Genomic DNA, 71,405 nt, shown 5'->3' with positions numbered 1-71,405 from the left:
TTTCACTGATGGCGTTTGGTTTTAGATTTATCAGATTGGCTCAACACCAGACAAGCTTCGAATCGGCTGTTAGACGTCTTCAGTCAAGGCAGCTTCTGTTAATACAGTTTTCTTTTTTGTTTATATGAGAGGAAAACTAGCTGTTTAGCAGCTGGCCACAATGTCACTCTATCAGAGTCCTTCTCTGGATATATTGAATGCTCTGTTTATTATTATAAAGTGAGTTTCAGCAGTTGGTGCTCTTTGTTTTCTTCATTTAGTCATTGTGGCCAACGCTGCTTATGCTAACTACCCAGTTCCTCCTCAGCCTTTGAACAAAACTCTTCTTCCACTGTGTCATAGGATTTTTTCTTGCTAAAAAGAAAAAAAAAAGAAAACAATGTGCCTCATGCCAAGTTGCCAACAAATATAAACATGTATTTTTAAACCTGCATTTAGGCTATAGATTTTTTGGCCACTTGGGGGCATAGCAACAAGCTAATACTAACTATCCTGTTCCTCCTTAGTTTGTTTCAAACAAAGCTCTTCTTCCAGTATGTCAGAGGACTGTATTTCCTCAAGAAAAGAAAATAAAAGAAAAGAAAAGAAAAGGAAAACAATAGGCCACATGCCAAGTTTTCAACAAATATATTGATATAATTTTTGGCCACTTGGGGGCAGCACAACAAGCTAACACATTATTTATGATCTTGAACGTGTTAGCAAACAGTATTTAGTTGGAGTTTGCTAAATGTGTGATTACTGGGGATAGTTGCTAATCTGATTTATTTTTTTAAACCAGTGCCAGTTGTGGCTGAAACTGACATCCATGAGAGTAGTGAGACTCAACCAAGACAGTAAAGTTGCAGGCTATAAAATAAAAACAACGAGCTGAAAGACAGTAATGCTCCATAGAACCGGTAGTTGGGTGATAATTCTCCCTGGGGTTCTCATCACAAGTGACTTATTTCACATACATGTAGTCATCATGATATTGTTAATTAAAACAAAAAGATTAAAACACATTTAACTACATGTAGGTTGAATTATCATTACATCTGATGACAGTATATGGAAAAATTAGCTTGATTTGTACCTATTGACTTTCTGTCACCATCAGCCTCAGGCCACAAAGACTACAAAACAGATGAGTTTTCAACTTTTTACATGTCTTTTTGTTGTTCCCCTTTATTTTCCTTTCACTTCAAGACATGCTACCATTCCTTGGTGCAATATGTGGAAGAGATTATCTTATGGTTAAGATGAAAATAGATAAGCACATGGACAAGTATGAAAAGTTTGATGAAAAAATAAAAAATAGCAAATGATAAATCTATGACATCTTCACACTATATCAGAGAAAATGCAATTTATTATCGCCTTTGATTCCACCACAGTTATGGAATACCATGCCAAAGGCTGCTCATGTTTTTAGATTCATGCTTTGAGCTGCGGTCTACTCCCAAAGAGCATTTCTAGTGTACTCATTCGAGTAGAGAATCAGGGCCGGGGGGGCTCCTCACTCACTCCAGCGCTAAGGAGGAATCCACGCTGTGTGGCACCTGAGCTCCTGACACTGGGGCCCCATAGGAATTCATTAAGCTATCAGCACAGAGAGATGTGTGCGAATTAGTCCATATGGGGCTGTTGGCAACCACATGCTTAGCTCACTACTCATTAGTCTAATTGAAGGAAGAGAGGGCAAGACTGCCAGGTATGCGTTTCAATACATGCAGTGACTGCAAAATAGAGCCTGGCCAATATAACGTTTTAAGGCAAATGCCAATATAGACATTGTAGAAAAAAATCTCATCACTATAGATCAATACTCATTTTTGAAACATAAATAAACTGCTTGCTGCTGCATCTAGAAACAGCATTGTGAGAGTGAAGAGAACAGCAAAGTTACAGGTCGTAAAACCATCTGTTACAGCACTAAATCAGACAATGATTTGCTAGGTTGGCATAAGGTGACATTATAGGAATCCAATTGATATCAATGCTGAAGGTAACCCAGGAACCAAACAGGTGTTATTATTGGATTCTGCTGAGACAGTTAAACATTATACAGCCATTTAGCTGAGTGTCCGTGTTATAATACCTGAACATCCTCAGTAAATGTATGTAAGCTACTGGTTGAGTTCATGATTTGTTTGTTTACTCTATACCAACATGGCACAGCTGCAGTGATAGGTCAATGTTGCAGTGATACAGGTCAGGAGTTGCAGTAAGGAGTTCATGGCTTGGCATCTGTCGTAGTGATCATCTATTATTAAAGACAGGGCTAGGACTGCACGACAGATGGCTTCATTGGCTGTTCAGTCCCTTGCTTTCTTTCTGAGAGGTTGCAAACCATTTCTTGCTGACTCAGACACGACAATGTAGGCCATAAACACCGCTGACTCAGAGCACAGTCAGAATACAGAATGATGACAGTGACTCATCTTGTTTTGGAGGTGCATTAACAGTCTGCAAGGACAAAGTGTGGTGCTATAAACGTAAAGCTACAGTGAGTGTCAAACGTGGTTTTAGTTTAAACTGTAAACGACACGCTTTTATATAACACATTAAATGTACATTTGCCTTCCAAAAGGCTCTCTAGATAATGCAAAACCTCCTGCATGGTGAATTTTTGTCCTAATCTCAGAGGACAGGTGTCTCTCCAAATAATCTTGGCACCAATCTCTGCCCTTCATTTTTAGTCAGGACAGACCTGTAGGGAGATGTGCTGCAGGGAGCAGCACTGTCTCTCTATCCTCCTGCTCTCCAACATCTATAATTGAACTGGTGGGGTGCAGAGGGAGACGATGTGATGGACCCTTTGATCATTCTGTTCCAGACCCTGTTATAACCTTTCTTAAAATAGAACAATGTGCTCCATTAATCGTGGTAGCGGGTAATCTGAATTGGGCAGCTGCACTATGTCTTCTGTAAGATTAACTTTCCCCTTTCTTTCCTCTCAATCCTTTTCAATACCATCTGTTATACTTTTTTCTTTTTTTAATATTTCTTCTTTTTTCCTTTTTCAATCCCTATTTTCCTTCTAAATTGTGACCTTCTTCTTCCCTGACTTCATTTGTTGACTTTGTTCCTCTCCTTCTCTCTTTCCCGACTCACGAATTACTTGTTAATTCCCCCATCTCTCTCTAATTTGTAGACCTTCACTTGGCTGCAGAGTTGGGAAAAACTTTGCTGGAGAGAAACAAGGAGCTGGAGGACTCCCTACAGCAGATGTACATTACTAATGAAGAGCAAGTGCAAGAGATTGAGGTAAGGACAATGGAGTCCTGCCAAAGCTGCCGAGCTTGTCCTGGTCCAGGCAGGTTGTTAACAGAGAGGGACTCCTTTTATTTAATTAAAGGACAACAAGGGAGTTAAGATGCCAGTATGCTTCACACAATGATGGTCTAATAGCATGCATGTACAAAATGTTTTCCAACCACATATAAAGGTAAATGTCTAAATACCTGCTCCCAATGGCTTGCATTTTTGGACAATCCCTCCTCAAAGACGTTACTCATGTTGCACTGGGTGTGGAGAAGGAAATAAGAGTGCTTGAGAGAGAAATTAAATTTCAGCCTTTATTTCTCAGCTCCATGACCCCATTGCTGTGTGGAGTGGGTGTGCTTGTCGGACTGTTGGTTTCGTAAAGTTACAAAAATGTTGGATGTAGCTACCCCAGTTCTGATGTCGGAAAGATGTGGGGGAATGTGATTTATTGGGTTTCATAGGCTGTTAGACCACCTAACAAGCACTTAAATTGAAGCACGCCCACACCTTAAATTCCGAACACATTAATCCCACAGGCAAATCTTCACGTTCAGACATGAGAAAGTAGGTAGGATTTGAGTGTGATCTTTCAGAACAGCCACATAAACACTTTTGCTCTTAGGTGTGTTCTAGTGACATTTCATTTCGTGCAATCTACTTCATTTCAAGTATATATCCAGCCTTTAATATGGATTTGTATGCTAGGCTGAGTCAACAAGTATGTGTTGTGTTTGTCCTGCAGTACCTTTCGAAACAGCTAGAGGTCCTTCGGGACATGAACGAACAGCATGCCAAAGTCTACGAGCAGCTGGATGGGACTGCTAGGGACCTGGAACGCACCAACCACACGTTGGTAAACGACAGCAAGGCCTCACAGCAGAAAATAGAGAGGTGAGATGGGCTAGGAGATTTCTGTTCCTCAAATATATCACCCTACTCTTTTCTGTCTTTCCTAAACATTTGCCCTCCCTCCTGGATCAGGTTAACTGGGACCATTGACACTTTGCAGAACCAGGTAGAGTCTCTCTCAGGGCAGGTGGAGCAGCTTCGGTCCATGGAGCAGCTCCGAGTCAAGAGGGAGAAGAGGGAACGACGCAAGACCATCCACTCCTTCCCCTGCTTGAGGGAACTCTGCACAGCACCTAGGTATGATGTAGTCTGTAGAGCAGACAACACTTAAAACATGTATCTACACAATCAATATCACCATCTATTCTTACAAGGGTTATAAATGTAGGCGTTGCACTATATATTTGTGTCATTTTGTCAGGTATGAGGATGAGTTTGTGGTGGGCAGGGCTGAGAGCTTTACCGTGGATGTGAAGCGTCAACCTTTTGAGGAGGAGAACCAGCACCTTAGGGATGCGGTGTCGGCCCTGCGGGCAGCAATCCGGACTGAGAGGGGGCGTAGAGAGGGTGTGGAGAGGGAATGCAACCTGCTTGTTTCAGAATTCTCCCGCCTGCAGACACGGGTTCAGGTAGGTTCAGTGTGAACAAGATACAAAAATACACTTGTTCATCAGATAATTATATAATGTAAAAGTTAGATTCTGAACAATGTATCAGCTGGTTGGTTGGATTATCACAGATGTATCGGTATCGGCGTATATGATGTTCGATATTCGCCGCTTTTCTTAATTCAAGTTTAATATATACGTACACGTTTTTTTGTTCTACGTGTTTTTTTCATGTTATTTACAATTACTAAATTCCCAATAAAGTTTACTGTTTATTGTTTAACTTTCAAATATCATGCTGCCAATACATATCTTTATCACCAGTGTTTGATAACCACATTTGAGGGATCATTGCCAAAAATGTGTGTTTATGTATATATGTTCTGTGTATATAAAATGAATGACTGATATATCGATATCAGAATTTTTTACAATGTAATATCGGCATCAGCCCCAAAATTCCAGTATCAGTCGGGCTCTTGTAAAAATATGTAACTGCACTTCTGAGCTACAAATGTGATTGTTTTTATCTCCCAGGATGCTGAGAGCTGCCAGTCAAGGGTGCGGGAGTTGGAGGTGGAGCTACAGGAGCTGCAACAGCTGCGCCGCGCCCGGACGTTCCTCCTGGGAAGCGAGGACGACGGAGTGACTCTTACCCAGACTGTCCTCAATAGCACCCCAGAGACTGACACTTTCCTGGATGCGGAGGTCGGGGAGACGGGAGGAGGCGTGAGGGAGGAGACCGAGGGTGGAGGTGGTGTGGGAGGTGAGAATCTTCCTGAGTCCAGCCCTGTGAGGAAAAGCTGCAGCGACACAGCGCTCAACGCTATAGTGGCGCGGGACGCGTCCGGCCGCAGGAGAGGGAGCTATGCCCTCCACGCCAACAGCGTGAGGAAGAGAGGCATGTCCATCCTCAGGGAGGTGGATGAGCAGTACCACGCCTTACTGGAGAAATACGAGGAGTTGTTGGGGAAGTGTAGGCGCCACGAGGAGAGCCTTTGTCACACCGGCGTCCAGACTTCCCGACCCGTCTCCCGAGACCCGTCCATGAAAGACTGTGCCATGGGCTCGACCCCGGCGCCTCCTCCTACCCCCACTCAGTCTCCCTCCACCCCTGAGGCCATTGAGAGCATCAGCAAGCAGGTGGAGGCGGTAGATAAGCGACTGGGACAGAACACTCCAGAGTACAAAGCTCTTTTTAAGGAGATCTTCTCTCGTATCCAAAAGACCAAGATGGACATTAAAGCTACCAAAGCTGCTAAAGCCAGCAAGCCTGGCAAATCCGGGAAATCTGGCAAATCTAGTAAACAGTAAAGATATTCTGATTGGCTCTAAAGAAGACTGATGTGCTATATCAGTGTTTAGTGCTTGTGGTTGTGAACAAGGGTTCGGTGAAACATTCTTACAGAGGGTGCTATTTGAAAAATTAATTTGTAGTCAAATCAGAGTGCACAGTTCATCCAGAACTGAAAACTTCCAGCCAGCGTACAGCAGAATCTGATTTGCATGTAATAAATATTAAAACCTAAAAAAAGCAAAATTCAGTCAATATATACAATATATAAAACACAAAATTGGTAATGAACTCATTGGAATTTAACTTCCCTTATAATCGTTTTTCCACTCTTCCATCTACAAATATACTGGCTTCACTGCCTTACTGCTTTAGGGATATACTGTACCACACTAACACAATAAGAGCAATATGCCTCTCATAAGATCCTCACAAGTGCACTAAACATTAAAGCTTCAAACTAGAAAACTGCTATCTGACAGGAATATGAGTGGAAACTCTAATATTAACGTGAACATTTCTCCGTTAAGTTTAATATAATGGACTCTACTAACAGTTTTGTAACGAAAGTAAGAAAGACACATACCGATCCTCTCAGGCCACAGTGCTGTCTGTCTCGTACATAAACTCGAGGTGCTAAAAATTCTGCTCCCATGATGTGTATCACTATACAAGCTAACACTATTCAACATATACCTTTTGTGTGGTTCTCATTGTAAAGTTCTGCGTGTGACCTTATCGCCGCATTTCTAAAGTTCGTGACGCTTCGCCCTTTCATCGAGACGTTTCGAGAAATTGTTTGACATTTGGGGGGAATTCTTTTTTTTTTGCTTTCACTTTCGAGAGTCGAATGAGAAAGACTGATACCGCTCTTAAATCTGAGAGTGGTATCGACCTTGTGGTCAAACTATGCGTGAAAGCAAATGCAAGTATTTCTCAAAAATGTGGGGCTATTATTTGTGCTTACATTCTTCTTCCATTTCAAGTGTTTAGATGCCAATGGAGATCAGTGTTAAGTTTCCAGACTGGAAACTTAACACTGATCTCCATTGGCATCTAAACACTGAGTTACTGTTAGTTACTTCAGCTTGCTCATGAAACGGTGCATCAACTATTAACAGGAGTGATATCTACAGTGTATGATCCACCATTTCATATGCAGTCCAGGTGTTGGTACATCCATTACTTGCATTTAGAATGTGGACGACAGATGATCCCACTAAATGCTTCAAAAAAGCTGCTGTCATAGGGAAATGTTGCGAAAGACAATCTTTGCAGATTGTTGTTTTTCATTATTTCCTGGGCATTATGGACACTCATCATACAAAACATAAGAATCCTGAAGGCTGTGATGTCAACATGTGTCTCTTGGTCAAGTAATACTTTTTTGCTTTCATGCCATTTACAGCATTAGTAGTTTTGTTCATAGGGGTACACTTTCTTGAACAAAACAGGTAAGGAAAAATAACACAAAAAAAAACAAACATGAGAGAGGCATAACTGTGGTTGTACTGGTCATTATATTAAAACTGCTTGAATATCTATAAAAGCACTTAAGCACGGTGCTCCTTTTTAAAGAAAATGGTACAGCTGTCAAAACGCTGATGTTACAATGGTGAAGAAAAAGTCTTGAGATTATTATCCTGATAGAATGATAATTATAGCTTGACAGACACACTATATAGTAGACCTGTAACCAAGTAACCTAGTAAAAGGCTTTAAACCAGGGCTTTGTCTAACACCTAGCAGTCTTACCAAACTATAAAAGTAACCTGCAGACATATTGCACCTTTTTCACAATATACAATACCTATGCCTTTTTTTCTGGGTAACCTTAAGCCTATGTATAAACCTTTGTTATAATGAATGTTATTCCAGATAATATTTTATATCTGATTCTTCTGGTCAAGTTGAAAACGTAACCTCGCTCTAAACCTTTCACCTGTGGCTCAGCTGACACCTGAGGGACCCTACACTCGTGTTTTAGGCCGATGATGTGTTGGTGTGTGCGTGTAGGATGTGAAGGATGGATGATTGTCTGCAAAACGGTACTAAATTCAAAGAGAAGTCTTGTTCATCTCTTGATAATTTAAAGGTAAACTAGCCGTTGCAGCAATTAAATCGGACGACTGTGGTGTATAACGTGCATTTTTAGGTAAGTACTTATGCCTTAGAGCGATCCAAGCATATGGATGAAGGGATATGTGTTAGCGTAGATGAAACAATGCCAAACCTGAGCCTTTTATTATACTTTAAAGGCTCATGAGGTTCCTGTGCTGCAATGTCTTACAAATTGCACTTGAAAATGTTTGACGCCTCTTTTATTTTGTATTATTTTTGCATATTTAGGATAGTTCATATGAAATTGTACCTATGTATTTATTTGTGTCTTTGTTTATTACTTTTTTCAGTGCCTATATGTGAATGTTACTAACATACTGTCAAGAATAAACTTATTTAATTTGCATTACTTTATTATACATTTTAAACGTGTGCATTATTAGTTCATTAATGAAACTGGCATTTAAGATTAGACTGATTTGGTGTTAGTTCACGTCATTACTGAACTAAGACCTACTTTACCCTGTTAATAAAGCCTTGATACAACATTTCTTGTGTTTATTGTATTTATTGTATGATACACTGATGCATGATGAAATGACATCACATTTTAAGACATCCTTGTTATCAACTCAGGCACTTCGGATTTTCCTTTATAAATAAAATGTATTATTATTATTATTATTTGTATTATTATTGACTGCAAAACACATTGTTCTTATTGACATACTCATAGGACTATATCAATAATAAACATATATGTTAGACTCATAGGACTATATTAATAATAAAAATATATAATGTTACACGAGCCAAAGAAACTACCATAATAACACCTTATTATTAATATTTTATTCTGGGTGACGTCAGAGGAGCAAAGTGACATCATGGAAGTAGTGTGGAGGGTTGTCCAGTGCTCCGCAGGCAGGCATGGTAAGGTGATCTTTTCAGTTGGGAAACTCAAAAGTTATTCTACTGGACAAATCACACCTGCTTGACTTTAAAAGAGAAAGGCCACATGAAGGCTGACTTCTGTTTAATTGTCTCTCCGGGTGCTTCCATGAACTCAAATGTTAGCATGAAGGAGCAAAGACGTTGTCAGCTACCATTCATCATATATATAACACTGTAGCGTTTAAAGGTTCCTGCTTATATCGTTATGTCACTTAAATTGTGTCAGCTCCTCTATCGTTAAAGTGTTATATACCCCCTTTGTTGTGAATTCCTAGTATACAAAAGACGTTACCTTTGTACTATTGGTTAGTATTTGTACGTCACATCGCACGTTTATTGTCGATTCGACCGCGTGGCCTAATGGATAAGGCGTCTGACTTCGGATCAGAAGATTGAGGGTTCGAGTCCCTTCGTGGTCGCATTTTGCACCAGAGGCAAAGGTGATTCCCTACAACTATGTTTTTAACGTTAAACCACATTTTAATGCCCATGAAAACTTATATAAGCTTGTCAGATAATCGCAAATCAGTGATAGGATGCAGCAAAATTAACGTTAATGCTAACTTTAGCAGTCTCTAACGTTATGCCAATAGCTAGGCTAGTCAACGTTACGTGTGTGTTACGTAAATAGCCACTCGTTTACAGAAACAACAGTAGATACGTGTGATTTCGGTGTAATAAGTGTTAACTGTAATTAATTCAACACTCACTATACAAAACAAGGCAGTAACCACGACATTTTTTTATTTAAATACGAAACTAACGCTCTTACACAACATGTGAGCAGAGTGGCGCAGCGGAAGCGTGCTGGGCCCATAACCCAGAGGTCGATGGATCGAAACCATCCTCTGCTATCTTTTTCATAATTTACCGTCTGACAAATAATTCGTATTCTAATATGTCTCTCTTTACGCAGATATATTGATTATTGGTATTTCCCCTTCAATTGATCATTATTGCTTTTCTTTCCCTTTTTTCAGTCATTCCCTTAAAATAAGGTAACAAGTGGGAGTAAAGTTAAAATATTCTCTGATATCACATCGGATTTTACTGCAATATACAGATAATTAAGGAAAAAGAAACACTGGACAAATATGTTATATTAAATTATACATTTTATTAAATCATTGACAATACAATCACATTAATCAAAATCCACTCGTCTGCTCTGCTTGGTCACTGAATTAATCTTCTTCTGTTTGAGTCGCTCCTTGTTCCTCTTCTTTAACCTGCACAACATTTTTCACATTGGAAACAAGTGTTAGCCACATTTTAGATGAAATTAAAGGAGAAAAGAAACAATGAGCTCTATACTACTAAGTAATACCTGGCTTCCCTAAGGGCTATATCTTCTTCTGTAGGCTCATATGGCTTCTCACTGGCCTCAGCGATAATGGCGGAGATCTTCTGTATACAGTCACTTAAGTTTCTGTGCTGGCTCCTGCTCAGCTCTGAGGTCACCAGCAACTCCCCGGCCTTCGTAATGCGGTTTTTGTTCTGTGGCACAAAGCAGAAAATGTATTTTGTCTTAGCGGTGACTGGACCAACAGCCCCAGAGTTAAGAGACACAAAATTCATCAAATAGTAATTGCACAGCTTTCCCAAAGATAAATCAGTATTAACTTTAATTGACTTTAAATTGAAAATGTTTCCACATATTTATTTTGCTTTTTTGTTTTGTTCACAGGTGATGCAAGTACAACTTTCTATGCAGGCATTTTCCTGATGCCACCTTTTTTGAAAACAATAACCTTTTCGAGGATTTTCTGTTTAACATCTTCTGGGATCCAGTCAGCTGTTTGCACGTGGAATCGGACCTCTGCTTTTGTGCTGACTGTGGATGGAGACAGAGGCAGAGAAAGTCAGAACAGCGGATCAAATAGCAGATCTGGAGAGTATTTCAACATCAATGAGGCCTTGTGTCACACAGATACAACATATTCAAGATGTTGTACAAGTTGACATGATTATGGCATTTGTGAAATAATGTATCAAGGAGCCTTTTTTAAAGTAATAAGTTAAACTTTGAGAACCTTTATTGACGTTCTGACCACCAGGACCACTGCTTCTGCTGTAAGATACTCTCAGACGCTCTAAGAACCAGGATCAGAAGAAATATATGTTGTTAAAAAAAATACAAGATGATAAATAAAATTCTTTCTCTGCTTTAATAAATATAGTTGTATATTTACCCACTGGAATGTGCATTTCAGAGTCCTGAAAAAGTCAAAATAAATTGTACTGTGAAAAAGACCCTGAGACAATTATACATTACATTTCATTCACTTCATCCACATTATTCCTGTGCTGTGACCCTCTCTACAGAGAATGGACCTTTTAAAATGTGAATTTGTGATGTAAAATAATATAATGTGGCACAAGCGATGAGTTATGCTCTGTATCTATCAGACAGCTAAGCTTGTCATTGATTTTACAGCAAGCCAAAACAAACGTCCAGTTTCAGAGCACTCTAACCTGTGTGGTGTCTGTCCATCGGGTCCCGTAACCAGCACTCGGCTGTAAAGTGTTGTTTATGTCTCTCGTTACAACATCCCGTAGTTTTACATGCTGAGGAATCACGCTTAATCCTGCATTAACGTTACAAATAAGTAAATAACAACGTCGTGCTATGTGTGCCGCCATGTTAGACTGACGTAGTTACGGCCAGTGAGCTAACAATGCACGTAATGTAGCTACTGCTAAGCGGCTCGTACATTTAATAAACTATGTAATCTTAATACAGGAGTGTTCCTAAACTTGAGTACTGTATATTGTGACAATATTATATTCTAAATTTGCTGCAGCATAAGAAAAATAAGCCACAGGTTCTACCGAGATTTGAACTCGGATCGCTGGATTCAGAGTCCAGAGTGCTAACCATTACACCATAGAACCATGTTTACCAAAAATAGAAATTGGATTTATCAAGAGAACTATGTGATATATAAACGTATTGCTTTGTCGTTTAAAGTGTGTTGTGCAGCAGCATACGTTACATTTTACCTGGAGTGACCACAATAAGTACTTCATGTGCAAATACTGCATCTAGAGATGGAATTATAACGAATATTGGAGGAAAAATACCCAGTTCTCCTACCTTAATTTTTAGGAAACATATTGAAATACACCATAAGATGGGTACCATAACAAAACTTAAAAACGGACCTTTTGTAGTTTTACCAAGAAATAGAAAGAGTGGAACACGGCTTATTCTATTACCAGATATATATAAGGTGTGTAATAGGAGGAAGGATAGTAAGAAGTAGTGACGTTTGTAGTCAAAATGTGTGTGTAAAACTAACGCCACCTACCAGTAGGGGGCGCAAACACTATTGACGCCTAAAATAGAAGTCAAAGGCGGAACTACTGTACGCTGATCTCTGTTACTGTGGGACTCTTTATTAGATGGACACTGCTGGCTCAAGCAAAACAAAACAAGCCAGCCTTTTACATATAGCTATTTTACATGGCTAAGCAAATACCCTGACAGTAAAGGATAGGTCATAGAGCAAGATGTCCATATGCTGGTAATAGCTGTGTTGTACGGGACTAATGCTAACTATCATTTTTTTCCCAAATAGCTTTAACATCAGATTATTTTTAGCTAACGTTAGATAACGCTAGCTTGCGCGAGAAGCTAGTCACGGTTGGTTATACATTTAGCTAGCGGTTTTATCCTTATTAACTTTAGCAACATTATCTAACGTCGGTGAATGTAGCTGAAGGTGTTGCCAGATGGTGTCAGGTGATATCAATGTTACCACTGTGATTATAAACTGTAAACATTATAGCTGGGCGTGTCCAACCAACGTTTTAATATTAAGCCGATGTAGACGCGCATCTGCTGGATTACTCAATCGACTGTTAGCTTTTTAGCTGCTAGCAGAAATCCTCTGAGCTACTTTAGCAACGCTGGATAGTGTAATGTGGCAACACTGTTATGTCTTCGACGAGTGAAGCTGCTTTTTCGCTGCAGTCATGAATACTGTGGATTGCGCCTTTTTGAAGAGCTTGTAGTCGTAGTGAGGTAGCCTGCTCGTTCACCTGCAAAATGCCCGGAGTGGTGGTGTTTGGCCGGAGGTGGGGGATCGCCAGCGACGACCTTGTTTTCCCCGGCTCCTTCGAACTGTTCGTCCGTGTGCTTTGGTACGTTTTCCACATTCAGGACAAGACTGTAGCCACCTCATCTCTAACTTCATAACTTCAGATTCATATTCATTAAATCTGCTGGTGTTTTTTTTCCTCAGGTGGATCGGCACCATGATCCTGTACACTTATCATAAGGGTAACTTTGATTGTAACGGGAGAGGTGTTCTTCAAAGCTACCTGGTTGGACTGTTGGTTGTGCTGGCGCTCATCATCCTGTCACTATGTGCTATAGTTTATGTCAGTGCTCAAGGTAAATCAGCTCTCCTACCTTTAATTTATATGAGCTTAATATATGAAGATAATGGGGCATAAACAACTTTTTTGTAGGGGTGGAAATCAAAAGGTAACAATGCTCTCATATCATTTTACACACAGCAACAGTAGTGTCTAAATGCACTGATTTGTAGCGCCAGTCTTTTGCAAGACAGTTGCGTCACAGCTTTAAAAAAATGGTTGCAAAATGATGTGAAACAAAGTTCAAAGTGTGACTCTTTTTTATCAGTGTTTCATTGACTTGTAAAGTGTTTAAAATCCAGTTTTCTCATCTTTTTTTTGAGGGGCTGGGTAAAAGATTTTAAGTGGAAGACCATCAGTACCTTTTATGGGTTAACAACTTAAGATGAGTGTTTCAGTGCCTTGCTTAAGCTCACTCTGATGAAACACTGAAGAGAAATCCCAAACTATTAATCAGCCTTTATCACATCACATTCCACCACCTGCAAGGCGTTGGTTGATTGTTTTTGTTGGTTTTCACTGATGTCAATGATTTCCTCTCAGGTACCATCACAAACCCCGGCCCCAGGCGCTCCATCCCCGCCCTGGTGTACCTGCGCGCTCTCCTCTACATCCCCGAGGTGGTGTGGGCCTGTCTGGGAGCTGTGTGGGTGTCTGATGACAGCAAAGGCTGCGACCCCGCCACAGTGGGTGCTGTCATCGCAGCAGTGATCGCTAGGTAGGTTATCCGGGGGCTACGAGTTGTTAAAAGAATCATTGTTAGAGGAAGTGATCCAATCAACGTCTTTTCTTCATCATCGCAACAGCTGGATCATCCTTCTCTTCACCGCTCTGGGCGTGGTGTTCGTCTTCGACCCTCTGGGCAACCCCCGCCCTCAGCACGCTGCCATGGAGCCTCTGGGGGTGCGAGACATGGAGAGCAGCGAGGGCACCCAGTTCTTCTCCACGGCTCGCTCCCTGGCCGTCAAGGTGTGGGAGAGCAGGCTGCGGCTGCTGTGCTGCTGCCTGCCGCAGGACGAGAGCCACAGAGCGGCGTTCTCCGGCATCGCCAAGCTGGTCAGCGGATTCTTCTCGGTAAGGGTCACTCACTCTCTTTACTCATGCTTTCCTTTACATCTGTAGATTAGATTGATTAATAGAAGTAGTGTGTAAGCATGGTTAAAACTGTGTGTGTGTGTGTGTGTGTGTGTGTTGCAGGACACAGACCTGGTTCCCAGTGACATAGCAGCTGGTTTGGCTCTGCTGCACCAGGAGCAGGATAAGATGGAGCAAAGCAGAGACCCAGACACCATCATCACCCATAGCCCGTCCTCTCCTATTGTAAGTAGACAATAACAGAGTTAAATCACAGTTATGTTAAGAGATTATGGAATCCATGTTAGCATCTTGTTGCTTAATAACACTCTAACTAAATACTAACTTCTTTCATTTTTTCTGTATTGCAGGAAGAAGATTTGGAGGTAGAGTTAGAGAAGGCGGCTCACTGTATGCAGTTTGCAGCTGCAGCTTACGGCTGGCCACTGTACATCTACTCCAACCCTCTGACTGGGCCCTGCAAACTCAGCGGAGACTGGTAAGATGTGCTCTTTGTTTATTTGAGTCAGTTGGAGCCAGCAGGCGAGTCATTAGAGCAGCCAGATGAAGGACAGCTGCTAAATGAATCTAAAAGATGCTATTATCTCATCTATCGCTGTGTGAAAGGGTGCAGCTTATAGAAAGAGAGATTCTAAAATATATAATCCTTGGTCTTTATGTTAATTTACTTTATGTTATACACTTGATTTTTAGTCCTGGGAGTGGGACACACAGTCTACTTCAACCTGAGCATTTCTTTATTAATTTACTTTATTTCATTTAGACAGAAAAAGGTTAAGAAGCATGTGGTCAGCTGTGAAAAGTAAAGGGTGGAGGTGAAAGCAGCTTTCTTTCTGACAAACAACAACTAATATCACAGAGAGTACAGCGAGGAGGAGTCGGAAGAAAGAAGCTCCGTGTGTGTCTCTGACATATTCTACAGATAGACATTGAAACTAAACTGTTTTAATGTTGTTGGTATGATGTCAACATGTCTATAAACGGATCATTTTCACAGTCTATTTTTGCTGAGAACTGCAGACGTCACATGTAAATAGTAGGCAAGGCGCCAAATCTCTAAATGACACACTGCTGCAGCTGCACATGAGACATGCTGCTCACACAGCCTCTGTGTCCCAGTCATTAGATATATACACCAACCTAACATTGATCAAATCTACATCCTCAATCATAACACACTATTGTGAGCCCAGAGGCTAAAATCTCTATTTCCATCCAGAGTAAGAAAATCATGTTTTTACAGTTGAATGGTTTACATTACAAATCTCTCTACAGAATAGGAGCTTGTTGACAGTATGTTGTCAGTCTTTGGTTTATGTCACTCAGCCAGAGAGATGATAATAATCATAATAATATAATAATAATAATAATAATAATAATAATAAGGACGTTATACATTAAATAATACAGTAAAAGAAACATAAAACAATGTTAAAAACAAGCAAAGAAAAATAAAACATTTATGTTATATGAGATGGAAAATAAGAATAGGAATAATAGTAAAATAGTACATAGTGAAAGTAGCTAAGAAATAGAATATATAAAATCAAGTAAAATCCAACATTTAAAAAGAAGTGCAGTAGTGCATCAGTGTGAAGATAGAAAAGCTACAGTAGTTAAAGTCTAAAGTGAAGAAGTAGGTTTTTATCTTTCTTTAAAAAAAAAAAAAAAGTATCTATAAGTATTTGTTCAACAGTGTTGGGGCGTAATTGACTGATTTACAGCTGTTGCTATGAACCTCCAATAAACCAGCAGCAGATGATCGCAATGTTCTCGAAGCCAGAGAGTTAGCCGTGTAGCTTGGTGCTAGTGCATTAATGTGTTTGTATATAAGGAGGAAGACCTAGGTGAGACCCAGTTCATGAGGTAACTCTAAAATCGTGTGTCCGCAGCTGTAGGAGTCACGCAGCCGAGTACGAGATAGTCGGAGGAGACCACCTGGGCTGCCACTTCTCATCCATCCTTCACAGCACCGGTCTGCAGTACAGAGACTTCCTCTACGTCAGCTTCCACAACCAGGTAGCCGCTTCACTAGTTCAGTCTGACTGTGATCCAGATGGTCTGTGTGTATTCTGTGGATCACTCAAGCTAGTTTGGCTTTGTCGCAGATCTATGAGATCCCGTTCTTCGTGGCTCTGGATCATAAGAGGGAAGCAGTGCTGGTGGCTGTCAGAGGAACACTGTCACTGAAGGTAATCCCCTTTATATTCATAATTTAAAAAAACACGTATTACATTAAAGTTCCTCGTCTAAAAGTCTTAAAATATAAACTAGCTTCTGTAAACAAGTGATATGTTTCCCAATATCACGATCATCTTTCTTTCTGCATACAGTAACACTTCCTGTTTCCTCTTCTCAGTGTAGAATCACTTCTCTGTTTTGTGTAAATGACTGTGTAACTGATAGAAGACAGAGACTGATAAATATAGCTCTGAGATGTGACCACTCCTTGACAGAGATTGAAATAGTGCTGATAGAAAAAGAAGACAAAGTGGGAAGTGAAAGAGTGTCAAAGTGAATCAACACGTGCCCACACATTCAGAAAGCTTTACTGTGGTGTGTTGAGTGAGCCTGGAACTTATTTAAATTAACAGGACTTATACAAGCTCATATTTCTCAAAAGGCTAGTATAGAAAAACATTGTTTGTATTTGTGCTGAAACTCTCATCTCATTGGCTTTAATATCAAACCATTTTAAACGATACACAACCCTAGTAGCCTTTAATTTATCCATTAATCCTCCTGTTGTCCTCGGGTCAACTTTGACCCAGGAGGATAACAGGCTTTTTTTTAACCATCATTTCCAAAAATATGTGTAACATTTTCAGAAATAAGAAACCTGTGGTAATAAGTTAAAATGAAGTTGGCTAAAAAGGTCTAACACAGAATCGGGTGATCATTTCAATCTTATGCTTTATAAACAGTCAAACCAAACGGGGTCAGTTTTGACCCAGGAGGACACAGGTTGCAAAGTCGACAGGAAGACACCAGTAGGGTTAAGCTTGAATCTGAGCTAGCTGTGAATGAATCTCCTGGTTTATTATTGAACTGTTTGACTGTGTGTCCGTCCTGCAGGATGTCCTAACAGACCTGTCTGCTGAATGTGAGAACCTGCCCATAGAGGGAGTGACTGGAGCCTGCTACGCTCACAAGGTCAGCGTCTATGTAAACTGCTCTACTTTATAAAGGTGTGAACTGTGTGTGTGTGTTTCCGTGGAGATAAACGTGGCTAACCTCTCTTAACTCCTGCAGGGTATGTCCCAGGCGGCCGGTTACATCTACAAGAAGCTGGTCAACGACGGCATCCTGAACCAGGCTTTCTCCATCGCACCGGTGAGAAATGTGACCAGGTTGAGGTCGAGCCTCATGTAGCAACGTTCCCTTAAATTTCTCTCATATTTTCTCCTAGATTTCTTTTAAGAGAAAAGAATAAGAGACGTCAACTCCAGACACACCAAACATTCTTAACCAGGTGTGCTGAATGTTGATTCCCACTTGATTCTTAAATTGGAGGCTGATAGTTTGTTATTAGTATAGGTGTAGTGCTGTGTACAAATAGGTCACCAAAAAAAGGCAGCAAGAAGAAGAAGTAGTAATGAAGAAGCAGTAACGAAATGGACATACTGTTAAATAAACTTAAACTTATTAGAGTCCTAATTGGGATCAATTAACCAATAGTATTTCTTTAGCCCACAAATTGAATTAAATTAATTTATTATAATTACTCTAAAACATGATCTAATTTTGATTATATAATATTTGTGCTTTTCTTGTAGAGCTTCTTTACAGCCTACTTTTGAGGCCCCTTGTGTTTTTGGGGTTTACTGATTTTCTTATTTGCTTTTTCCCTCAAATGAAAAAGCAACTCTTCCATTAGCCTGAACCGAAGTCCCCAAAATATTGCAGCCAGTGAGGTTTCAGAGCTACAGTTGAGTTATATCAGTGAGGTTTCAGAGCTACAGTTGAGTTATATCAGTGAGGTTTCAGAGCTACAGTTGAGTTATATGGCATCAATGTACGAGAGAAAAACTACAAGAAATACCGCTCTGCTCACTGTGGTTGAATCTGTACTCTACTGTGCTGTAATCAACTACTTTTTTCTGCTGAGTCATTTTTATTATATTCTCTTCCTGACAGCTTTATTGTAAAAATTCATAATTTCCAAATGGACTCATAAATAATGCATGACTATGGTCAAGCTTTGCCAGAGATTCCTTATAATAAAAACTGGCTTTGCAGAGGTAATAAATCCTGAATGATGCAGCGTTTTATATATATGTGTGTGTGTGTGTGTGTGTGTGTGTGTGGTGTGTGTGTGTGTGTGTGTGTGTGTGTGTGTGTGTGTGTGTGTGTGTGTGTGTGTGTGTAGGAGTACAAGCTGGTCATCACTGGTCACAGTCTGGGTGCAGGCACAGCTTCACTGCTCGCCATCCTCTTGCGCAACTCCTTCCCCACCCTGCAGTGCTACTCATTCTCTCCACCAGGGGGACTCCTGAGGTAAGGAACACCTGCTGTAAGTCAACAGCAGACTAATAACTGCTCATTCAACAAAAATATTTAAAGTCTTCCCTTTTAATAGATGACTTTAAACCATTTACATCACTCATACAGTCATTATACATACAATAAACATGACCTGGTGACCTCTTAGAAATGGATGTATTGACTAAACTGACACAGATTTGAGTCAATAGCAGCACTCTTCCTCCCCCATAAATGAAGCAGGCCTCTGTTTATTGTGCATGAATACATTTCTAGTCCCATAGCGTCACACAGAAGTTATGTTCGTGTTTATGAGTCATTTTGCCAAATGAGTACTGATGTAAGCTGCTGTAACTCTTATTAACACTCACTTGATAATGGGGAATATGACATCTGCCCTCAGATTCAACCCCAAAACTGTTATATAGCACTTTTAATTCTGGAAATATTTAAGATCGATGTAGAAACAAACACATTTTGGTGTGTTTTTAAAGTTCCACAATAAAGAATACTAAGACAAACTGGCCTCTGGTTAAAGCTGAATTGCTGATCTTTGATATACAGAATATAGGACTTTGCTTTCACATGTATTACACTTTAAAGTTCGCCAAACTGAAATAACTGTTTTTTGAACCATACAAAATGCATTTAGCATTTAAAGCAATATTTGTACTTCACAGGCAGATATTCAGCTCAGACTCAGTGTTTGTCTATAGTTTCAACATGCAGCATTTAGCCCACAGGCCACTATTTACCCTTATTTTACATGCATGATTTCAAAGGTCAGATTTAAACTATGTAAATATATAATATACACAGCATATGTTCATATAAAACAGGTACAGGTGTTCTAATTAGTGACACTGTTTCCTGTTGTGTATTTTCCAGCAAAGCCCTGGCTGATTACTCAAAGAACTTTGTGGTCTCTGTGGTGCTGGGAAAGGATCTGGTCCCCAGGTAAGACACACACTTATAGTACTTACACACAGTATATACACACAGTATATACACACAGTATATCCAGAAGAAGTTTGATCAGATTTGTGCTTTATAATAAGTAGATAATGTATGTTTGTTGGTTAAATCCTTGCAGCAGTTTGATTTATTGTGAGTAATTGAAGGTAAACACATGTTTGTGTGTTAGCAGCTGTCTTCAAAAGGCTGATATGAATGTGCTGTGGTGTACAGACTATTATAGACTAGTGCGTAATGAAGACTCTATATTTGGCTCTGCCCTGTTATTACGGGCACAGAGAACGAGTGCAGCTCACCCGCTCCCTTTTTCTCTTCTTCTCTGCTTTTCTCTCCTTTTTTGGTTCAGACTGAGCATTCCCAACATGGAGGATCTGAAGAGAAAGATTCTCAAGATAGTTTCAAACTGCAATAAACCGAAGGTAAGAACAACTCAGTGTGGCTTTACACCTGGCTATTGAGTCATTATTTCATATGTGTGTGTGTGTGTGTGTGTGTGTTCCAGTACCGCATCCTGCTGCAGGGATGCTGGTACGAGCTGTTCGGAGGAGAACCGGACGACTTCCCCACCGAGATGGACAACAGGAGAGAGGAGGAGCTGAGCCAGCCGCTGCTCGGGGAGGAGTCGCTGATGATCCGTAACTCCTCGTCCTATCAGAGCCTGGCGTCAGACGACTCTCCCGCCCACACAGTGGCGCACTTGCCTCTCTTCATGCCCGGACGCGTCCTGCACATAACAGAAGACGGGCCGTCACGCAGGTCGGCCTGCTGAACTCTTGACAGATGACTGCAGAGGTTTAACACACCTGTATATTATCTGAACTCTTCTTTTTTTTTCTCTCCTCTTTCTTCCTCCTCAGATCCTGTTTTTCGCAGGTCAGATACCGAGCAGAGTGGTCTAACGAAATGGCGTTCAGGAGCGTTTTAATCAGCCCCAGGATGTTAGCGGATCACATGCCCGACGCTGTGCTGTGGGCGCTCAACAGCCTGACCAGCGACAAGCCCTTCTCCCTCTGCCCGTCGTCTTTAAACAACAGCCAACACCACACTATCTGAAATCCAGCAGAGAGAGAGAGAGAGAGAGAGAGAGAGAGAGACTGATCCCAATGACTCTACAGCATCTTAACAACCACTTTCAATCTCCTCTTCCACACACCCAAACCAGCCTCTCTCTCTCTCTCTCTCTCTCTCCACAGGTCTGATCCCTAAAGCCTGTGTTCAAACATAAACATGCAGAAACTTGATTGTAATCTTGGACGATGAAGTCATGTTCATCCTGTTGCCATGAATGAAAGAAACACATCAGAGCTCGGACTTCTTTTGTCGTTTTTTTTTTTTGTGTGAAATTGCACTTTTAATTATTTAATTCATGCTTTGTACTCCCGACTTTTTTTGAGTTACTCCGTGAGCGACTTTTATGCCATTATCTTTGAATGTGCGTTGTGTACAATACAGTGATTTACATTTTCAGTCTGTATGGCAGGTAGATGCCTCCCCTCCCTCCTCGTGTCTTCCTCGTCCGTGCAGGAAGGGGGGGGGGGGTGAAGAGCCAGTTGGAGGATAGAAGGTTAACTTCTACGCTCACAGCGCTGACTGAGAACGTTACGTCTTCGTCGTGTAGTGATTCGTGGTTAGTCCGTCTTGTGTTTTTAATGTGTCGAGACATCAGGGGTGAACAGTGCCTATGCATTACAGCAAAATAACACAACAGATTTGCTTTACAGATTTAAAAAAAGAAAAGGAAAAAAAAGGCAGTGATGAATGCAGTGTGTTTAAAGTAAGTGATGTACTGCGTTATTCTATAATGCAGTTTGAATTGCGCATGGTGTCTGGCAGGTAGGTGTAAGATGTAGAAAGATTTGACTTTTTTTGTGGGGATCTGTTTAATTGCCATTGATATTACATTTTTTCAGGTCATATATGATAATATTGAAGTTTGAACAGCCTGCGTAACTATTACAAATCATCAATAGACTGCATTGGACTCCTTGATGCAAAATAAAAGCTTTTGTGAAGCCCACTCTTCATGTTTTTTTTGTTTTTTTTTATTGTTCTCTACTATTGAGGAATAACAGGAGTGAAACTTGACAGTGAGCAACCTGTTGAGCTGAATGATGGTAAATAAAAGTGTGAGGAAATGATTTTTAAGCCTCACAAACTGGATTGTCTTCTGTGCTCCAGCTGTGTGAGTCAAAGGGAGGAGGCGTAAATAATTTGTGAGATATTTCCAATGAATAGGTCTCTGAGGATTAACTTCAGTTTTGACTCTGTCCTACCCGGCCCTCTTTAGCATGTGACGTCAGCGCGACGTCCCGTCACCGACACATGACATCTTCAAGTGATCCTCGTAAGCTCCTGCTTTAAATCGGACACGGTCAACTCCAGTGTAGACAGTGTATATAAATGTATCAAATATGACTTTTCTACTTTAGGCAGCGAAATTATGTAAGAAATCACAGGGTCGACCTACATTGTTTGTGCTGCAGCTTTAGAATGAAAGAGAAGAAACGGTAATCACTGTAATTCATTCGCTAAGTTACTAAATGTAAAATAATAAAGTGGGGCATATAATGAGTAGATTAGCTGTAAGAGAAGAGATAGAAATGAACTACTTGAGCACTTAAATCAAAGCTTTTCTTTTAATTTGTTCTCCGCCCCTTAAACGTCACCAAACTGTAGCTATATATGAGCATCAGGCCAAACTTAATCATTATTATTACCTTTGGCTTCAATAACATTAACTAAAACGCTAACAGTCTTTATTTCCTATATTTATTGCTGTTTATTTACTAAATACTAACTGTAGTCTTCCACTGTTTTGAAACGCTCTAAACTATTTAGCTTACTTACTTATTTGGCTTTATTTCAGAATTGCATAGCTCTATTAAAAGCTACACTACTCTATATCTAGTAACAACCGAGATAATCATTCCATTATTATTATCTCAGTATTGTTTTACTACTTTGCATAGGCGGGTATTTGCATGTATGCTCGTATTTCCGACAGCACTTGAAAGCAGCAACAGGAGCTCATCTGTTGGACAGGGAAACTAATCAGCAGCCAAGTAAAGACTTTTCAGTACTGGTGGCTACGAGGATAGCAAGCTGTGAAAGTCAGCCGTCCAGGAGGAGGAAGGGACACTAACATTGTTTATGAAGTACAGCGTCTCAGTCCAACTACTCACCAACAGTCGAGCAATGTTTTAGGAGCACAGTTTAGTTGCTCTTTAGAGCCGCTGGCCAGCTGAAGCTTGCGGCTAGCTCATTAACGTTAGCTGGTGGTTGTTGGGGGGAAAAGAAGCGCAAGCAGAGGCAAGAAAAATGGAGCTGGACGACGTAGTCCTGTATCAGGACGACTCCGGCAACTCTGCCATGATGTCCGAGCGGGTCTCAGGTTTGGCCAGTTCCATATACCGAGAGTTCGAGCGTCTCATCGAGAAATACGACGAGGACGCAGTGAAAGACCTGATGCCGCTGGTCGTCGCCGTGCTGGAGAACTTGGACTCGGTGTTCGCTGTCAACCAGGAGCACGAAGTGGAGCTGGAACTGCTGAAGGAGGACAACGAGCAGCTGATCACCCAGTACGAGAGAGAGAAAGCGCTGAGGAAACACACTGAAGAGGTGGGTTACAACAACACACCAACTGCCAAACTCATTCCAAAAATCCGGATTTCTTTTAGATTAAAGGATCGCATTATGTACTCTGTTATGAAAAGTCTAAATGCAAAACTCAATCGGAAAATCTGGCAATTTAACTGCTGCAATCCTTATCCGCTGCAAATCAAGCCTCATTGAACAAGAGTTAGTCCCTTTTATGACATTTTATAACCACTCTTTAATTCGGCACACAGGCAGATCCGAACAGATCACTTTATTATAGAAGAATAAAACTTTATAAACTGGTTGATTGTACTTGCCACGACCCTGTTTGGTATATTTTGTAGATGCAGATTGAAGAATAATAGACAGCAATGACAATAGTTTATATTAAGCGTGTTATCTCATAAAAAATGCTGTGTGAAGTACACTGTGCTGAATAGCTGTTAGTTTATGTCACCATGGTAGACTCTCTTGGGAGTTGCAGTTATATAGCTGCATGAGAGTCAATGTGCAGCGACTGTAGTTGAGTTACTTCAAGATCAGATGCATGCAAACCAGTCAGTGATTTGTTCATTACGATCAGATCACATTCAGCTTCATGTGTAATGACATGTATGACTGAACAACAGGTATGACATGCATTTTATTCAACCCTAATTACACGCTGTCTTAATCAGCTCAACATCACCGCAGTGCTGCTGTCACACATTTTGAGCTGTTGTTGTGGTGATGCACTGTCGCACATTGTGAAATTGTAATGCGTTTACATCCTAATTAGGTGAGCTGTAGGTCTACTTTTGTCCCACTGAGCTGTGTGCAAATTTGGAAGATGCTGTGTTAAAAGAAGGGGGTAGTATCCTAGTGATCAGCCTGTATAGATCTGATATAAAAGTCAGCTTGTAAACTTCAGTCATTGAGTTAGAGTAGAGTCATAAATGCTCAGCTGATCGTCACTGTCTTCTTATTTTATAGGAACGAGTGCAGACTTGTAGCTGTGTTCACTGTACAGCTGTAGTCTCCTACAGTTATATAAATGAGCAGATTTCTCTCCTAACCTCCAATGATAAATTTCCTCCTCAGTAATAAAACCTTGTATAAATCTGCACAGTCATGAAGCCTGCGCAGAAACCAGCATCAGTCGCACTGATGCTAGCCCCTTAGCACAAACTCTGAGATGTGTGTGTGCATGCACTTTCCCTCCCACCTTCAGTAACTATTGTTAGGTACGAGGGAGTGTGTAAGTATGAGTTTTTGTTTCCCTCTCAGCCGAAAGTCCGAGTTTACGAGGTGACTCACGCCACAGCGCCATCATATTAATTATATCCTGAAGACAGTTGTGAGACTGAATCAATTCAAACACACACACACAGCGTAATATTACATGATTTGGCAAAAGGCTACAGTAGAACCTGTAATTAAATGATTGAGAAAACTGTTGATTGAACATCGACACAGTTTAACATAGATTCTCTCTCTGTATTACAATATGATAAACTTGATTGTCTCCATAAGGACATTTGTCTTGGACTCAGTGCTGCATGCATGAATGCCTCCACAGTTACAGCAGACAAAGTATGAACAAAACAGCAACAGCTGTTTCAATCACATCAATAAATTACACATAACAAAATATTGCACTCACCCCGTGGTAAAAACACATTGCACATAACATATTGCACACACCCCATTGTTGTTATTGTTAAAGTAGAGGAGTCCAGGGTCAGATCACATACAGATAACTGTATCTTCTTTATGAAATCACTGTAATATTAGTTTTGTGATGATGATGGACACAGGAAGTAATGTGAAAGTCAGGACAGTCGACCCTCTCACACCTGCATTCTGCCAGGATGACTGTAGTTTCACATTAGTTCCATTGTAATGTTAAAATGGGTTAGGGTTAGGGCTCATCAATTCATCTAACCTATATTGAGATTACAATATGGTCAACTGCAATTTTCCAATCACAGGAGGCTCAATACTTCAAAGTAGCATTTTAATTGAAATATTGTGGTACTGCAGAGAAGTCCCAGTTTGGTACAGATCCCTGTAAATATCACACCATAATTGTATTTTAATATTTCTGAGAATAATGATTTTTTAAAAATGACCTTTCCCTCTAATATTGTAAATCATATCGCAATAACAGTATCAGTCAAAATAATCACAATTAGATATTCTTTCTAGAGATTTCCAGTTTTTCCTTCCCAGTGCTGATTCTGGTACCTGAACTTGTGTATTGGCCAATACAGAGTACAGATCCAATACTCTTTAAATGATTTATAAGATTGCTGTTGTTGAAACTGGAGCCTCACTGGTGGGACTTTCCAGTGTAAAATGTTGCCAAATTGCTGACATTTTGCTAACAGCCAACATTACATTATGTTACGTTGCTAACAGCTAACGTTACGTTATGTTACGTTGCTAACAGCTAACGTTACGTTACACTATTTATCAGTCCTTGCTGCTATAAAACAATAGTTACCAGTAGCTGCACAGCGCAGTTTGCTGTTTAGCCTGCTGTTTTGAAACTAATTTAAAGTTTATTAATACATTCATGTTATCAGATTGGTGCACAGACTTGTGTACTTGCTGATAAGTGATCCAGTATTCTAGTATTCTGACATTTGGTTTCTGAACCACTCTAATTTCTCCAAAATCATTCAGGACTAGATACACCTGCTGTCTAAAAATAACATAAAATGTGACTCAAGTCACCCAGAAAACAGCAGTTTATATACAGCAGTTGCATCCAACCTCTTTAAAATGTGCAGATTTAATGCTTTTCTAAGTCAAACATGAAAGTAAAGTGAATGTTTTTCTCTGTTTTGCTTTGTTGTTCAGAAACAATAGGAATTTTAATGACGTCACTTTGACTCTGGCAAATAAAAACGAGGCATTTTCACAATTTCCTGACATTTGATTTCCAAAGCAATGTATCAATAATGAAAAAAAATCATTAGTTGCAGCCATGGACTTGAACTATGTAACAGTCTTTATATGAAAAAACCTCAAAAGTGAATAAATGATAATGATTTACAGAAAAGTGTGCCATGAAAATGAACTAAAGACAAATTGAGATCCAACATTTGAAAATGAATATTTGTTCGATGTATGTTTGACGTGTATCCCTTCAATCCAAACTGGTTGTGGCTGTGTACAGATATCACAGCAGCACATACATTAATTCATCTTTTGCTGTGTAGTTGATTTCTGTGAGGTTTGTTTTACTACTAATACTCAAACACACAGTATCCCTCGTCTTAATCCGCCCCCCTCCGTGCCTCATGTTTGGTTATTATACACACAAGGATCCAGCACCTCAAGCATCTACAGCAGGTCAGGGGTCCGTACATTTAATCTGTCTTTAATTCCAGCAAGACTAGCGGGGGCCAACACGGTTCAGACTGGAAAAAAGGACTAAAATATATCCCATTTAAAAGTTAAAACACAATAAAATCTGCTCTTGTATTCACCTTAGCGTTCTCCTAGTTGATGACATTTCATTTGACGGTTAAATGTTGAATGACAGGCGCAACAGGTCACAAAGCAGCGTATTAATAATTGATGTCATGTCGTAACATGTCGCTAAAGCTTTTAAAGCAGACCTGCGCTCATGGGATTTTCCATCAGTATGTTCTAGGCTCACATTAGTCTGCTTCCCCTCCAGCTACTGTGTAAAATACCTCCCTCACACAGTCAGATTTCACGTCGGCGTTATGTCTTCCTTTTTTTGTTTTTTTTCTTTGCTGAGGTGATGTCATAGGTCTCGTCCTTTTGACTCTACATCCTCTCTCTATAGGAGAGGTTAGAGGTCCCGTGTCGAACAGTCATTATTCATGATGTGGCGTTTTGGGGCCGTAGGAAGTCACAGCTGTGTCAGGATGAGGTTAATGAACCAATAAAAAGGCCTCATAATCACATTGGTTTCATAGCTCTGAGATTTATGATACTGGTGCCAGCACAGCACCTTGTTGTTGTGGTTGTGACTGCAGTTGCATGCACATCATCTGCACAGGCCCACGGCAAAAACATTACAAAAATAAGAGCGCGGTTTGTTCTCAGCGCTCATACCAAAAGTTCCCCCGATTTTTAGATGAGGAAATGTTCGATTAAAGAAGTAAACAAGCTTAGAAATCTGAGCAAGCATTGATAAATTGATTGTGGTCTATAAAAAATGAGTAAAACTATGCAAAACAGCTGTCACAGCTTCCTGCAGCTCACAGCGATGTCATCAAATGTCTTATTTGTCCAACCAACAGTCCAAAACTCACACATTCAATTTATGTTAATGTGAGATGTGAAAAAGCAGCAAAATCTCAAATCTGAGAACCTGAAACCATCTTATATATGACATTTATGAGCATTACTTGAATGATTAATATTTGTTGATTGATTTAAGGGATTGTTTGTAGCTCTAAACTTAATTGAAGTATACAGTAAGTAACAAACAAGTGTACCGAAACACACCAAGTGTAACCATAGTAAGATCATTGAAAATAAAGGAAAAAATATTGAATAAAAAGCATGTTAAGCCTACAGCTGTTAAATATTTATAACGGCTTTATTGTTGGTATCCTCAGCTGTAGATGAAATGCATTTTTCACAGATAATCAGCTGAGAAAACTGCTCCGTCATGCTTGTAAATTTTGATTACTGAATGTAGAGTTTGGTCAAATGAACAACTAACTTCATTGAGTTAAACAAAGAGCAATAATTCCTGTTAATACAGTGAGTTATGGTCATTTAAATGTAATTTGAAGGTCAGTATGATCAGTGTTAAACAAATGCACCAGTGTGGCTGAGTTCCAAACTAAATGTACAGTTCACATGAATGTCTTTAGGTATAACTAAGTTTGGTGCTGAACACTCGTTGCCGTGGTGTTTTTGCACTGAACTTCAGAGAGGTGATGTGTTTGAACTGTGCTGGATGTGATGTAGAAGAAGAAGAAGAAGAAGAAGAAATCACTGTAGTCTCTTCTCTTCATCCATCCACGCTGGCTCAAGTTTGTTCTCCGTCACTGCTCATGTCTTCTGTTCATGTGTGAGAATCACATTTGCCCCTGCAGGAATTAGGGCCCGACCCATACTGGAATTTTGAGGCCGATACTGATATTAGGTAGTAAAAAGAAATCCGATATCAATATATCAGCCGATAAAATGATATGTACAGAATATATACATAAACAAAGATATGTAATTTAACAGTTTGACAATAAACTATTGTCTAAAATGACATCATTGCTCTCAAACAGTAAACTTCACTGGGAATGTCATCATTATAATTAGCTATGAATTTAAAAAAAAAAAAAAAAAAAAAAAAAAGTATTGGCATATATTGGACAACATATTCACAGATACCAATATATCTGTGATCAGGTCAATATTGGCAAATAATATGGGCTACATTAGCAGCTAAGAGACTATTCATGTCACATTGGCTAAGCGAGTAGTGTCTTCCATTCCTCACTGTGTACGTCCTGAGTGGAGACTGCAGAAGAATTTAAGGTAAATAACTCTGTCCCCAACCATAATGTTCTAATTTCAAATAAAAAGTGACAATCCCAGTCAGAACATCACCAAAATGCCACATATTGAGTGTGAAGCAAACAACTTGTCATTGGGCAAAGTGTTGTGTCAGTGTTTTGTTAATCAAAGAAGGCAGTAAAGTGGATTTTATGTGAAACTATGGTGGATATCAGTGATGATTTTTCAGTAGAAATACACCTGCACACTCTGTTGCTGTGTAGTGAGATAGTAATGTCCTCATGCAGAGTCTCACACACAGAGACAGCTGCTGCCACAACAGTTGCAAAGTGTCTGCCGGCTCAAAGGAGGCAAACGAGTAAGCGTGCCACAGACTCAATTACTAAGCTGCTCATTTCACAAGTCAGCTCGTAGACGCAGAGAAGCAGATTAATCTTACCAAACAAACAACATTGTGTAAGCCAAGTCCCCGCTTCTCCTCGCCACTACTCAGAGCCCAGAGGAATAGCTCCTGGTTTGTCTCGGCAGAACGGAGGAAAAGGCAAGGCAGGAAATTCTTGGGGAAAAACAGCACTTCCCTCACTTCTTTTGTCCGGTTAGGGTTGTCTGCTGACCTGAGAGACCACAGCTCCACTCGCACATAATGCCAGTTGATTGATCGTCAGTAACATGAAAGAGTATTGCTTTATGGTATTGTAGCATAGCCTCTGGTCTCACATGGCCAGACTTATCTCCACACTTAATTTTAGTGCTGTCCATAGCCTCATATGACAGCTGTAGGGATATCAGCTGGTCAGTCAGTGCATTACTTTGATCTAGACTCAAATGTCTCAGCAGCTTGTGAATGGATTGTAATGAAATTTGGTGTAGAAATGAATTGCAGTAACTTGAGATTCAGTGGATAATAAGTTGCGTGTTGTACAGATTGTAAACCCCCCCCCCCCCCCCCCCCCCCCACCCAAAGCAAATGTGTACTGCAAATAACAATTATTTTCATTATTGATTAATCTGCCCACTGTTTTCTCAGTTAATCAATTGATCATTAATCTTTGACAGGTTAATGGTGAAAAAATGGCATATATTTGGCATTTTCTCAATATGATTGAAACAATTACGTAACTATTGGAATAGGTGCCAATTCATTTTCTGTCAGCCAGCTAATATAATAATCAATGAATTATTGTAGCTCTACAAATGAGGGATTAGTGATATTGGGCTACACAAATAAAATTGACTTGAATTTGCATGTAGCTCTAGCATTAGGTCAAGATTTAGTTGTAACTACATGCTAGCAAAACAAACACATTTTTATGAATCCAGTGAATACTCAACTTCTACCTAATGGTACATGGTTTTCCTAACTTCTCTAGCGCCACCATGAGGTTCATATTTCAGTTTGTCCAATTCTTTAGTTTATCTCTAAATACTCACATGACTAATGACATTTCTAGCAGCTTTGTGGTACTTTGTGTTTAGTCATCCTTAGCAAATGTTAGCTAACAAGTGAAACTAAGATTATCAACATGACGCACCTGTTTAAAATCACAGTGAAATTGAAATGAGCGTCTTTAGCTTCATTAATGTGACATATTTCCGAGTGAATACAGAAAAAGTAAGTGAATACATCAAACACAATCCAAACACACACCTTCTACTACTAAGCTATCGCTCTGCTAGCTACTAGCTACTAGCTTACAGTCAAAGGTGTTTTTATGTAATGGGTGGGTTATCTTGTCACCAGAAACCAATTACATTTGATTAGATACATTTATTCACATTATGAACACGTTAGCATGTTTACGTTAGCTTTTAGCTTCTCCCATTGAGTCCTGTTTTGAATTGAACACTAAACCAGTCTAATAGTGTGGTGATAATGTGCAGAGCTTCTTGCTAATCACTTGTTAGTCACTCTGGATAAAAGAATGTGAAACAGAGATATAAACCTACACACTTATCTTCGCAACACAAAAAAACCCTTTATTAGATATTTCATAATAAGTACATACGTTTGACAGACTTGAGTTGAGAGCAGTCATGGGTTAATGAAATATAACACCAGCTCTCCTCATATTTACTATATTGATATTTTTAACCATGTCCAAGCATTGCAGAGATCATAAGTTAGTTATTCATCTTTTGGTTTGCAGTAGCCTCATAATACAAATCTTTTTAAACATTTCTATTATTATGTGTGTCATTATAATGAAGTTATCTGACTACTCTCACTGCATTAGTCTCATACACCCCAGTCATCCCAAATACCCAAGCAGCAACCCACAGCCAAGACACTAAAAACCCAAAAGCAGTTTATTTCACCCTCTGTCAATTGAGTGCCATAACAGTGGAGGCTTGTCTGTGTGGGTGTGTGCACGCACTCGTGCTGGTGGTGCCACATGTGTTTGTGCGTTTGTGTGTGTGTGTGTGTGTTGTTGGCGTCCGGGGACAAAGGGAGCATTATACATGCGGCGTAGGGGGAAAGAGTGCACGTTAAAACGCTTGGAACACTCATTCTCCGGAGCGTTGTCATATGCACAAGGCCTCCTTCTCGGGTCATATGACGAACAGCAGGGAGAGAGATGATAAATGTGTTGATCTGGAGGGGAGGGGGGGGGGGGGGGGGGGTGTCAGCCATGTTATCTGGTTTATCTTTAATGGTTAATTGGCGTAACTCTTAAAGAGGACACGGTTTAAATCCTCGTCCGGTCATCGTCAGAAAGAAAGGCCCGTAACTAATTCGCCTCGTTTTACACACGTGTCCACAGCAGATTAGGGTGCACCTCTCCACCCCCCCCCCCCCCCCCCCCCCCCCCCACCCACCCACCCACCCCAACTGTGAAGCCTCCTGTCTGTAGTCTAGCCCACTGCTATGTTAATGCTCTTAAAGGTTTCAGCCCCACCAGCGCCCGAGTTCTTTAGATGCTCTTTAATCTTTACAGAACCCACCGGGGGCCCTCCGTGTGTCTCTCGACCACAAGCCGCTAATAAGGGGACGGATGTAAGAAGGGCTTAATTTTTAATTTTGTTTATGTAGCATTGAATCACAAAGGATGTTATGTCAGGACACTTTTCACACAGAGGAGGTGTAAACTGTTATTTTACAGAGATTTTTTAGATTAATCGATGAGTTGTTTGGTCTATAAAACGGTGGAAAATGTTGATCATTGTTTGCCGAAGCCCAAAGTGACATTTTCAAATGTCTAGTAACAGTTCACAACCCAAACTTATTCACTTTACCGTCATAGATGAAAGAAAATCAGAAAATATTCACGAGTAGGTCTGTCACAATAATTACGGTATCGACTTATCGTACAAAAACGTAATTATCAACATCATCATGTCTATATATGGACTTATCATACGATGACCATGATCATTTTTTTGCACGTCCTGAGTGGAGACTGCAGAAGCGAACGATGCAACTTATATGGAATTAAAGGTAATAACTCTGTCCATGCCCATAATGGCAGTCTGTGTTTTTACCGAAGCGTAGCCCACTCTCCAATCCCACCTCCCTGCCCCCCTTGCGTTATATATGCTATTATATTATCATTATATCAATGGTATAAAATGATCTTTAAATGACGATAATATCGTTTATCGCGATTATTTCTGAGACAATATATCGTCCAACTAAAATAGTTAACATGACAGGCCTGCATGTGAGAAGCTGGAATCAAGAGTATTTGGACATTTTCCTCTTGACTCAAAATGATTATCAGTTTTTAAAATATTTGGCGTCTAATTGAGTAATTGACAACTTTAACATTACATTACATTAACTGATTAATCAATCATCTCTAAATGTTTTCCAAGTGTTCTACATGGAAATATTTTGAGAGCCAAAGGCAGAGAAAAACATCTCCCCCCATCAATGACTGGATTGTTTTGTTTGGGGTTTTTTTAAATAGAAAAAAATTCTTAGAGAATACACAGAGAATGTCTGGAGGAAACAAACACCTTTAGCAGACACTTTTGATCACTTCCAGTCTCAGCGTGACCCTTTGCATAAAGAAGAGGCCGCTTGTAACAGGGGGCACTCAGGTGATCCTCATGTCTCTGCTCAGGGCCCCTCCACCGCCAGCACCACCACATCACCAGCACCCACATCACAAGACTGCATGTTCACAGGCAAACTCTTATCAGATACCTGACTCAGCTGATCAGCTCCATATCGATACAAGGGAAGTTAACCAAGAAGACACAAGGAAGACATTTTACTTGATGATGTATGACCTGCTTTGGATCTTTTACTCAAGTCCCAGTAGGATTAAAGAATTTTAAGAGTTCACAGATGCACTAAATGAACTTATCCTCCTTTCTTTTCTACAGTATAACTGCTGCTTCCATATCAGTGCAGAATGTAGTGTTTAACATCAGCCAGCTGTGACTCAGGAGGTATAGCGGCTCATCCTATCAGAGGCTCAGTGGTTCCATCTGCGGCTCCTTCAGTCCACATTTTAAAGTGTCCTTGGGAAAGATACTGAGCCCTGTGTGTGTGTGTGTGTGTGTGTGTGTGTGTGTGTGTGTGTGTGTGTGTGTGTGTGTGTGTGTGTGTGTGTGTGTGTGTGTGTGTGTGTGTGTGTGTGTGTGTGTGTGTGTGTGTGTGTGTGTGTGTGTGTGTGTGTGTGTGATGTAGTGTAAAGCACTTTAAGTGGTTGATAAGAATAGAAAGGTGCTATGAATGCAGCTCGTGTACCATTTGTCTCTGTAGGTCATGATGCAGTTTTCATATTGGTGTGAAAGCTCTTTTAAAGCTGATTCATTGATAGGTTATCTGTCTTTTGATCAGTGCAGAACTAGATTAACGGGATCTGGCTCAGAATATTTTTGAACACTTTTCATAAAGAGCTGATTGGCATATTTTGTTATCTTTGGACAAAGCCAGGCTAGCAGTTTTCCTTTGTTTCCACTCTTCATGCTAAGCTAATGCTAACAGTCTCCTGGCTCCAGCTTCATATTTAACAGAGGAACATTAGAGTGAGTGGTTTCTCACTCTCAGCAAGAATAATCAGCATATTATTCAAAATGCTGAACTGTCTTTAACCCTCCTGTTGTCGTCAGGTTAATTTTGACCCCAGAGGACAACAGGCGTTAACTCAACAATTAGCTATAATTTCATTTAAATGAGGCCTGTTGAGCATAATTTCCAAAACAAATGTGTATAACCTGTGGTAATAAGTTAAAGTGAAGTTGGCTAAAAAGGTCTAACACAGAATTGGGTCGACAGGAAGACAACAGGGGGAAAAAATCAGCTGACTTAATACATTGTTTTAGTCGTATCTTGGCTTTAATATCACATTTTTCTTTTTTTATTCCTCTGTAAATTCTTTCTACAATCACGTGCTGCATTCTGACTTTGCTCCAGCAGTTTTGCTTTTGCTTTGCTTCTTTGTTCTACTTTTTTTCCTTCACTTTATTTTATTTGTCCCTTTTTCAAAGACTAACTTTTTTCTGTCAGAGCTCATTAAAGTTTCATTTTAATCTAATCTGTTGACAAAATCGAGTATAATCTGCCAGCAGGGTTGGAAGAGTTGACTCAGCATCAAATGGATTAGATTTGGGCAGAAGTGAGAATTGGAGAATTGGAGCGGGCGAATCAGTGGCCGGTAGTTTGAGGAGCGAGACGAAGCGCCGACCCCGAACATCGAAGTCGAAAGAGTAAAATAGAAAAAGATTATTAATACAGATTATTAATACACTGGCTTATTGTGCTTTATTAGTCCTGTGTGATATGAACACAAGCTTCTCAGTCCAACATCCCCCTCCCTCCAAGGAAACCACTGAGGTTTGTGCCAACGGCTGCTGTGAAGATTGAAAAAACAACCTTGGTTCATATCAACTGTTACTAACTTTCCAAGGAAACTGCGCACATGTCTGCATATGCACACACACACACACACAAACACACACATATACGCACAAAAGGCTGCAGCCAACGGTTGGCGCTTTCTGGCGAGGAAGCCAGCGCTGCGCACCTGTCGTGACTTTCACAATGGACTGAAGACAGATACTGTATGCTCTGTTTTCCACACTCACACACACACACACACACACACACACACACACACACACACACACACACCATCTCCATTTCAGGCCCAACACATTTCAAAGAGCTTTGATGTCATCAACAGTGATGATTGTGTGACTAAGGGGACATGTCTGCCTCCTGTTGCTGCCATAAACAGATTATAAAGGCCTCACTGGAAGTTGACAAGTTCACAGATACTCATGTGAGATTGATAAACGCTCTGTTCTTCTCTCTCTCTCTCTCTCCCTCTCTCTCTCTCTCTCTCCCTCCCTCTCTCTCCCTCTCTGTCTTTACCCGCAGAGGTACATCGTCTTTGAAGACTCCCAGGAGGGCGAGAAGAAAGATCTCCAGGGTCGGCTGGTGATGCTGGAGTCACACACACGTCAGCTGGAGCTAAAAACGAAAAACTATGCAGATCACAGTAAGTTTATAGGATTTGAAAATGTGTCACATACAAAATCACACACACATACACAAACACAGACCAGCAGTAGCCCCCGAGCAGCATCGACAGTTCACAGGTCTTGTGACTGTCTGTTAGCCGGATGTGCCAGAAGGCAGATGGACCGCCATGTCCCCCACTGAATAAAGGCCATTAGTAACCTACTATGAGTGTTTGCCTGCTGCCAAACCAGCTGAATGAGCTGTAATGAAACACAGCAAACATATTCCATGTCCAGAAAGACGTCAAACCCATTCTGATTACAACAGGAACATTTTAGAGAAGTAAAACCTCAACCTCACTATGAATTTTATCTAAAAAGTTCAGAAGCGTTCATGTAAAAGTCTAAAATAGGAAAGACCTCTGAGAGTGATTTTCAGGACATTAAGAGCAAACCCTCATGATGAGAGCATGACCGCACTGTCGGCAGCGTTTGTGTGACTCGCTTGTTTGTTCCACAGCAGCAGTGCAACCTATGCCTCGCGCACACAAAGGGAACATTTGAGAGCTCTAAGCAAAATGTTTCTTTTTAATCCCTTTCGATGCGACACTTCCTTTTTTCTGTTTCATATGTCTGTAATAAACATTCGTGGACAGATTTGGCAGCTGGGTGACTTCAGATCAGTGAGCTGTGTTTTGGATACTGTAGGTGGGACATAAACATAGACTAACCCTTTTAAATGTCAGTGAGCTCACCATCTTCATTCTGTGTTTCTATTTGCTCATATTTGGTCAAATGAATTTTGTATTCCTCCTTTTATTTGATGGGTTGAGGGTGTCACATGATTTGGACTGGAGACGTTATAGGTAAATGATGAGCGTCAGACTACTGGGACACCTGGATCTGTATTTATCAAACTGCTCTGAAGTATCAATTAGAGTTAAACAGCTCCTTGCTGAGTGTGAAGTATGAAAGTATCTATTAAGAGCTGCTCACAAGTGATCACATGATTAAACACATGAAGGAAGAGCCGATCAGAGATAAGGATTGACCCTACATCTGCCAAATGCATTGGGTTTTTTTTTAAATGCTTAATTTATTCAGTGATGTGTCATCATTATTATTATATAAGTACACAATTAATTTAAAATTCATTTTATTTGTGTGGAATCTTCAAATCTCATGTGAAATGAACAGTCCTGATGAAATAATTGGAAACTGAAATGGAAACAAAATTCTGCTGTAAATAGACGAGTCATGTTTAGTTCCACTCTAATGAGTGCAGACAGTGAGGATACGTCAGCAGTGAAAAAAGCCATGCACATTTTTGCCTGATGAATTCCAAAAATAAGAAGTGGTGTAAAATTTCATTTAATATTCAAATGCAAAGAAAAGGCTAAAATGAATGTGTTTTTAAAGATGCAGTGTGTAGGATTCAGTGGTTCAGTTTATTGTAAGTAGTGTATGATCCCATGAAAAATATAGCTTAGAATGAGACCTTTATATCTACATAGGTAGGGAGTGCCACCTTGCAGTCATCATAGGTTGTTCTACGTGCTTGGAAAGGGAGGTGTAGCCGGGGGTGTTCAGTTGGCTGCAATATGCAACCTCACCACTAAATGGCACTAAATATTTCACAGTAGTCCTTTAATGGTACTGCTTCAGTAACGTACAATTCATTGATATTTAGTGCAGACACAGAGTAAACAGATGTGCTGAAGTCATCTGGGATCTACTCTGACTTTTAACAGCATTTAACGGTATTTTTAAGTCAAAAGAAGTTTAATACTTCTTTTAGCTAAGTCAAAAACATGTTGCAGTTTGATCAGTAAAACTCCCAGAACACATCGAGTCATAGCATTCAGAAGGTGCCTCATTATTTGCCGCCCATGTTGGTGAATTAAAAATATTGAATCCTTTAAAGACGTCAGTATGTACAAACTGCAGCAAAGGAATGATGAAACAAAGTCAGCTGAACAGAAATGATCTCATCACATTACACCAGTGGTGAATCAGTGTGGCTGCACCCTGAACGTCACTCACTCATCTCACAAGTTATATCTAGCAAACACTTCAACAGAATCAGCACTGAACTATAATATCATACTTCTTTGTGATTAAATAGAGGATGAGTAGACAGGTGCTCTCAGTAGGAAATATTCAGACCTCACCCTGTGGGGTTATCTTTAAGGATCACTTCCTTCTACTCTACACACCTCTGTGTCTGATTCAGGTTATTTATTCTCCACTGTGCAACCACCAGTTCCTGGTTCAGCCTTCTCATCACCACACTAAATCACAGTTTCTATCACTCTACACCGCTGATCTTCATTGATCACGTAGGTGTTGAATTTTCCTGTTAAACACCTGAGAAGAGGATTATTTTAGGTTTAAAAGCAGCGCAGTGTAAATGTTTCTTTCTCTCGGCTGTATCGGCTGTGAGCACATGGACACCGTTACACATCTGTAGTGACACTGTCCCCCACACGAAGACCGAAGCTCATGGTTGCTACATAGATAGGTCTGTGGATTTTTTTATAACCTGTATTTGATGGGTTTTTTCCCCTTTTCTGGTTGTAAATGGAAGTGTTTTTAGCCTGAAATGTCGTTTTTAAAAGGTAAACTTTTAAATTGTTGTTTCCTTTGTGTGTACTTTACTTTTTGGGATTATAAACAGCAAACTAAAATGTTGAAACTTCATAAACTTTTTCACACTAATACAATCAGACACAAGAAGACACACTGCTACCTGTATAAATTCAAGGTGTTACTTTTAACATCACATCTGTTGGTGGTATTTGCTCAGATGTAAGAAACTGAAGCATTGTCAATATTTCAGACTGGTACAGTAACCCTGTGGAGGCTTTCTACTCAACAAGCTGTTCTTGATGCATGCTTGCCCTCTTCTGGTCATTAGATGTTACTGCAGCAAGTAACTCCACTATACCACAACATAGCATAATGCAACATGTGGGGCAAAGATATAGTGCTTTCCACCAGCTAATCTGTTACATTTTTCACTTTTCATCACATGTAATATGATTAATTATGTTTTTCATTCAGTCAGCAGATTGGAGGAGAGAGAGGCTGAGCTCAAGAAGGAGTACACCACTCTTCATCAGAGACACACCGAGGTACGCAACACCCTGCAACTAAAACGTGTATATTGTGAAGAGAGTAAGCACATGTGCAAGTATGGATAACGCAATATGACATACAATAATGTTTTTCCATGGTATACAAAAGGATTATAAATGGAAAGTAGAACTATTTTTGTATCATTTATCAAAGCCAGTCATGCCATGAATGAAACCATGAATATATGAATACGATTGAATGAAAATTAATGAAATGTAACAAGAGGAGGTTTTGTTGACATTGATTGCTGACCTTTAAGTGATAGAAAAACAAAGGAGTGAGCTAATTGAAGGTGATTAAAGTGTATCTGAAGATGAATGTTGTTTCTGCTGCTCCATGTATTATGTATTATATCACAAACAGATGTCCAAACAAACCTCTGAAGCTCCAGCAGCCAACTGATTATCTGAATAATGTTGAATAGAGAACATGAGTCTAATTAAAGCTGTCACACACACTGTTGATACGTCTACTCCATGTATTGTGAGCCTGACTGTTGCAGCTGTGCCTGAACACAATAAGCTTAATATGTGACTGATTATACTAACAGCTACTGTAGTTTAAGTCTCAATTCTGTTGAATGAGTCAAAGCAACAAAATATGTGTCAAAGGGACTGTTTTTTACATATATTAACAGGGAAATGTTAATAAGTGTGTGTGTTGTGTACCTTCCAGATGATCCACAGCTACATGGAGCACCTGGAGAGAACTAAACATCAGCACGCACAGACAGCAGCAGCAGAGCCTGATACAAGCACTGTGTCATCAGGCAGAGTCAGGTGAGACACTCCTGAAACACTCCATTCATTTATATCATAGTTATATCATACTGTGTTCAATCACTATTCAGCATGGTCACTGCATAACACCTCAATATCACAATGAACTGTTGGTGGTTGAGCTGCATTGTGGGTAATGTAGGCAGCAGGTTTTGATGAGGAAAAAAATGTGGAATAAAAAGTACAGTAATTCGTTGTGTTGTTGGTCTTCGTATTCTTCTTCCTGTTCTTCGTTTTCGTATTCTTTGAATTCTTCTTCCTGTTCTTCGTCTTGGTATTCTTCGTTTTCTTCTTCGTATTCTTTGTATTCGTATTCTTCGTCTTCATATTCTTCATCCTCTTTGTATTCTTTGTCTCTGTATACTTTGTATTCTTCCTCTTCATATTCTTCGTCCTCTTCGCAATCTTTGTCTTCATGTTCTCCGCCCTTTTCATATTCGTCTTTGTGTTCGTCTTCTTCTTATTTGTATTCTTCGTCTTCGTCCTATTCTTCCCCTTCTCCTCCTTTTCTTCCTCCTCCACATTTTGTGATTGCTGATGGTCAATGGTGGTTAATAATTTGGTTGTTTCACTGCAGATGAATTCTTAAGATATATCAAACTCCCATCATTTTCAGTTGCAGTTATCTCTATGTAGAAGTTAATGAACTTTTTGATCATTAAAAATTGGATTTTAAGACTTTACAAGACAAACAGTCACCGTATTTTTATGTGTTTGTGTATGTGGCTGATTCTTCATGTATGCAACCCTGTAGCAGAGCAGATTTAACCACTGCAATCTCCACTCCTACACACATTTATCTTCCCTACAGGAGAGAGAAGCAGAAATAGGTCAGAGAAAAGGAGGAAAAGAATGAAGGCAGGGCAAAGAACTGGAGAGAAGAACCAGCTGAATGCAAAAAGTTCCAAAATAAAGATGAAGATGTGAGAGTGTTTTTGGGTTGCGATGAATATTAGTTGAGAGTGAGAGTAATGGAATATGAAGCTGTAATAGAGGAAAGAGTATAGAGAGACTGCCATTAGACACTTGAGGAATGAAATGAAATGAGTGAAAGTGAAGTGCTGTGGGACAGATAGAGGATGTGTGTAAATCACAGCTGTTGTCAGAATAATCTGCCTCGATGGGATGATGAGCTTTGTTGGCTATTGCTCATTTGCAGAGCAGATTATGAGCCAAGAGGTCAGCAGACCCCACAGTTAATATGAACATCCATTTCCATTGTCATTACATCACCGTCATCAGTTAATTCAGGTTTTTGTTATTTAATATTCAATATTCAAGCTTATGTGTTAGCAGACAACATCCACCAACTCTCCATATTGTGCTCAACTCTAAACCCCACCTGCTTTTTAGTGATCCAATTAAACGCAAAAGATTTGATTTAAATCCTTTTTGAAACTACACCGCCCCAAATATTCAGTTTCACTGGGACACACGTCACAATAAAGCGTCCTTTTCACGGTAGAGACTTTGAATCAGTGTCTTGTGGCAAACATTAGTCCAGATATCATGCCCTTGTGTTTGCAGCAGCTCTCTGTTTGTCACTCTGCCACTGAGCTGCAACTGGTGTAACACCCGGGCAACAGTTGTTGTGTGCTCAGTGTCTCCAGTGTGAGACATGTAGCTCCTTCACAGTGCCGAGCCTTCACACACACACACACACACATACACACTAGGATTTTTCAGAGCAGTGTGCAGCTCTCAGTAGTATGATTTTCAGCTGTGTCATATTTTATGACCTGCACTATAATGTATCTATAGAAGTTTAATCTACCTCACACTGTGCCCCTGTAATCCCACCATCCCTCAGTAGCCCCTCCACTTAATGCAAACACACTGCCAAACTCACTCTCTATTTCACACACACACACACTCACACACACTCTTTTTGATCGGTCTCCCCCGTGTTGCAGCCAATAAGCCGCAGCCTGAGAAGAGGCATATGGAACGAGCTGCCTCAGCATCCAAAAGAGAGAGGGGGAGATGTAGAGAGAGAGAGAGGGGAGGGGAGGGGTGGTGGGTGCCACCGGAGCGAGCGAGGGAGAGCGTCAGAGTGTTCTAGAGCGCACAGCAGCAGCAGGCGCGTCACATCTCAGCCAGAGGATAGAGAGAGAGAGTGAAGAAAGAAGGAAGGAAGGAAGACAGAATCACACCTGCGAGAGGAAGAGATCTCTGCTATCTGTGGATCATCTACTTGCTCTGCTGTCCACGCCGCTGCTGCTCTGCTTTAATCAGTCACCACCACCACTGCTGCTGTTGCTGCTGCTGCCAGGATTACCACCGCCGCTGTGATCACTCTCATCATTTTGACGCGCTCCCACTCTCCACCAGTGACTCCCCAGCTAAGAGGATCCCACACCGCAGACCTCTGTATATTTACCCTTAGTTTGTTGATGTCAAATCAAAAGCAAGAAAGATCTGCCAAGGTGAATTCGGTCCCTCAGTGGTGAAGCCCCCCCCCCCCACACTCTCCCCAAGCTAATCTGCTTTCATCGGCTGTGCCCCCCCACCCAACAAACCCCCCCGCACCGGTCCCCGGCGGCGAGGCACTGGGCCACGATCTGGGGGGGCCATGAGCCCCGGGTGTATGCTGCTGTTTGTTTTCGGCTTTGTCGGGGGAGCGGTGGTCATCAACTCTGCCGTGCTGGTGTCTCTGTCAGTGCTGCTGCTGGTTCACTACTCTGTCTCTACAGGCGGCTTACCTGCCCTGCCTTCTTTACCCTCCTTACCCAGACCCAGCAGGTACTGTGTGTGTGTGTGTTTTTGTTTTTGTTTTCTATTTCTTACTCAATATCCACTGTAATCTTTGTCTTTGTAGCAGCAGCCAGGTTGTGTCCATGCAGGCGCAGTGTTGCTGCCATGTGGGGGCTGTGATATAGTCAGACAGTATGAGACTGCAAACTAAAAGTAGGTCAAGAGAGCGAGAGAGAAATGGCTACATCATATCTAGACTACATGACCTCATATTTCAGTTTAAACGTATAGTTAATGGTCATTCTCATAATTGAATCATCGTTTTCAAGATGAGCAGTGGTCTGATATTGAACATGTGATTTCTTTTTTTTCCCCCTCTCACTGCTCAGTTCAAATAACAAAAGACAGCTTTGGTGACCATCAGTGGCCCGCATGTGACCTCTTCTACTCACTATGGTGGTGTGTCTATTGTTTTTTGGGGCTGTGGCTTTTCACCGCTGCCTGTCGGCTGCTCTTTTCACCACAGCAGCCATTGTTCCGCTACTACTGTACAAAATGCTTCTTTTTTTTCCTTTTTTTTATACGTAGTCACCGGAATGAGACAGGCTGCTGCTCCTGATATGTTGCAGTGGAGTTTTTAATAGGAGCTTCAACAACTGTGTGTTCCTGTGTGCCACTTTGATGAGCTGATTTAGTGACGTGATGTTAAAAAGTTAAAATGTGCTCACAAAAGGAGGGCAAAGTGAGTTTATGATAAGAGCTTGAGATTTGTATCCTCAGCTGACCTCTTCCTAACACACTCATATCACAGAATACACCTCCATGACAGAGACAAATACAAATGGATTTGCGTTATTGTGTGAGCTAATAGGTGGTAGGTGACAGAGTTTATGAGGCAAGCAGCTTTATTTCTCTTCCCACCACTTCGGCGCCAAAACTGCCTCAAGGGACTCCTTCGCCACGACACCTCTCTGCGAAGTTTAACTCGGTGCCGTATCACGATTTGTTTCGTGTCACTTTTTCGATCACGAACGTCTTCATTGTGCTGTGAAATGCTCTGATTAAAATGTCGGCTGATATAACAATCCGACTGTATTACCTCACAAAAGCAAATGAAATGTATCTGTTACGTAAGGGACTTCGGGCTCAGGGGTTAGCGGTAGCAAAAATGTCACACACTCCAACACCAAAGCCTAAAGCTACCAACCTCATCACAACATGGAGACTGAAAGCCGAAAGCACTCAAACTAATGAGAAGATGTCCAACCTTTTTCATGTAGTGTGAGATGTAGACTACCACACCGTACACTCTTTATTGCTTTGTATAAATCACATGTTCTTACACCGTGCTGTTCTCAGGACTGCTTTCCTTGCATAAATTCTCCTATACTACCAAAAGAATCCTATACACTTTTTACCCACACTAGCAGTGAGGCTCTACGGATGGCAGTGGTCAAATGGTCACTCCAACACTGTTATCTACACTGAGATATCTCAATAACTATTGAATTGATTGCCATGAAATTTGGGGTCTGTATTCATGGTGCCCAGGGGATGAACCCTACTGACATCATGAAGTTTTAGCTGCAATGTCTGGACTACTATTGGATGAACCGCCATGAAAGTTGGGGTCGATATTCATAGCGTCCAGAGGATGAATCCCATGATACCGTGAGGTTCTGAGTAAAATGTTTTGACAACTACAAGATGGATTGCCAGGAAATTTGGGGTCAATATCCATGGTGCCCAGAGGATGAATCCTACTGAGGTTTAAAGTGAAATGTCCTGACAACTATTGGATGGATTGCCAAGAAATTTGGGGCTGATATTCATGTTTCTAGAGAATGAATCCTACTAATACCATGAGGTTTTGAGTGAAATGTTTTGACAACTATTAGATGGATTGCCAAGAAATTTGGGGCCGATATTCATGGTACCCGGAGGATGAATCCTACTGACACCTTGAGGTTCTGCGTGAAGTATCTTGACAACTATTGGATGGATTGCCATGAAATTTGGGGCCAGTCTACTGGTCACTCCAATATGCTTGTCCAGACACTATTGGCTGGATTGCCATGACATTTGGGGCCGATATTCACGGTGCCTAGAGGATGAATCCTACTGACACCATGACATCCCCACACAGGTTTAATCGTAGTAACTTTGGTTATTTCCTCACTTTATATTAGCATCATCTTCAGGTCAAAATTTAAATTCTCCCCATTGCTTTGTTTCATACCAAGTAACCGCAAAACTTTTCACATTCCCATCAGACTCTATGTATTTTGTGTTAAGTACTGAGTGGAAAATGTAAGAAATGCTAACACCCTAAACTGAGAACATGGTAGACAGGATGCCTGCTTTTAGCTGAAGTCCAGCTTCACAGAGCCATTAGTGAGGCTGGTGACTCATGTCTTGTTGAGACATGTTGAGTGATGAGAATACAAACACTATTAGCTACCACCTCCACCTCCAATGTATTATAGCTTAATGGTAACTTGGTCTCACAAACACTCGTCTATTCCTTTCTTCAGAATTGCTCTTTCTCCTGTTGAGTCATCCGTCTTCCTGTTTCTCTGTGTATCCAGGAAGGAGCGTCCCATCTCCATGGGAATATTCCAGCTTCCTGGGACTGATGGCATGACCCCCGACCTCCAGAGGGAACCTGCAGACACCCCGTCGGAACCCTGGAGATTCAACAACCTCAGCCACCCGCGCTCCAACACCAGCCTCAAGGTAACGACACAAACACACATGTCCTGCTTTGATGTCTCAATTTGTGTTTTAAAAAGAATCAGTAGCTGTAAAACGGTGAAGTTGCTGTCTGAAGTTGGCTTTGTAGTGCTTCCCACGGAGAGCAGAGCGGTGACATCATCTCCAATTCACTTAAAAAGAGTGCGTGGAAAGAAAGAAAAAACGCTCAATGCCAGCGAACACCAAAATAAAGAGTACATTGCTTTTTAGAGAGAAAGGATTGTTCAACGTGTCCAGAATTTTTAGTAGCCCTTGAGTGTGTGTGTGTGTGTGTGTGTAAAAAACAGGGTGGCGTAGAGCCCAGCAAGCAGAGGAAGTGGTACCATTCGGGGGCCTGCCTTTAACCTCAAGGGAGGGAGGAGAGGGGGGAAAGGACAGAGTGTCTTCACATTGTTGCTGTTGGAAACCATGCTGCAAGCAAGGCTCCATCATGAATATTAATGAAAAGTATTCATTTGCCGTAATTACACTAATACGGGGTCAGGTGGAAATTGTACTTGGTTTTTAAGTAGTGGTGTTTTTACTCAGGTTATCTGGACTTCTTTTGTCAGATTGCCTGATTCAGTACATTTCCTTACCTCAGCTGTTTCATCAGTTAGCCGCAGTAGAGACACACAGGGGCTGCCTTTGTCTTTTGTCCTCTGACTTGACATTTTCCGAAGATTTACAGCTAGTGATCCCTTCTCTCTCACCATGGCGAGAGGGGTGTGTGTGTGAATTTTTCGGAGCGTTAGGGAAGATCCTTTCATCAGCAGAGCAGCCGAGGAGTGAAGCTCACCTCCCAGCGGGCCGCTAGGCGCTACTATAGCAACAAAAGGGTGACGCCAGCAGGCAGGCAGGCAATGAGAAAGGAAATACTCCCATCAGTGCAGAAAGAGACGAATAGGTGAGTTTAGCCGAGAAAAAAGAGCAGGGAACAAGAGTGGGAACATATTCAGGATAAGAAGTTGAATTCTCTCATAGCTCAATTTAAAGTCTCCTCTGTGTTTCAAGGTGACAGAGGGATCCGTATGGGTGGGTCTTGTTGTTGTTGTTGTCCTAATTGATTTTTCTTCCATCAGCAGCAGTGTTATTTATAGCACCGAAGGCGCTGGTGTCACAGATCAAAACAATTCAGGCTTGGAAAATCTACATGCCGCACATGGCAACGGAGAGCTGCTGAAACCTTAGTGTACATTTTCATTAATTTACACAGGAAGACAATGCCAACCAGGTCACCTTCTGTAGCAGAGGAAGCTACGAATGCTACAGTTCAACCAAAGAGTTCAGCTTTTTCCTACAGCTATTTTTTTTCTTATCAATTCTAATTATCTGCCTTTACCCAATTAATCATTATATCCAAATTACTTACTTGCATATTTATTTGTTTTAGATCCTGTATCATCCATATTATAAGAAACGTCACAACTTACCTGACTTAGTTTTAGGTTTGAAGTTTCCTTTGTGTGGTATGATGTCATTTTTCTCCCCTAGCTTATTTATTTCTCATTGTTTAAATGGATGAATGAGTAAAGCCTTTAATATCCCTCAGTCTGAGGAACACTCTCCAATCAGAGTGGAAGGTGAAAGCTCGCAGGAGAAATTGTCCAATCAGGAGGCCGATCAGGACCAGGTAGACCTGTACCTAACCCACCGACTCTTCCACACTAACCCAGTGTAGTGCTGTATGGTGTGTAGTAGTTGCGGAGCAGCAGAGAGTGCTGTAGGTGATGAAATACAGCTGCTAACACCTGTTATCTCAATGAAACTGCATGCTACTGACCAGCCACCTCCACCGTCTATTAAAGCAACATAAAGTCATGTTTTTACACTGTGAGGCGGTTCAGTGCTCGAAGCTTCACATAACTGACAATGAGAGGAAAAATAGTATCAAGAGGATTATATATATATTTTAGGCTGTATTAGCAGTTTTGACAATTTTTGCATTTTTATTGGTGAAAGGTGGAGTGTCTTAGTTGCATGTTGTTTTGATTAGTGTATTTTTGTGTGCTGGGTTTAGCTGCATGGCGAGTTTGACACAGTCGGCGTTAACATCTAATTTATTTATCCCGGCTTTATTTTAATAGATGGATGATGTAGATTAATGTAGTTTTTCACAAAAAAAAAATCTTCAAGGAATAGTTGAGAGAAGATTGATACCCCTCTCATAATTGTCTGTTCAATAAGAAGTTACCATCTTCCTGTAGTTACTGTGAGGTTGCCAGGCAACAGCAGAGACTTTCAAAAATGACTTAAAAACAGTGTCAGGTCGTGGAAATGATGGTAGCTTCATATTTAGTGCATAGATATGAGAGTCGGACCAGTCAGTATGTCAAATTATTCCTTTAACTCAACATGTACTTACTAGCATTTTCCTGAGCTTTTAGTCGCATTTAATGGTCTTCCTTTTTTTTCTCTGATTGTTTTCCTTTGTTTATTTTTTACTAAGTTTATTTTGTGAATGGAGTGATGGTTTTTGATGTCTTGTGTTTTGCATCAATAAGCTGCATATGACTTCTGCTTTCATGGCTTAAAATGGAAGTTCATAATGTCTCACAAATAAATAATAAGTTTTATCTTTTTGTTTTCTTTTATGTACCCTGACTTTCTTTTCTTCTTCCTGTCTTAAGGATGAACTCTCCAATTCCAACCACAGAGGCTCCAAGTCCGGCACCCCATCCAACCAAGCAAGCGTCTCAAAAAGCGGAGCTGCAGCGTCTTTACAAGGCAGATCCTCTAAAACAAACACCCCCACATCATCTGCATACAGCGGCAGCTCTCAGTCCAGCATGCCGCTCTCTCCTCACGACGGAGCGTCCGCCGGCTCAAGTCCCAGGTCCAGTCTCGGGGGCGGCTCCGCCTCCGCCTCTGCCACACCACTGTCTGCAGCCGCTTCAGACGTCACCATGGAATCCGCGGGCACGCCCCCGCAGGAAGAGAAAGGCTCAGACGGGCTCAACAAGAACCTGAACTGGAGCAGCGGGAAGCCAGACAGCAGTAAGAACATCTCAGCAGTGCAGGAAGGCCAGCAGGGTCAGAGAGGACACGAGGGTCAGCGAGGACACGAGGGTCAGCGAGGACGCGAGGGTGAGCGAGGACGCGAGGGTGAGCTAGGACGCGAAGGTGAGCAAGGACGCGATGGTCTGCAAGGACGCGATGGTCTGCAAGGACGCGATGGTCTGCAAGGACGTGAGGGTCTGCAAGGACACATGGGTCTGCAAGGACGCGAGGGTCAGGACTCTGTCACCACTCCTGCTGATGGTGGTGAGTACTGCAGTTAGTTAATACATACAAATTACCAGTACTGTATTTAACTCATTGATAGAAGGAATTCTTTAGTTTTTGTGTAACATTTCTCTCTCTGCTGGTTGGAACAGAAGGGTCAGACGACCTGGAGAAGTCTGAGGTTCAGGCCATCATAGAGTCCACACCTGAACTGGACATGGACCTCGACGGCTGCAAAGGAACAAGGTACAGGACTGATTCAGGGCTGCAACCAATGATTGTTTCCATCAACAGTTATTTATTCATTAATTCTTCCATTGTCCGACTTACTGTTTGGTCTATAAACTATCAGATATACTGTCAACATATTGGAGAATGCCTAGTAAAGTTTATTAAAGTCCAAGGTGAAGTCTTCACATTTCTTTTTTCTTTCCAACCAACAGTCTAAAACCAAACATATTTAATTTACTATCATAAATGACAAAGAAAATCTGCAGAGTCTTAAAACCGTGAAGCTGTAACAAAGGAATGTTTGATATTTACTTGAAAATGCTTTCAAAAGAACTTCAATGGTTAATCTGTTGTCAGAAAACAAATGTTAAAGGATAATGCTGCTTCATTCTAGTTTCTAATCCAATGGAAAGACTAAAACCAACAATGTGTTTGTCTGCCTCACAACACTTTCTAACTTCCTTACTCTATTTGTTGTCCAGGGTTCAGCCCCAAGTCCATATTTCTAACAGAAGATTTAAATCATATTTTGTCAAGAACTTAAATATATAGTTGTATTTTTTTACAGGTTCAATATGTTAAAAGAAAACAGCTGGAAAGTGTAGTTTTGTGCAAACTGTACTCAAATATCTGGAAATAGAGCCAATTTATTCACATTTGGTGTGTTTGGGGTTGAGTCATATTAAACTACATTGTATGTGTGTTCATGGTAACAAAAGAACATGTCAGCCGGTGCAGCAGTGTGACTCACTGATGTGTTCTTGATATTTTTTGGACAATAATGAGGCTCTGAGGAACAAAAAGAATAAGACGTGTCACATCATACTTGTCAGCATTGTAGCCTTATCCTTCAAGTTTCTCTAGTGTGTAGAATGACCAAAAAATGTTCTACAATATGTTAAAATTCAGGTATTCTGTTAAAAGTAAACATGATGTCTTCATGTATTTTGATGCTAACGTTTATTAGTAGCCTTATCTAATCCTCTGTCCTCTGTCCCTGCAGCACACCTAATAAAGGCGGCATAGAGAATCTAGCATTCGACCGTAACACCGAATCTCTGTTTGAGGAGCTGTCGTCTGCAGGAAACGACCTCATAGCAGACGTAGACGATGGAGCAGACCTGCTGGGTAAAAATTCTCACTCTCTCTCATGATTCCTTCTGATTTGATCACAGTATCCACTTTTACAAACCGTCGTATTCTCTGAATCGTCTTTTTTTCGGCTGTCGTGGCTTTATCGTCCTCACAGACGAGTTTTCTGGTGTGTATCAATAAAGCTGCTCGTCGTCGTCATTCCTCTCCCTGATTCTCCCTCTGTGGTTTTCATGTGGTTGAACTAGAGCAGATTAGAGTGGTGGTGCTGTGCTGTTAGACTACAGTTAAGCTTACAGTAATGTTGTTTAATCTTAACGAACCTCTCTCTGATCTGCATCATCTCCTGCATGTTTCTCAGACTACAACTTTTTAGGTAAGACGGAGAGAATAATATGTTAGTGTGTAGAACAGGAGGAGGAAACACTCATTTATTCACATGATTTTTTTATTAACACTTGATGGAGCACATGAATTGATCATATATGTATTTTGTTGCTTTTTCAGGTATGGGTCGTGAAGTTGAACATCTCATCCAAGAGAATACACAGCTGCTGGAGACCAAGTTAGTACTCTTAATGACGTTTTTAAGCTGTCTCAACTACATGAATATAAATACCAGTACATCAGTATTTATCTTTTTTTTTATGGTCATATTGCCCCCCTCTCACCCCAAAAAAAGACAACACCCACCATCTACCATCACCACCTGGGCCAATGTCAAATTGTGATCATTGAGTTTTTTACCTGTATGTCTCAATACAGGCCAAATATGAGTATACATGTATATGTGAATGGATAGAGGAGGGAACTTTATAAAGCAAACAGCAGTGAGCGAGACAGTGTGCAGGAGCTTTTTTCATTTTTTGATCGCACTTTCCTCCCATACACCTGCCACTGCTGAACTGTCATGTATAATGTTGCTATGGATTTGGTGAGTTAGTCGAGAGATACAATTGAAGTTATTTTAGCTGACATTTGTTTACACTTTGTCATATTGGTGCCATTAAGAGAATTCTGAATGAGTTATTATCAGGACGTCCAGATGACTATCACTTTGATACTTTGATACTGAAGAAAACTTAAACATTTGATGTTTCTCAGGCAAGTTCTGGAGTTATAGTCTTTTTTTTCTATGATTTGTAAGCAGATGTATGCATGTTAATGTTTATCACGTCTGTCTGTTCAGATTTTACTGAGCTGTCAATCGAAGCAGAAGGAGGTAATGGAGGAGGATCACAGTTACAAAACATCTGCTTTACACATTCAGAACGATTACCCAGACATAATCAATCAATCCAAATCAGTTAGCAGTTTTAATTGATGCACATACGCATAGTTTGGATACACATAGAGTTAAAATCCATTTCCAGCACTTTATTCATAATATTGATAAAGATAAATGATTCATTAAGAATGTGAACATAAAACCTGTTCTAGCTTTGACTAACAGAACAGTGCTGCCCCCTTCTGTTGAATATACATGTATGTTTACAGGCGCGCGTGTTTGTTTTCAGAAATGCTCTGAACGTGGTGAAGAATGACCTGATCGCACAGTTGGACGAGGTGTCCTGCGAGAAGGAGGTCCTGAGAGGAGAGCTGAACGCCGTCACTCAGGCCAAGACCAAACTGGAGGAGAAGAACAAAGAGTTAGAAGAGGAACTCAAGAAGTGAGTGGATCCTGCAAAATCTGCCCGCTCAGCAGTTTTAAATATATTGTATTTAGGGATATACTGTACTCACACGGATGTTGAAGAGTTGGAACGTGACCCGTGTGGTGTCTTGCAGGATTCGAGCAGAGCTTGACGACGGCAAACAGAAGGCGAAGATTGAGAACGAGGACGATGTAAGATACTTCAAACACACACGCTTCTTCACTAGATTTAGTGCAGCATCATTTTATAAGTCTCGTGCTGCGTTTCCCAGCAAAGCGACGTCCCCACCGCTCAGAGGAAACGCTTCACCCGAGTGGAGATGGCCAGAGTCCTGATGGAGAGGAACCAGTATAAAGAGAGGCTGATGGAGCTGCAGGAGGCCGTCAGATGGACAGAGATGATCCGGTAAGAGAGGAGGGGCAAAGAAACGTAAAGAACAACAATCGCGAGAGCTCCATTTAAACACATTGCATTTCATCTCTCAGGGCGTCAAAGGAGAACCCAGCTCTTCCAGAGAAGAAGAAATCCAGCCTCTGGCAGTTGTAAGCGCCTCTTTTCATTCTCTTAAATATCAACCACTGTGCCATTACCAGTTATTTATTTTCCTCATTTTGCTTTTTTTTCCTTGTATTTCATGTATATGGTTGTTTTTCTCCAGGATGTAGGTAAATCTTTAACATGTATGAAGTATATGTTGCCTGGCTTCTGGTGTTCTCAACAGAGGAGAGACAATCAAATTAAGCACGACAGCAAGATCACGATAACTTTTTTTTTTAAAACTTGCTTCTTTGCTTATATAAGCAATGAAAGGTCATGTGATCAGATCTCTCCTTTGTTGAGGTGTAGCAGGAATGAGGTTTGGTTTGGGGTTGTGATGGAGGACATCATGCAGAGGGTGCAGGTGTGCGGCAGCTGCGGGTATAACGAGAAGCATAATCTGACCAACGTGTCGTCATCTCTCCTGCCCTGTTTGTGTGTGTGTGTGTGTGTCCCTCTATACTCTGCCGATGCTGTGACGTCTGTGTGCAGGAGGTGTGTTGGGACTTGGGAGGGAAGGCGGGAATATGGGAATTTACATTTAAGGCAGTTAATTTCTTCTATAGAGATATACATGATGATATGGAAGTACTGCAGATGTTCAGTATATGCCGAACATCTGCATATCTGTATTTAATAGAAAGCTACATGTAAATTCAGATGTAGTGTGATGAGGATTTAAAGGTGTTGTGTCCAGGCCTGTTCTGCTATGTGTTGTTGACTAACGTCCAATTCGTCAGTGCCCAATATTAACCCCGCGCTCCCTGCTCTCCTGCATTCTGATTGGACATCCGCTCCTACACTGCTCCTGTATGTGGGAGATAAGACGGGTTAACGGGAACATGCATATCAGTGTGAAAGTGGGCATGGTGTGTTGGCATGGGGGAAAGGATCTATATATATTTATTCCTGGGAAGAGGGGTGGGGCAGGTTTTACCCTTTTTTTAAATGTTGAACCCTTACCTCTGCTGCTGGAGCTACCGCTTGTGTCTACCCCCCTCTATACGTTTGTCTTGTGTGTTCTTTCTTTCTCTCTTTTTTGCCGTCCACTGCGCCCGCCCTTACACCTCCAGTTTCAGCCGTTTGTTCAGCTCGTCGGGCGGGGCAGCCAAGAAGCCGGCGGTGGAGGCCCCCGTCAACGTCAAGTACAACGCGCCCACCTCTCAGATCCAGCCGTCCGTCAAGAAGAGGAGCAGCGCCCTGCAGCAGCTGCCCAGCGACAAGAGCAAAGCCTTCGATTTCCTCAATGAGGAGTAAGTCAGGGATGCTGGGAAGACTCCATTGATTACTGTTTATGAAAGCTGTTTGTTGAACGAGGCCTCCCTTGCTAAATCACATTTTACTGGCTTCCAAAATTTCAAATCAGGCTGCTGCGCTGTCTTAAAGGCTTTCACACCTAAATAGTCTTTAATCAGACTCTGGTGCCTTTAGGCTGGTGTGAAAGCTGTCAATCAAAATCAGGTGCAGACTAGACAACTTTACTGAGGCTTTCCAAAATTGTGGGTTCCAGTCTAGTTCAGGTTGGTTGTTTTAAGAAAGAAAAGCAGACCAACGGTAGATGTGATAGATGTGATTTTAGCAGGAATTCAGAAGCTAAACTACACTTAAATCCATCTGCTGATCATAAACTGTTAACTAATCTAAAGTGATGATTAGTTTCTTATTTTTATTATTTCTTACTCTTATTTATTTATTTTTCTTACACAATCTCTTGATCTTTTTTTTTAATTAATCGATTTGTCATTTGGTCTATAAAATGTCAGAAAATGGTAAAAAAAAAAAAAAAAGTCACAAAATGTCATGTTTTGTCTCAAGCAACCGTCCATAACAACAAAGATGTTCAGTTTACTTTTTCTAGAAGACTGAAGAAACCAGAAATTATACACATTTAAGAAGCTGGAAATAAAGAATTGTAGCATTTTTTTCAAAACGATTAGTGGTCCCTCGGCTAACCGATTCCAATCATCTGGTAACCATTTCTCCAGATGGGTCCATCTAATGCTGACCATGCAGGATGAAGTCAAGGGCCAAATAAATCGGCCTGCACAAATGTGAAATGAACCAGCTACAATGTCATTTAAAGACTTTTTTAGTTAAATGGCTGCTAATGATCCACAAACACCTGAACTGAGGGTTGTTTTTTCAACAGACTGCTCTCAGTAACTGTCCACGTTTCACTCAGTTTTTGGTGGATTATAACTACTCTAGAAAAGACACGTTTGTCAGTGAGCTGCTGTTGTGTCCTGCAGAGTCGCGGCTGATAACGTTGTGTCCAGGCGAGAACAGAAGAGGGCTCAGTACCAGCAGGTCAAAGCTCACGTCCAGAAGGAGGACGGCAGAGTGCAGGCTTACGGCTGGAGTCTGCCCAAGAAGTACAAAGTGAGTAGAAAAGTGGCTCAGTCTCTTAAGATGATATGAGAAGTCCTGCGAGGGAAGCTTAGAACAGAAACAAGATGTGAATCTGTCTTTTTTTATTTTACAGGCTAACGGTGGTCAGTCAGACGGTAAGATGAAGAATCTACCTGTCCCCGTCTTCCTCAGACCGCTAGATGAGAAAGATGCTTCTATGAAGGTATTATCCTCCAGCCTTCATGTATTTAGTGTAAATAGTGTGTTGTATCAGTGTATTTGCTGTAACTGTGTGTGTGTCCGTGCTCCAGCTGTGGTGTGCAGCTGGTGTGAACCTGTCCGGAGGTAAAACCAGAGACGGAGGTTCCATCGTAGGAGCCAGCGTGTTTTACAGCGACGTGACGGGACCAGAGAGCCCCAAAAAGAGAATCGGATCTCAGAACAGCCTGGATCAACTGGATCAAGAACTCGAGGTCAGACTGCGTTGGTCTCAGCGCAACTTTTATCAACATAGGATCATGTACACCTGACATAACACCTTCTTCTCTCATGTGTCTTTACAGGAGCAGCAGAAGGAGCTGAGGCATCAGGAGGAGATGTCATCACTGGTGTGGATCTGCACCAGCACACAGTCCACCACTAAAGCTGTGGTCATAGATGCAAACCAGCCTGGAAACATCCTGGAGGGCTTCTTTGTCTGTAACTCCCACGTCCTCTGCATGGCCAGTGTGCCAGGTCAGCTCATGAATGAATGAATGTTGCTGCGATTAAACGTAGATGAAAGATTCTGTTACTGGCATTTGTTGATCGATTTTCTTTACAGCAGAGAAAAAGATACTTCTATAGATAAATATATACTGTAGATGACACAATACATTTTTAAAGTAACAACTTAACATATAAGAAGAAGAAGGAGAAACTTTATTACTATAGCACCTTTCCAAACACACACAAAACTCAAGAAAAACAGCAGTCAAGCATAGATAAATGTCCCTCTTACTTTATTCAGTTTCTCCACTGATGGATTCACAAGTTGATGCAGCAGTATAAGCTGTGTACAAACACATTTATATACACTATTTTACACAATAAAAGTAGGAAATGTAGAAAGTCAGATGGAGAATATGTGCAGAAATGTTTGTTCACTGTGTAGGGCTGTCACAAAAATTACGTTATCAACTTATTATACAATAACGTCATAATCAACATCATCATGTCTATATATGGACTTATCGTATGATACATGGACATTAGTATTGCCACACTTTACATTAGCAGCGAAGAGGCTATTATTATGTTATTATATTATCATTATATCAGTGCTATAAAATTATCTTCATTTATCAATAAATTCATTTATCAATAAATTCATTTATCGCGATTATCTCCTGGGACAATATATCGTCCAATAAAAGTAGTTATTGTGACAGGTCTATCACTGTGGAGGTAAATATTCAGTATTGTCTGTAGAAACTGTGTTTGATGACCGGTCAGTGTCACCATGAAAACTCAGACAGCACTGAGCATCTATCCAGTTCAGGTTCAGAGGAGATGACAACCACAGCTCAAAACAGGACAAAATTTTTCCTGATTGATTTCAAGGGACAGCATGTATTCATATATATTTTGTTGTTCAGGTGCCAGAGAGACAGACTACCCAGCTGGTGAAGAAGTGTTTCTGAACTCCGAGGCTGGACCCGTGGGAGAATGCAGCTCGTCAGCCCCCAGCAGCAGCTCGACAGGCGGCGACGGCGTGCTGGGAGGCATCACTGTGGTCGGCTGCACGGCCGAAGGAGTGGCAGCCATTCCTCAGACGGCAGACAGTCCAGGAAACACGGACGGAGAAGCAGGTAACAGTAGCAAAATCAATCAGAAGCGTTATCAGCTGCTGCACATGTATGAATAGTTCATTGAGAGAGAGAGCGCGTCCTCGTTACAGAATCCAGATCAGCAGAGGAGGCCACAGAGGCGACAGAGGCCAGCGCGGGGCTCGCCGACCGGAGAGAGAGCCTGAGGGGAGTCTACACCGAGCACGTCTTCACAGATCCGCTGGGAGCTCAGCACACGGCCGAGACTCCGGCCGGATACTCTCAGAGGTGACATCGACCCACTTTGTCCATTAAAACTTCCGATTTTATTATCGCAGCCATAAATAAACCACTGAGTAACAACATCACATCATCGTTAAACTTTTTACTGTGTCTTCAATGTCTGTGATCATCAGGGAGAGCGATCTGGTGAAGGACGGCGTGAGTTCAAACCCTGACGCCGAGGAACAGGACCTGATGAGAGAGGAGGCTCAGAAGATGAGCAGTGTTCTGCCCACCATGTGGCTGGGAGCACAGAACGGATAGTGAGGCTTCAATTTCTTTCTATTAATAGATTAATATTCACATTTCTATAGATATCTAATAATATTAATCTCTCCTTCCAGTGTGTACGTCCACTCATCAGTAGCTCAGTGGAAGAAGTGTCTCCATTCTATAAAGCTGAAGGACTCGGTGCTCGGTATTGTGTAAGTTCATGTAGATAACCTTTTTTTTTTAGACTTTTGAAAGTCTTATCCAGCCTGTGAGAATATAACAGAATATCTCCTGCAGTCACGTGAAAGGGCGAGTGCTGGTCGGCCTCTCTGACGGCACGTTAGCCATTTTCCACCGAGGAGCAGGTGAGCACACAGCAGCAACTCTTAAGAAGTCACATCCTGTTATTTATCAGTAAATATACAAGCTTATATCTCTACTTCCTGTGCTTGCGTCAGATGGACAGTGGGATCTGACCAACTACCACCTGCTAGACTTGGGGAGACCTCACCACTCCATCCGCTGCATGACCGTAGTGCACGATAAGGTGTGGTGCGGCTACAGGAACAAGATCTACGTGGTGCAGCCCAAAGCCATGAAGATAGAGGTACAGTCACACACTTTAATGCAGAGTCACTCATTATAAAGTTTTATTTGAGACAGAATCAGGACTTCTGTACATGTATTAAATTATAATGTAGGTCTTTGATGATCCTGGAGCAGCTCCAGCTCATTTTAATGGGCTCAAAGAGGTGTGAAGTTTCAGATGCAGCTGTCTCCGAAAAAGACACAACCAGTAGATTTATGATTCTTCAGTGAAATCACTTCTAAGGAAGAGTAATGTTAGGATTTTATCAGTATTACTGCTTTTATCAGTACCTTTAATCTCTCTGGGACTCTTTCTAGATTATTTTTCTGCAGTGCAAGAAAAATGATTCATTCACAACCAAATTAGAATTAATTCATATTTTGAGTAGAGTAGAAATTTTGTAGAATATAGCATACGTGGTTAATTAAGCTTTCATTTTAGCTTGTTCATAACAATTCACTATGAACCAATTTATGCTGTTGGCTGTGGATGGGAAAGTGTAGGAATAACAGTTAAAATTATGTTTTGATAAATTACTCGTATGGGCTTTTTACTGGCAAGAATTTGGTGTGTGTGTGTGTGCACGCTCTCGTTTTTCTATCCTGGTGGGGACCGCAACCTGACATATTAAATGACCGACTCCTGGTCCCCACAGGCACGAGCATTGGAATCAATAGCATACAGCCTCCTGATAGGCCTGGTGCATTTTTTTTTTAGGTTTAAAATTTATGTGAGCGTTATTGATATTTCAAGTCATTTTTTTGTTCAAACAGAATTATGATTAATTTAGGAGTTAAAATTACGTCTCTAGACCCTTTAGAAAGGGTGGAACCCACGGTACATCACCCAGTCAGGAGTCCCCACGAGGTAGTAAAAACATGTGTGTGTGTGTTCTTTGTAGGGTTACTTTTGGGGACACATTTCTTAGGACCAGTTAAATGGGGACAACTTGTACAAGTGGGGGCAAAAGCCAGGTCCCCAGTTGGGAAAAGCAAAAAGAAAAGATTTTTGGGTCAGTGGTTAAGGTTAGGGGTTAGGTTGAGTCCCCTGTGTGTGTGTGTGTGTGAGTGTGTGTGTGTGTGTGTGTGTGTGTGTGTGTGTGTGTGTGTGTGTGTGTGTGTGTGTGTGTGTGTGTGTGTGTGTGTGTGTGTGTGTGTGTGTGTGTGTGTGTGTGTGTGTGTGTGTGTGTGTGTGTGTGTTACTCAAAACATGTTTATTTTTTCTTCAAGTGCCCATAAAAAGAACTGACCTTAAAAAAAAACTCTTCTCACTGATTGTAAAGGGACGTCCCAAATCACATGCCTGCACACAATCACATGATTATATATGTTGACTACACAGTAACACAATACACATACATTGTGATGACTGAGTACTTAGTTACTTGGTCAATTTTCATATGATCATGAAGTCATAAGGAAATGTACAGTACAGATGCATCTATGTGTTATAAATACAGTTAATATTGCAACCAGCATTCAGCCTCCTGTTACTGTAATGAAGACATTTCGCAGCCTTATGTTCTTCCCTCTCCAGATACAATTCATTTAAAAAAAGAAAATACAGTATGAGCAACTTTTCTCATAAAATCCTCCTCTTCTCTCTCTGCAGAAGTCATTCGACGCCCACCCTCGTAAAGACAGCCAGGTGCGTCAGCTGGCCTGGGACGGTGACGGCATCTGGGTGTCCATCAGGCTGGATTCCACTCTGAGGCTGTTCCACGCTCACACCTTCCAGCACCTCCAGGATGTTGACATCGAGCCCTACGTCAGCAAGATGCTAGGTCAGTCCAGCCTGTCTGAAACCAAATATCTGTCCTCTGTTTAACACATCAGCTTTAACTCTGACTGTGCATACTTTTCTGTCAGGTACGGGCAAACTGGGCTTCTCATTCGTGCGCATCACGGCTCTCATGGTATCGTGTAATCGTCTGTGGATCGGCACCGGCAACGGAGTCATCATCTCCATCCCTCTGACAGATTGTGAGCAAAATACATTTAATCTCTTAAATTTAATCTGTTTTTCAGGGTTCAGTCAGCATTTATCTTGGTTACTATAGCAACAACACTGTATGTATTCTCCTGTTTTTAGCAGCCAACAAGTTACCCAAAGCTGCAGGTAACCAACCAGGAAGTGTTGTCAGCGTCTACGGAGACGACAGCGGCGACAAAGTGACAGCGGGGACGTTTGTTCCGTACTGCTCCATGGCTCACGCTCAGCTCTGTTTCCATGGACACAGGGATGCTGTCAAATTCTTCACCGCTGTCCCAGGTAAATACAAACCTCACATACCTTACCTTAATGTTCTGCTTCTTACCAAACTCTGATATCAAAGCATTTATCTTTTTACTCTGAAACTTATAAATCATCCTTTTAGTTACATCCATACAGTGATGTGTGATGAAAATGATTCCCTTGTAATAACATCAGTGGGTCTGTATGTGTGTAAAGTGAATACTGTATTAGCCTTCACTTATTTTGAAAAAGGACCTATTTAAAGATCACATTATTCCTGTTTGTGAAGTCTTCACCCTCTAAATGTTTCCTGTTGTAAGAGTGACATATGAAATACTTCCAAGTCTGATTTGTTTACACGGCCTGTACAGTTTTCAAAGTGGGGAACACACATCCACATTTTGAAATTCATGTGACCTGACATGACCAATCCCACACCACAGGTATCAGATTAAAAAGACCATTTTTGTTGCAAAGTTACATTCAGCATAAACTAACTCTCCAGAGCTCTGATGCTACTAAGTGGAAGGGACAATACAAAGTAATTAAGACAGTATGACATGTGATTGGATACATACATTGATATTTACCTGCTCGTGCTGTCTGTGGTTTGTGGCAGCTGTGATCTAACTATGGTTACAGGTCATGTGGAAAATGACAAACAACCCCAACATTCCTCCCATAGGTTCTCACCAATGTACATCAATACCTCCATCCAAAAACAAATGAGCATCTTATGAACTTTGTCATACCTATAAAACAATATTGAATCAGAAATGTACTAAATCTATTGATACAGAATCTGATTTATCAATTCATCCATATGTGATGTATTTTAATTTTAATGTTAAAAAATCATCCTGTTACACTAAGCTGGACTGAGCAGTGTAATATATAAACTAACCCAATGACTCTTCACTGTGTTGTGAATGGTGTAATATTGTATCGGCACATTTCGAACATCTTCTGCTCTGATATCATATTGTTCTGATGATACAACACAAAGGCATTCACCATGACTGTAGAAACAGTAACATGAGCAGTTGATCTCAGCACTGTGTGGGAGCAGAGATCTAATTAACATTGTTTGTCACCACTGGAGAAGAAAGAATCTCACTTTCCTCCAGATCTGTCAAACATTCACACTGAAACTGCTGCTCAAAGATTCTCAGATATTTGCTTAAAAATAGGAGCTAAAGTCAAACCACACATTCCTACTTTATGGTGCAGTCATGAAGATAAAACACATAGTAAAAATCAGAGCTCTTCTTTGTTGCTGAAACACATAAGGAAAAGGTGTGTGGTAGACGTGCACATCTTGAACTTCAAACAAGATGCTGGACCAAAGAACTAAATCTGTAAAGGCAGAAATAGTCTGCACACTGTAGCTGCCAATGCAGGTATAGTGTTATCCTATTAAACTATACCTGCATTGTAAGTTAGTGTGCAGACTTTAATAATAATAATAATAATAACACCTTTCATACAAGAAATGCAGCTCAAAGTGCTTTATAACAAAGGAAATTACATACACCAAGTGTTTCACATGAAAGAAGCATAAAGCAATGTTTATTAAAAGAATAAAAGATAGAATGTAAGAGTAAAATAACATCAAAAATAGTATATTGTAAAAGTAGCAAAAAAAAGTATTAAAAACTACATAAAGTCATATAAAATGCAACTATTAAAAGAAGTGCAGTAGTAACTGATAGAGGAGCTAATTAAAAGCTCAAGGTTGAAGCTTCTGCCTGAAACACATAAGGCCAATAAACAGAGTCCAACAAAATATAATGTATAATGCATACATAATGTAATATTTTTTATTTTATTTTAAATTGGTTTTATTGATTATACAGGGTTTCCCACAGCACTTGACAGCTTAGGCGGATGCCTAAGCAACACACGCCTGCCGCCTTAACTAACGTCTTCAAAAAAAACCAAAAATCAGGCGTAATGTTTTATTGTCAAGGCTAGTTGCATTTACCGTTTACACATGATGTGCTTTTCCACTATGCTGCTTTAACACTGCAAGTTTCCCCATTGTGGAACTAATAAAGGAATATCTTATCTGAAATAAAAACTACACAACCCATAATGCAACAGTGTCATAAGAAGCAAGTGTTACACCAGTGTCCTCTGCATTCATACAGAGAAACTGTTGATCTTAATGACCTGAATACAAGGTGTTTCTCTGAGCTTGCACCCTGGACGTTGTTTTTTGTTATTTACAGTTTGTGTCTTTGTGTTTTCAGGTCACTCAGTTCCATCATCGGCGGGTGCAGGAGACGCAGCAAGTGAGAAGTCAGCAGACGCCACATCTCAGGAAGGAACCAAGTCCATGCTGGTGATGAGCGGAGGAGAAGGCTACATCGACTTCAGGATGGGTGAGTTATTATACGATTGGACGAAAATAGTTGTCGTGGTTGCAGCAGCTTTACAGAACACCGTGTCTCACCGCGTCTCCATTTGTGTCCAGGCGACGAGGACGGCGAGGCGGAGGAGGGCGAGGAACCCTCCATGAAGCTGCAGACCCCGCTGGCGAAAGCAGAGCGCAGCCACCTCATCGTCTGGCAGATCCTGGCCAACGATGACTGAACTCTGACCTCCGATCCCCTCCCACCTCGACCCCCACCCTAACGCCCCGATCCGCCTTCCTTCTCAAACCCGTCGCCCTGCAAGAGGAAATCAGGAGGAACGCTTCCCCTCAGCAGGCGCGAGTTTAATCAGCACTTTCTGTTTATTTTTTTTTCTATCTTCCTCAAAGCTGAACAATAAGAATGAAACAAGCCGAAGCTGCTCCGTGCAGCACCAACACACAACTGCATGTTCAATGTTTTATTACTTTTCTTTTTCCTATTTTTTTTCTCGTTTTTCATGTTTATTTTAAGGATTTTTTGAATTCCAATCAGTTATAATGCCTCGTGATCTTCTTTTAATATTATTTGACTACACAACCTTTTACTTTTTGTTTTGTTTTGTTTCATTCACATCTGAATCCTGACAATTGGAGGCTCCCTCCCAACAGTCCAGCCTCTGTCTGCTGATGCTGGACTGACAGCATAAATCAATCATTTCAAAGACAAATGATTGGTTCAGTGCAAGCCATATCACCTGTGTGTGCTCCCCTGTCACCCCGAAATAACATAACATTTGGGCAATAATGCGAAAAGGAGCCGATCCAGATCCGAAGAGGTTTGTGATGACAGATCCTGTTTCATGTTTTTTTTTTTTTTTTCATCCTTTGAAGAGAACTTGGCTTTTGATTGTATGCAAGACAAATTGAATTGATGGCCAGCTGTCTCTTGGATCAAGGTAAATGCAATACAGCTGATTAACCTATCAAGTGTGTGTATGAGCACAGACTCATGTGTTACAGTTACATTCAATTCAGAGCTGAGCATTCACTTAAAACCCCTTACTACTGTGTTGAAGGTATTTTCAGAATCCTTGAAGACTCTTCTGACTAGCTGGATGAAAAAATAGTCCAATCTTTAACCCATTTATCAAGTAGTTAGACAAAAATGTTGCATCATCTTTTTGAATTTGTACAATCTGACCTAAAATAGGAAGAAATTAGTTATATTGTTTCTTTCCAATATTTATTATTTTTATACAAAAACAACACATTCATATTTGCTTCTTTAAGTGGCTACTTGGGCTAAGAAATACAGTTCCAATTTGAAAAACTTTTTTCTTTTCCTTTTTTTTTATGCAAGTCACAAAATATTTAGTCATTTAGATGGTGATAAAAGTCTTTGAGGATTCTGTAAAGACCTTCAGAGCAGCAAAATATGACAGGTAATTATTTTTCATAAACTGTGCTGCTCAGTGCTTTGACTGCAATGTAAAAGTTAATATATGAGAGGTACAAACTGAGGCTTTAATAAAGGTAGAAGCTACCTTTTTATACCTCAGTAACACTTCCATTGACAAAGCCCTTAATTATGAAAGGAAAATGTTCCCACCACTACATCCTGTAAATCCTTTAAATTTGGTTGCAATGCTGACACATTCACAGACCCATACATCGAATCCAATAATCGTCGTGTCTCAGCCTCCACCAGCTCCAGCTAGTAGACACATCCCGAAAAAAAGTCTTGATATGAACATTGATAGCTGCCTTATAGGAATCACGGTTTGAAAGGTGAAAGGCTTTTCAAGTGTGACAAAGTATTTATATATTTTTCTTGACAGAATGTTACGTTTGCTACCAAAGGTTAAAGATTTAAAGACGGATAGTTAGCCGCGTGCTGAATCTGAAGTGAGCGTGTCTGATTTTTCTTGAACGCAGCACCTTTTTCAGCAGCGCGTTTTGCTTCCGTGTAGATAACAAGCTAGCTTTTTGTAACAGAGCTCCCGGGGTGTAGATAAGATATATTTTTTAGACTTTTGATGCTGAATATTTTGCGGGTGTGAGAGAAGAGAATGTGCCGAAGTTGTTTTAGTATCAGAGAATAAAAAGAAGCGGCCACGTTGACGGTTAAATAACCCCCCCCCCGCCACCGCCTCGTCTCCAATCCTTACCTTCACATCGAGGTCCAAACTATAACATTCACGCCGTCGTCACGTTATTCGACCTTCTCAGCAATATCCCCTCCTAATTTGAAACATCTTTAAGAAAAAAAAACCTTTTAAAATCTATTTTTATGACCTTTTTTGTTTTTGTTTTTTATGTCTTGTCTTTTAAGGCATCTAGTACACACGATATGTAATGTATGGCCTCTTTGTACCAGTAGACTGCACTGGTATGTGTGTGTTTTTGTTGTGCTCTTTGTATAACAGTATCAGACGAGGCCTGTCCTCATCAGAGAGCTGTGTGTGTGTCTTCTCTCCAAGAGAGGAGAGAAATGTTATTATTGCAGTTTAGCCATTTCAGTATTTATTTCAAATGATTTGAGCCTTTGCAATTCAGAATGTATCTTTGTACATTGAATATGAATATATATGATTATATATATGTATGAAACATGAAAACGGCTTGGGGGGTTTATTGTTGCTGTTGCAATGATATGAATTTTATTTTGTAGGGGGTGATTTTACTCAGCTATGCACTATGGAGGGAGAGGGGAGCAAGCGAGGCCTGTTTTTTTTTTTTTGTTCTTTTTCAAAGTCGAGACACTGACACACAATCAGTTTTCATCTCCACTGTAGGGGGAGTGGGGGGAGGTAAAGGAGAGTGGAGGGGGGGTCAAAGTGAACTTCATCCCACCACAGCACGATACAGGAAACTTTCTCCGGAAGTCTCGCCCTCCTCCGCAGGTCTGTGTCATCGATCTCATCTGCATAATGCTTGTCATTAACTTGGTGGGGACTCCCTCTGCTCCAAGTCAGCAGTACACACACACACACACACATTATCTTGTACTCCTACAGCGTCTCTAGCCTTACTTATTTTTAACAATCAATTAAAGCAGATTTTGTGGGCAAAGTGTGTCTGCTGGCGGTGTTGTTTTTTCCCCCTCATCAGAGGTGATTCACAGCATGTCTCTGACACTCTGTGATGCTCTTCAGAGCTGAAGCTTAGTTTGTAGACGGAGGGTAAAAACCAGCGTGATCTATGAGCCACCAGAGGTGTGTGTCACGATGAAGAATGGCCGGTTAAACCAGGCTTGCCCCAATAAACTGGTTTCTAATTAATTTTTTTTGAAGTTACCATGGTAACATATCCTCCAGGAGTTTTCAGGTTTTCACCTCAGGTTTAACCAGTGTTGCAACAATCCTCTAAATGTCACATTTATCACATTTTGAAATGGCACACAGCTTGACTACTTAAAATCTGAGCTCTTGCCTTTTCCTTCAGCTTGCCTTTTCCCTCCTGCTTTTAAATTAGGAATACACCAATCCAACTTTTTCAGTCTCACTGCTGATACCTGGTGTTTGGGTATTGGCTGATATCTGATACCAATGTTTAATCAATAAGCTGTTTGCCTCACTGTGTAGAGGAGACTGGGATCATTCTTTTTATCAGGCCTGACTTAGGTTTCCTAACTTTGTAAAACAAACTGTACCAATTAAATAGAGATATAACTTACCATATCGTTATTTATTAAAATAACGGTATCTGATACCGCATTGACCCATTGTCATTGATACCTGATCCAGCTATTTGAGTCAGTATTGGATCGTTATCTGATATCAGAATTGGTATCTGTTCATCTCTATTTTAATCTACTGCAGTTAAATGAAGCTAATAAACCACTTTGACTCCAGACTTTAGCCTCGTAGTAGCAGAATTTTCATAATTTCTTCTCTTAAAATTCCATTTAAAAAAGTCTATAAAAATAACTATGTTCATACATCATGTAGCAAAATCCAACAGATTTAACTCTTACTATTTTGTTTTCCTACTACTTAGATACTTTAGCTACCCAGCTGATGTCCTATCTGATACTTCAACGTTATATCATGTATTAAACCTTAAACCTCTTGCACATAAATTTTCAGCAAAATGAGCATTCATGATTATAATTATTTTCATAATCGATTTATCATTTAATTCCTATCACATTAGAAAACTGATTCAGATGTGTTTTGTCAGGGTAACAGTTCAAACCCCAAAAATCTGAATTTTTCTTAAACAAGCAGCACATTTCCCTAGAAACTAAATAGAATGTTTGCTTTGTTTTACTTGAAAAGCTCTTAATTATTTATCAGAAATAGTTGGTGCTTCATTTTCCTGTCATTCAACACTTCAGTTAAATCCTGGCTCAGTTTCTTAGGCTCCTGCTTTTATCTACTTCTACATTGATTTTTCTTTTGCTGGGCAGATGTCATCTCATGTTTCTGTGTCTCTTGTCAGTGTGTTTGTGTCTAAGTCACTCAGGTACAGTCATTGTCAGACCCACAATGTCACCTTGCGTTATTATGATAAAACCTGTCAGTTAATACCACTGTATGTAAACACACTCATTCCCACCCTTGTCCTCACCAACACTAGGTGGCGTGCTTGAGCTATAGTGTAATAATGTTTTTCTCAGTGACTTTATATGAAAAGGACAGGACAGAAGCACCCCTCCCCTGCCTGTGATTGGTCCACCACTGTTCTATTCGAGGCCCTGGTTTCAGCCCACTGAGCGAGGCTGAACTGGTGCTTAGAAGGCTGAGAGACAGATAGAGAGGCTTTAATCTCTTCCCGAGCTCCTAGCAGAATGCCTGACTGTCATGGATCACAGTAATGATAGTTTAATAGGAGGGTTAGTAATAGATACAGTCCTGTAGACTGTAGTAGCCTGGTGACTGTGCTACAAATCTGTGTCCTGTTAGTAACTTTCTACCTTTTTAAATGACAGTTTATCAAAAGCTGGCCAGTTCACACACCAGGTTTTTGCTTAGTTATTGTCCTGCTGTTAAAGATTTTCACATGTCAACAATGTTTAAAGTACTTTTTTCTCTCTTTCTAACCTCTCTGGTCTTAAACTGTCTAAAAAGACAAAAGAAAACCATCAAACACCTGTAAACTGTTGAACATGGAAGATTCTTGACCCTGAAAATATGAATAATCTTAAATAGTTGTATATTTTGGGAAATATGTGTTCTCTTTCTTGCCAAGAGATTAAAAAAAAAAAAAAAAAAAATCAATACCACTCATGTCTGTACGCTAAATATGAATCCAAAGTCAGCAGGCAATTAGCTTAGCCTAGCATAAAGGCCGGACAGAGGGGGAAACAAATTTAGCTAACGGTGTCAATTTTACAACGCAAACAAAAATGTCAAAATGAGTTATGAGCTTCTCGGTCAGGCGCACTTAGTTTATTAAGAAATAGCAGCATGTAGGTTAACTCTATTGCCGCTCGCTCTATGTTTTTAAACTTCAGACAGTGCCAAGCTAGTTTCCTGCTGAGTCTTTATGCTATGCTAAGCTAAGCCTGCTGATTGTAGCTTCATATTTAGAATACAGACATAAGTGTGGTATCTTGTACTTCTGTCAAAAAAGGCACACATTTTGCCCAAAATGTCAAATTATTCCTTTAACTTAAAGTCCACTTATTAGCTTCTTCTGGATATTTCATCAATATCTCATAGTCTTCATTAGTTGCTGGAGTTAACACTGTTGAGCAAACACTTAAAAAGAAATAACACTCTTCCTCTTACAAATGAAAAGATGGACTCATGAGTAGTGAAACATGCCCTGCTCGCACAGTGTGGTATGACTAGAAGCTAATGGTGGGTAATGTTAGCAAAACGGCAGATATATCTGTTCTGTGCGATTAGTTTGCTGATTTTATTACTAATCTGCTAGCTTGTGCTTCTTTTACATTAGGTTTAGCACATCACAGATTCATATTTTAATAAATATTTTACATTTAATTATTGTGATGAAACTTAGCAGTTGCACAACGATGGAAATGCTATCAAACTGACTGTAATGTCAGCAGCAATAAAGTTTGCTAACATTAGTGAACATTAGCCATCATATTATGTTACTGGTCATGCCAAACCAAGAATGAACTGGACTGAGCCAAGCTGTGTTTTATAGCACTGCTTTTAACTTACCAACATTAATCAGGTTTCCATTCAAGTATATCACAAATTGTAAATTCAAATTTATGCATGTTTCCATCCACTACTGTTATGCAAATATAAGTAGTTGGTTCCTTGAGATAAGCAGTAGGTGGCGCTAAATCTCCAGTCAGGTGCTGAATACCACTGCAGAAGAAGTGGGCACGACAAGAAGACGTAAGTAAACAAGCGCCAGTCAAACCTCAAACCGAGAAAATGAATGTAGGTGTTTCAAGTAGTCATTTCAGAAGTGTTACTCCCTTCATCACTGCCATTATTTTCTGTCTATTCAGTGGAGCAGAAACATAAATCAACATGTTTACTGTTTATCAATACACCAACTTTTCAACCTCCTACTAGTGTAAAAACTTCTTGCGATATTTCAAGATTTTATTTGAATTTTCAGTGTTTCCACTTAAGTTTTTTTCTGCACAAATTGAGAATGCACATAAAACAGGTGGATGGAAACACACCTATAGCCTCATTTGTATGAACAGGTTTTCTATTGTGGTATTTATTGCTGTACTCACCTGTTTGCTTGGAGTAAAAACACCATTATTTTGGACTGGGGGCCCACAGTTTAAAATTTAGTTCAACTGAGGACACCAAGACAATGTCCTCTGAGCATTTCTTTTCATTGGATACTCCATAGACTACTATTGTTACATACCGTTATACCACTCTATTCCATTGTGAAACATTTACACCAGCCTTGTGAAAACGAGCCCACGCTAACTGTACTGTTTAATAATCTACTCCACAGTTATGTAAGGTAGCCAGATGGTGACTCTGGGGTTGTATGGAGGGTGGGGGGTTATTCAGGTCCCACTACGGTAACCTCTTGGTCTTTTGTTGGTAACTGCTGTTCAGGATGCTCCAGGTCAACTGACCTACTAATCCCACTGCAAATGTTTGTTTACAGTAACACAGAGCTGCTTCGAGGTCAAATCCTGCAAAGAACATGCTGTAAAATGAAGCTTATTGTGTGTGTGTGTGTGTGTGTGTGGTCTTGTGTTTTTCATCGAAGGTCACACATGGGTGTAATGAGGTGGGTGCTGACTTCGCTGAACGCCACGTTTTCACCACAAGAAGGCAAACACGCTAGGTTGAAATTCACCTTCTCCTGCAGACACATTTGCTGTTGTGCGTCTATTCAGAATGAATCATGAGTAATGCACAAATACACACACACACACACACACACTCCTGTAGAGACACCTTTAAGTGACTTTGAGTGCGTATGTGTGTGTTTGTTTATGTGGCCCGTTGCCTGTGTTGCGTGTCACAGCCCTCGTCTGCTCTGTCATCTCAGCTGGCTCGACACAGTCTTCCCTGGTGCAGGATATAAACACAGCTGGAGTCCCCTCAGATTCATACACACACACACACACACACACACACACACACACACACACACACACACACACACATCAACAACATCTAATTCTGTACTCTCATCATTTCTCAACCTTCTTCTTGTCATTCCTCTTGCTTTTCTTCTCTATATGATCACAATCATCTCTGTAACCCAAGAGTTTCCTGTGTCTGTGTGTGTTTGTGTGTGTGTTTGTGTGACTCTTAGATCATTTAGACCAAAGCTGACAGTGTACGTGAAGCAATCAAGAGTAATAAAACTCCAGCTTCAGCACACACTTCTCCTGTATTAACCTCCAATATTAAACAAATGGATTATTTTTTTAAAAGTGATGTGTGAGTGCATTTCTCCCACTCTCCATTCCCACTCACCCTGACACTTTGATCTGCTGTGTCAGGGCCTACACACATACATACACTCACATTCTTTAAAGTTGCATATGAACACACACACACTGATTATGCATGCTCATTTCTCTTTCACCAGCCAAGAGCCCCGAGGCAAAGACAAAGGAGAGAATCTCTCGAGCGCTTTGTGTTTCATTTTTCACATCTGTTTTTTTCCCTCCTTTCCTGCCGAGGTGTCGTTGCAGCATTTCATCGGGTCAACGGCTTTGAACTTTGTTGGATTTCTTTATTGGGAGCGGTCAGGTTTGCCATATTAGACCATGCTGTATGATAGTGGCGACAGATTGAGGTAAGTCCAAAAAAAAAAACCAGCAACTGCATTCTACAGACACAAAAACAACATCTGTATCTTTCATTCAGATGTGAAACCCGCTTTAAATATTGAATCCCTGTTAACATTGGGACACTTTGGTAATATAATCTCTACTATATTGCAATGAATGAATGAATAACATATATGTGGCAAATGTATATTGTATTCTGTTTTGCCAGCATCCTTATAGCTGCTGAGCATGTAAGTCTAGAGTTGTAAATGTTAATAAGTTGTCAATAAATGGATTTTTAGGTTTGGAAGCCCTGCGGCTCTTTTCCACAAAGTGGGGGAATGTGGATGAACTGTGCAGCAGAGGATGAATTAAAGAGCGGGATAAAAAGACAAAGGAAAGGTAACCAAAGGGATTTTTTTATTTAATAAATTAACCAAAAAAGTAACTTAAAAACAAAGCTGCACAGGATGAAGAAAAGGTGAAAAAGTAGTTGTTCAGAGTGTATAATTCTGATAATATGCCCCAAAAAAAGAGATAGAGAGAAAGAAGCAAAAACTATAAGAGAAGAATAAGGAAGGGTATTATTAATCCCATTAGAAGAGATGAAAGAGACAATTAAATCAGAATTATACCTTGTAACCGCTATTTTAAAGAATGAGGTATCCCACTAAACGTTATAATTATGTCTCAACGTCTCATCTGTGTGTTTAATAGAACATGCTGTATCTTCTGTCATGTTGAAACTGGCACTGCTGGTGCTGCTGGTGGTTTTAATCGTGTCTGATTAGACCAGAGCTCAGCTTTAATTAAGGTGGGGCCACGCTGGGAATCACACGAGGTCACCAAAAGCCCCGGAGATGTCAATCAAGCAGGTGTGGACAGGACCATACTGTCCCGTTATGGACGCTAATCACACACATTAAGCAAACAAAGGAAATGTGTTGGTAGTGTGTGGGGTCATTATCTCCAGTTTAGTCTCAGTTTCACATGAAATTTGAATGATGAAGTTATTGTGTGCGTCTCCCATCTCAGCCATGAGACCTTGTAGCTCCTTCAGTGTCTTTACATTACATTGTTTAACTGGTCTATTCTGTAAGTTACATACCTTATATACCTTGTAAATGTGCTTCTATCCTTCTTCTATCCCTCTTTCAATTGGTTCTTGTTGCAGCTTTGTTTGTAATGTTACTTTAGCTTCATACTGTTGGCTAGCTTAAGGTGTATTTAACCTATCTACAAGTTTGACTCAAGACTACATTAGCCGCTACTAGCATAACACAACCAAGGCGATTAGGTTGCATTGTGGGTAAAGTAGGCACCACATTTGACATGGAAGAAGAAAGTTTGGGACAGAAAAGACTGATTCAGCTGCATCGATTTTGATCCTTTTTTGAAAAGACAATGATAAAGGAGTTGGAATGCTAAATCTGTGCAGTATTCTTCTAAATACAAAGCTGGAACCTGGATGTAATTAGCTTAGCTTAGCATAAAGACTGAAAGCAGGGGGAAACAGCTAGTCTCACCCTGTCTTAAGTACAAAAATACCTACCAAAACCTTTAATGTTTACTAATCAACACATACTTCATTTGTTTAAAACTGTACTTAAACAGAAATATCGATTTGTCATTTTAGGCTGAGTTACATGCCGGAACTACTTCTTGTTAAATAACAGCTAGACAGCTTCCTGATTCTCGTCGTCACAGTGAGGTTGCCAGGTTTGGTTGCCAGGTTTGGTACCATGTACAAAGACTAGAAAAGGGCAACTGTGGCTCAGGAGGTAGAGCGGTGGTCCACCAATTGAATTCCCAGTTCACAAGTCAGTGTGAACTGGGAATCTTGGGCAAGATAC

General features: G+C 40.6%; 4 protein-coding genes and 1 non-coding gene across 5 annotated transcripts in view; 4 read left to right on the top strand and 1 right to left on the bottom strand.

The window, feature by feature from the left end:
• Positions 1-6,046, top strand: part of LOC134003557 (cerebellar degeneration-related protein 2-like) — a 9,838-nt gene extending 3,792 nt beyond the window's left edge. The window contains exons 2-6 of the mRNA XM_062442794.1: positions 3,137-3,249; positions 3,992-4,140; positions 4,231-4,395; positions 4,520-4,727; positions 5,244-6,046. Coding sequence (XP_062298778.1) covers positions 3,137-3,249; positions 3,992-4,140; positions 4,231-4,395; positions 4,520-4,727; positions 5,244-6,020 — 1,412 coding nt within the window. The 3' untranslated portion in view covers positions 6,021-6,046. The remainder of the gene's footprint in view (positions 1-3,136; positions 3,250-3,991; positions 4,141-4,230; positions 4,396-4,519; positions 4,728-5,243) is intronic.
• Positions 6,047-9,361: 3,315 nt separating this feature from the next.
• On the top strand, positions 9,362-9,434 carry trnar-ucg (transfer RNA arginine (anticodon UCG)). The gene has a single exon. It is a non-coding gene; the product is annotated as a tRNA-Arg (tRNA).
• Positions 9,435-10,112: 678 nt separating this feature from the next.
• On the bottom strand, positions 10,113-11,658 carry mrpl58 (mitochondrial ribosomal protein L58). The gene is made up of 6 exons (XM_062442844.1): positions 11,491-11,658; positions 11,208-11,232; positions 11,049-11,108; positions 10,767-10,849; positions 10,343-10,512; positions 10,113-10,244 (listed from the first exon to the last, which is right to left on the bottom strand). Exons 1-6 carry the CDS (start codon positions 11,656-11,658, stop codon positions 10,160-10,162), a joined length of 591 nt encoding a protein of 196 aa, XP_062298828.1. The 3' UTR covers positions 10,113-10,159.
• Positions 11,659-12,421: 763 nt separating this feature from the next.
• On the top strand, positions 12,422-21,967 carry daglb (diacylglycerol lipase, beta). The gene is made up of 15 exons (XM_062442084.1): positions 12,422-13,161; positions 13,263-13,414; positions 13,942-14,116; positions 14,205-14,472; positions 14,596-14,718; positions 14,844-14,971; positions 16,386-16,512; positions 16,602-16,685; positions 17,569-17,646; positions 17,746-17,826; positions 18,863-18,990; positions 19,864-19,932; positions 20,297-20,369; positions 20,453-20,706; positions 20,808-21,967. The coding sequence occupies exons 1-15, from the start codon at positions 13,067-13,069 to the stop codon at positions 21,001-21,003; spliced, it is 2,031 nt and encodes a 676-aa protein (XP_062298068.1). The 5' UTR covers positions 12,422-13,066; the 3' UTR covers positions 21,004-21,967.
• Positions 21,968-23,046: 1,079 nt separating this feature from the next.
• LOC134003002 (C-Jun-amino-terminal kinase-interacting protein 4-like) lies at positions 23,047-64,439 on the top strand. Its single transcript, XM_062442083.1, has 29 exons — positions 23,047-23,568; positions 35,366-35,486; positions 38,512-38,582; positions 39,262-39,365; positions 44,648-44,795; positions 47,423-48,056; positions 48,170-48,263; positions 49,252-49,376; positions 49,848-49,905; positions 50,858-51,010; positions 51,129-51,186; positions 51,267-51,400; positions 51,481-51,537; positions 52,606-52,785; positions 53,782-53,911; positions 54,015-54,104; positions 54,193-54,354; positions 54,445-54,616; positions 55,519-55,731; positions 55,821-55,977; positions 56,106-56,234; positions 56,316-56,396; positions 56,482-56,549; positions 56,643-56,791; positions 58,385-58,556; positions 58,642-58,755; positions 58,865-59,044; positions 61,261-61,392; positions 61,485-64,439. Exons 1-29 carry the CDS (start codon positions 23,269-23,271, stop codon positions 61,601-61,603), a joined length of 4,305 nt encoding a protein of 1,434 aa, XP_062298067.1. The 5' UTR covers positions 23,047-23,268; the 3' UTR covers positions 61,604-64,439.
• The last annotated feature ends 6,966 nt before the right edge of the window (positions 64,440-71,405 follow it).

Source organism: Scomber scombrus, chromosome 21, assembly GCF_963691925.1.
Source record: "Scomber scombrus chromosome 21, fScoSco1.1, whole genome shotgun sequence".
Taxonomy (NCBI): domain Eukaryota; kingdom Metazoa; phylum Chordata; class Actinopteri; order Scombriformes; family Scombridae; genus Scomber; species Scomber scombrus.
Note: the sequence above shows the minus strand (reverse complement) of the source record. Positions and strands in the feature narration are given on the sequence as shown.

Excerpts from the sequence above, each read along its gene's own strand:
- mrpl58 (XM_062442844.1), bottom strand. The coding sequence starts at position 11,658 with ATGGCGGCACACATAGCACGACGTTGTTATTTACTTATTTGTAACGTT. Across the intron at positions 10,513-10,766 it reads AACAGAAAATCCTCGAAAAG|AACAAAAACCGCATTACGAA; the intron begins GTTATTGTTTTC and ends TTTGTGCCACAG. Across the intron at positions 10,245-10,342 it reads ATAGCCCTTAGGGAAGCCAG|GTTAAAGAAGAGGAACAAGG; the intron begins GTATTACTTAGT and ends AATGTTGTGCAG.
- daglb (XM_062442084.1), top strand. The coding sequence starts at position 13,067 with ATGCCCGGAGTGGTGGTGTTTGGCCGGAGGTGGGGGATCGCCAGCGAC. Across the intron at positions 14,972-16,385 it reads TGCAAACTCAGCGGAGACTG|CTGTAGGAGTCACGCAGCCG; the intron begins GTAAGATGTGCT and ends GTGTGTCCGCAG. Across the intron at positions 20,707-20,807 it reads GAAGACGGGCCGTCACGCAG|ATCCTGTTTTTCGCAGGTCA; the intron begins GTCGGCCTGCTG and ends CTTCCTCCTCAG.
- LOC134003002 (XM_062442083.1), top strand. The coding sequence starts at position 23,269 with ATGGAGCTGGACGACGTAGTCCTGTATCAGGACGACTCCGGCAACTCT. Across the intron at positions 48,057-48,169 it reads CACCACTCCTGCTGATGGTG|AAGGGTCAGACGACCTGGAG; the intron begins GTGAGTACTGCA and ends TGGTTGGAACAG. Across the intron at positions 49,377-49,847 it reads CGATGGAGCAGACCTGCTGG|GTATGGGTCGTGAAGTTGAA; the intron begins GTAAAAATTCTC and ends TTGCTTTTTCAG.